This window comes from Schistocerca cancellata, chromosome 12, assembly GCF_023864275.1.
Source record: "Schistocerca cancellata isolate TAMUIC-IGC-003103 chromosome 12, iqSchCanc2.1, whole genome shotgun sequence".
Taxonomy (NCBI): domain Eukaryota; kingdom Metazoa; phylum Arthropoda; class Insecta; order Orthoptera; family Acrididae; genus Schistocerca; species Schistocerca cancellata.
The window spans coordinates 114,946,530-115,018,618 of record NC_064637.1 but is presented as its reverse complement, the minus strand read 5'-3'; positions in this window follow the sequence as shown (position 1 = coordinate 115,018,618).

Below are 72,089 nucleotides of genomic sequence, written 5' to 3'. Positions count from 1 at the left end.
AGTCATTGGTATACCTCACACAAATGCTTATTGCTTAGAGTATCCAAGCTCTGGAAAGCTATTAGGTACACGGAACATTGTAGACTTGAAATTGTACCAACCTAGGATCGATTAATACCACTCAATGGGTAATTTGTACAGTATGTAAATATAGAGTGTAAGATTTAAGGATGTGCCATGTTACGATGCTTTTGCCTGACCTAGAGGTCATTAAAGAAGTTGTAATTAATAAGTAATTGATGTTGATTAAATTATTTAGGAGTTACTGAATATTAATCAATTTGAAAATCCAAGCTGCCAGTTTTCAGCTGAGTCACAGTAGATTAAGGAAAGTAAATATGCTTTTGTAACTAGCTGTCAGATTTCATGAATGTGTGTTTCATTAGTCATTGCCGATGTACTTAGACGCTGTTTTAAGTTTCAGGCTAGTACATGCGTGTCATGATGGACAGTGTTGAGTTATCCGCTGTGATAGTGTTTATGGACTCCTTGAGATTACTCGGGAGTGAGTTTTTCCGAAAGAATTCAGTCAAACGGACCTTCTGGAAACGCCGTTACAAGGGGGAGTGAGATCAAGCGTGCCGCACCGGCGGGCGCAACAATAATGGAAAGACCGAGCCGCTGTCGGCTCTTGTGTCGCTGTCGACTCTTGTTCCGCTGTCGGCATTATTTGTACTCGCGAGTACGGAATGTGGAGTTGCTTTTCTTCCCGGACAGCTGAAGTGAAAGGATTCTGCTGTCAATATTTATGTTTTATTTTATCTGCTGCATATTATTTTCTTGTTTAGCGTTAATTGGACATGACGAGAATATTAATTATGAAAAGGTTACATAAAATTGTGTATTCTATGTAATTAATTATTAGTTTGCGTATTTTGATATACCTGTTTTTTATGACCATGTACTCTGATCAATTTTGCAAATAGTATTCCATTTTTTATAGTGTTACGAATTTTAATGATTTTGGAATAGCTAAACCATTTTCTATGTTTTCTATTAATTTTGATATGTTGTCAACCTGTTTTATTTTGTGCAAGATGACAGAGTGGAATAAGATTAGGAGTGTCTCCACTCATTAAAATTGTTGTCTAAAATTTGGTTTATGATTAATTAGACGAATGCTAAATTTTTTTGATGTTTTGAGCATATGCATATCCGCTGTTTCTTTTTTGGGACATTTTCTGAGTCTGTTTACGTTACACGAACATCCTCAGACAATGTGGGGCACGTGTAACGCCGGAAATGCATATCCTCCTATTTCCATCTATTGTACTATTTTTTTTCCTTGCTTTGTTACCTCAAGATATGACATTTCTGTCTCTTTGTATATTGTAATTGTTTTACTATTTGTATATTTATGCATTTATGTCGATGTATAATTGGTTTGTTTCGTAAATATTATTTGTATTTTTACGCTGGGTCTTGCCTAGGGAAAACTGCTATCGAACGGTTACGTCGATAGGTCGTGTGGAGAATCAAAGTGTGTAGGATCTTTGGTAGTGTTAACTCTGCCGCGTGGAGCGCGGGCTGAGAGAAGGAGTCTGGCGGGAGTAGCGAGTGGAGCAGGTGTGTTGTGTGACGCTCCCGCGAGTTGCCGCGCTTTCGGGGTTTGGCAGCATGTAATTGCGCTCGACTTGCGATGATAGTTTCTGACATGGTGTCGCGGACGGGAAACATTAACTAGCGCACATCAAGAGCCCGTTTCGTCTGGTGACAGTGTCGAGAAGAAGGCGCGCCAACATCCAGCTTCTGCAACAGCGACGGCCGACAATGAGCGACTGTCGCCACCTCCTCGATCGACGGCTTCAAACCTTCAATCAACCATCAAGGAAGACTGGAAGCAAGTAAAGTTTTAGAACTGTATGGCAGACCTCAGCTTTTCAAACTGTACCATTTTCGTAACTATAATAACAGCAACTTAGCATGAACCTTTGTTGCTCATTGTCCCAATTGCATTACCAAGCAGGGTCCCTTCCTTTTTCCGAAATGAACCCGAGTGTCGTTGAAATTTAAACGCCAGCACTAAAGTAATATAGCTAATTCTATTTCACTGCTTTAATTTCAAAGTTCAGTTAGCTGGCTACAATATTCAGATTACACAAGCACAAATTAAGAGTGCGAGTTTTGTTATCGTATTTTAGCTTACCTGTGACTGCAGCTCAGCTTGGTACGTACTAAATTTTACTATTGTTAATTGTTCAGAATCATTTAATTCAAGTTCAAAGTTAAATCTCTTATTTCCAAATTGCGTAGATTCAAGTAGTTTTTTGAAATGATTGTTGAGGTAGTCCAAGACTAACCGTATTTTACTGAATTTCGATGTGCTTCAGAAAGAAAGCTCACTATTAACTTCAGTCACTAAATTAACTTTCGATTTTCCGGTTTTATTAATTCTTTGCTAAATTAAGTCAGGGTGTAGCGAAATTTATTACTTCTGACAAACTTTCAGTTTTCACACTACACGTGTCAACCTTCAGTTGCCACGCTTCTAGTGCTAATTATATGTGTAATAACCTTTCTTTTTCAGTTACTATAGTAATTGTCCTTAGGACTGGCGACCGTGATTTCCCCCAAATCTCAAATACCTAATTACCGCTAGTTAATTGTTAACGTAATGGCTGCACATTTACTTTCTTTATTAACTTTACCCCTTTTCAAAATTAATTTCCACCAGTTTCATTAGCACATTTCCGTTCATCTAGATGTAACCCTTTCCTCCCTCTTTACCAACAGGTTAACTTCGGTGACGATTGCTTTTCCAAAACTCCCATTAGGTACACGCGGTTTCATTTTTCACTGTCATTAAGGTCGGAAAGTGAGGGGGAGGTTACAAACTGGTATACAGTCTGGACCGGAAGACTTCCTTTCGTAAATTGATTTAATTTGCTTCACTACTCCGAGGATATCTGCTTCTATATTACTCATGTTGGCAGCTTTTCTTGATTCGAATTCTGGAATGTTTACTTCGACTTCTTTGGTGAAGGAATAGCGGAAGTCTATGTTTAGTAACTCTGCTTTGGCGGCACTGTCCTCTATAGTATTTCCTTTGCTATCGCGCAGCTAGCATACTTCATATACGCCCAGAATCTCTTTGGATTTTCTGCTAGGTTTCGAGACAAAGTTTTGTGTTGGATTCTCAAAATAAATGAAATGAGATTCATATTAACAGAATCTTCCGTCGGTTCTTGGTAGAAATCAGATTCCATTAATTAATAATACCCATCATTATAATAGCATTTAGTCACTCTCAAAACTGGTAGATTCTGACCACTGAAACAGGAAAAATTTGTTTTAGGATTACAGGATCCTAAAAAAAAAAAAAACGCGTTTGGCAATTGTGTACTATATATCCCTAAGTTATCTGCGCCCTTCACTGCAGATAGTAAGTAAACAGTCCAGATTCCGCTTGCCTCCATGTCCTTTGGAGTTTCAGATGTCGTTTGACCATTGGTGGGATTTTTACTGGAAGTTACGGAATCCAGTGGATTTTGGCCCCGCTGCACTCGACTTTGTAGGTTGCGCATGCTGGCGTAACATGCTTAGTAACTTGCATTGTTCCCATTTGAAGCCTCCGTTGGTCATTGTCACTGTGGTTCGTAAGTTTATCGGAGATTACACTTGCAGCCTGAGGATGACGCTTTTTCGTTTCCAAACTGGTAGCAAGCATTGAATAAATGACGTACGAATTACAATACAGCTGTTGGTTTCAATTTTCATTATTCAAGTGCTTCATGTTCCGTGCCTTCCCACTATCCTCGATGGATTACCAGAGGACTAAATAAAAATAAAATTGCTATACACAAAGCTAGTTAATGCCAAAACAAATAATTTTATACATTTCCAATGAACAGTATTGAACAACCGCTGAACTATACAGGGTGATCGGACCAAATATCTCACGAAATAAGCGTCAAACTAAAAAACTACAAAGAACGAAACTTGTCTAGCTTGAAGGGGGAAACCAGATGGCGCTATGGTTGGCCCGCTAGATGGAGCTGCCATAGGTCAAACGGATATCAACTGCGTTTTTTTAAAAATAGGAACCCCCTTTTTTATTACATATTCGTGTAGTACGTAAAGAAATATGAATCTTTTAGTTGGACCACTTTTTTTGCATTGTGAAAGATGGCGCTGTAATAGTCACAAACATATGGCTCACAATTTTCGACGAACAGTTGGTAACAGCTAGGTTTTTTAAATTAAAATACAGAAAGTAGGTACGTTTGAACATTTTATTTCGGTTGTTCCAATGTGATACATGTACCTTTGTGAACTTATCATTTCTGTGAACGCATGCTGTTAGAGCGTGATTACCTGTAAATACCACATTAATGCAATAAATGCTCAAAATGATGTCCGTCAACGTCAATGCATTTTGCAATACGTGTAACGACATTCCTCTCAACAGCGAGTAGTTCGCCTTCCGTAATGTCCGTACATGCATTGACAATGCGCTGGCGCATGTTGTCAGGCGTTTTCGGTGGATCACGATGGCAAATACCCTTCCATTTTCCCCCCAGAAAGAAATCCGGGGACGTCAGATCCGGTGAACGTGCGGGCCATGGTATGGTGCTTCGACGACCAATCCACCTGTCATGAAATATGCTATTCAATATCGCTTCAACCGCACGCGAGCTATGTGCCGGACATCCATCATGTTGGAAGTACATCGCCATTCTGTCATGCATGGATACATCTTGTAGTAACATCGGTAGAACATTACGAAGGAAATCAGCATAAATTGCACCATTTGGATTGTCATCGATAAAATGGGGGCCAATTACCGTTCCTCCCATAATGCCGCACCATACATTAACCCGGTAAGGTCGCTGATGTTCCACTTGTCCCAGCCATCGTGGATTTTCCGTTGCCCAATAGTGCATGCTATGCCGATTTACGTTACCGCTGTTGGTGAATGACGCTTCGTCGCTAAATAGAACGCGTGCAAAAAATCTGTCATCATCCCGTAATTTCTCTTGTGTCCAGTGGCAGAACTGTACACGACGTTCAAAGTCGTCGTCATGCTATTCCTGGCGCATAGAAATATGGTACAGGTGCAGACGATGTTGATTTAGCATTCTCAACACCAACGTTTTCGAGATTCCCGATTCTCGCGCAATTTGTCTGATACTGATGTGCGGATTAGCCGCGACAGCAGCTAAAACACCTACTTGGGCATCATCATTTGTTGCAGGTCGTGGTTGATGTTTCACATGTGGCTGAACATTTTCCGTTTCCTTACATAACGTAACTATCCGGCGAACGGTCCGGACACTTGGATGATGTCGTCCAGGATACCGAGCAGCATACATAGCACACTCCCGTTGGGCGTTTTGATCACAATAGCCATACATCAACACAATATCGATCTTTTCCGCAATTGGTAAACGGTCGATTTTAACACGGGTAATGTATCACGAAGCAAATACCGTCCGCACTGGTGGAATGTTACGTGACACCATGTACTTATACGTTTGTGACTATTACAGCGGCATCTATCACAAAGTGAAAAACGTGGTCTAACTGAAACACTCATATTTCTTTATGTACTACACGAATATGTAATAAAAAATGGGGGTTCCTATTTTAGAAAACGCAGTTGATATCCGTTTGACCTATGGCAGCGCCATCTAGCGGGCCAACCACAGCGCCATCTGGTTTCCCCCTTCAAGCTAGACGAGTTTCGTTCTTTATAGTTTTTTCGTTTGATGCTTATTCCGTGAGATATTTGGCCCGGTCACTATCAATGGACCACCCTCTATATAAGACATTGGTACTTATTTAATGTGATGCAATAGAAGAAAAGGGCTGGGTAAAAGAAACAGGACCCTGGTCATACTTTTTACACGGCGCTCCTCATCAGGTTTTGGTAAAGTGAATTCTCAAAACAGATTCTCGTTGGTCATATATAAACTCCCATAACGACTCTGGTAATGCGGTTTGTAGTTAGCGGACTTCCCCCGATAAATGCTATGTCGATTTTGAACCGTGCCTGGTTTCAGGTTCTTACTTAATTTTAAAAATGTCGACCAATCTGGATGGAGAAGAAGAAATATAGGTCAAACTAAGAAGCTGCCCACCTCCTACACTCAACAGGAAGAAAACAGCGGCCGTGCTGACTGCATCGGAAACGGAACAGCTGATTTCCATGTGTCATTCTTGTAAAACAAAGTACCAACGCAAAAAATGCCTTTTGACCGGGGTAGCAAAATAGATTCAGGCCTTATCATGTAAATTGGTCTTCCGGTAGTTGTAATGCAGGAAAGCATAGCATCAAAAGTGATATTTCGCGTGCATAGCTAACGAAAGTGGAACCTAGCTACAGCGCTCTTTTTTTTTGCGTTGCGGTGGGAGGGGGTGGCGGGGGTCGTTATTCTAGCACTATGAGCCACACCCACGGCGACTTGTGACATACGTAGTTAGATCCACATTGTATTGTATTGGATTGGATTGGATTGTTTTGGGTAAAAGACCAAACAGCGAGGTCATCGGTCTCATCGGATTAGGGAAGGAAGTCGGCCGTGCCCTTTCAAAGGAACCATCCCTGCATTTGCATGGAGCAATTTAGGGAAATCACGGAAAACCTAAATCAGGATGGCCGGACGCGGGATTGAACCGTCGTCCTCCCGAATGCGAGTCCAGTGTGCTAACCACTGCGCCACCTCGCTCGGCACAATGTATTTATGGCTTACAAATCAGCGGCAACAGAGCAATTTTCAACTGTTATAAATGTCAGTTTCATCCCACGCCCCTTCCCCCAATCTTTACTTGACTGTAATTTAAGACTATTCTTAATCAGACGCGTCGTAGGTCTCTTACTTTAGTTTCACCTGTTCCGCACTACAGTAATATTTTTATGACGACACGTTTTGTGGAGTTTTCCAAAAGTAAAATACAAGAAATCGCAAATGCAGAAAAAGTCGGTTCAGAAAGGCAGAAAAATCGCAAAAAACGTGAAAGTGCAGCTAATATTTTTTTGTCTTTATCCTCTACTAGCAACGAGGGGAAAAGCAGGGGCTTCGGAACACGAAAGGAACATGAAAAGTGCCGTAAGTAAATGACACGCAAATTTATAAAGAATAACTGTTTTCAATCTATTAACAGCAAAACGTAGCAAAGTTATGAATATCGTATTTGTAGAATGACCACTGAAAGGCTAATCTTATCTGGTAAAAAAAAACTCTCTCACCCTGCAGTAAGCCTAAGGCAGGAAAAAAAACAACAGTAATACTACTACAAAAGCTTCTGTGCAATATTGTCAACCAAACAGTACATAAACAAGATTTTCATAAAACGAAAATAAGTAGGCACGTAGGAAGATCAGGGATTGGTACCATCATGCTACGCAGACAAATGTTATATAAGCGTGCTCTTCATAAAAGAAAAACACTGAAGCAAGTAGGATGGTTAAGGATTAGAACCACAACATAGAGGAATTTTATGACTAGCGTGCACAAAAGACTGCGTTTTATTGGCAGGGGAAAGATTGTCATGAATATGACAAGCACGCTATGGTGACAATCATTAAAACGAGCACAATATTTCTTGCAGCGAGATCTTTTTACGAAATTTCGATCACCATCTTCCTACTCTGAATGCGAAAATATTTAAAAAGGGAGAAGTGAGTGTCATAATAAAATAAGAGAAATCAGTACGCCCACATAAATATTTCTGCATGGTGTTACTTACTAACGAAAGGGCTAGATTACATCATTAAAAACAAAACCAGTTTGAAACCTAAGTTTGGTATCAGAAATTGTATGGCTCTTGTTGATAAAATTAAAATTAAACCACGATCGTTGCATGTCACTATCTTACTTACAGTAGTTCCTGCTGATGTATATATAAACATATGAACGGATCATTTACACAAGCCTGTAGAATTAAATTACGGAATTGATGCTATGCAAATTTGTGTAGAACAGAATTACTTCCAGTTTCACAATAAGTATTAGCTGTAATCAGTCTGATGGCCTAGCATGAGTTCAGCTTTTAGTCCTATACCATTCGAAACTTTCATGGATAATTTCGAACAAATTTTCTTATAGGAAGAGCCACTGAATTGTAAAATCAAGTGTACGTTCAGATAGGTCGATGATATGCTGCTGTTGTGGACCGGTATCACTAGACAGCTAGGTAAATTACTACAGCATTTTAACTGACATCGTAAGAAAATTCAGTTGGGGTGGAACTGGAAAGTTCTTCTGAGCTAAGTACATTAGTAAAAGAGCACACTTGTTCAGCATTTACAGAAAAAAAACATAGCCAGTGATAGGGCCATCCTTGCAAGCTCCCAGCACCACACAGCCACAGCAGATTTTCATTCGATGGTGATCGCCTCATATCTGGTCCATTATATGAGTCAGTCTTTCAAACAGCTGCAGACCATCAAACATATCTCTTCCCTGATTGATAATACAGAACGAAAAAAGAAAATGCATAAAATTACAACACTTCTGTACGCTAGCCAACAGCAATCATTCAATAGTTAAAAAACCTGGAGCAAAATTCCATATATCGGTTGCAGGTTCGAATCCTGCCTCGGGCATCGATGTGTGTGATGTCCTTAGGTTAGTTAAGTTTAAGTAGTTCTACGTTCTAGGGGACTGATGACCACAGCTGTCAAGTCCCATAGTAAAATATGGCGTTTCAGTCTTCGATCGCTATTCTTTATATAAAGAAAAGCGATCGAAGACTGAAACGCCATATTTTATTTAGTGAACGATCGCGGAATTCCCAGTGAGAGAACCATGTCTAGTTTTGATGAAGTCCCATAGTGCTCAGAGCCACTCCATATATCGGAAACATTTCAGGCAACGTTGAAATAAAGTCTTGCAACTACAGACCTGTATTTTACAGTACCAATAGTACGAGGTGTTCAAAAAGACTCTCCGCAGTGCCATATGATTGTTAGCCGCGCGTGCCGTATGCCAGTGAATATACCGAAATGAAACTCAGTACAGTACAAGTTATAAATTTATTGAATATTCATTTTTACTTACAAATTTTCACATTAAATGTTGAAAGTGTCCCCCCTGTTGTTGAATACACAATTCAATCATACGGCACGCGCGGATAATAATCATACGGCACTGCGGAGAGACTTTTTGAACACCCCGTACAACAAAATTTTTACGCGGTAGTGAAGACAAAATGAACCCTAAGCACAGAGTGATGTATATAAAATCACTTGCAAGCAGTGTGAAGAAGTGTATATTGGTCGGTCGGTCAGAGCTGTGGCAATTGCAGACTACGCAGTGGCGCAGCGGGCATAACTGACTCCCGGGCCACGACACTTTATTGCCCTCCCCCGCCACGGCACCGTCCCTTCACCATCTTTGGAGCCCACGGTGCACTTTACAAGCGCCACATCCTCCCCACCCAACCTATTCCGCTATTACGCAAACACATACAGTAGTATAAAATATACACTCCTGGAAATGGAAAAAAGAACACATTGACACCCACCATACTTGCTCCGGACACTGCGAGAGGGCTGTACAAGCAATGATCACACGCACGGCACAGCGGACACACCAGGAACCGCGGTGTTGGCCGTCGAATGGCGCTAGCTGCGCAGCATTTGTGCACCGCCGCCGTCAGTGTCAGCCAGTTTGCCGTGGCATACGGAGCTCCATCGCAGTCTTTAACACTGGTAGCATGCCGCGACAGCGTGGACGTGAACCGTATGTGCAGTTGACGGACTTTGAGCGAGGGCGTATAGTGGGCATGCGGGAGGCCGGGTGGACGTACCGCCGAATTGCTCAACACGTGGGGCGTGAGGTCTCCACAGTACATCGATGTTGTCGCCAGTGGTCGGCGGAAGGTGCACGTGCCCGTCGACCTGGGACCGGACCGCAGCGACGCACGGATGCACGCCAAGACCGTAGGATCCTACGCAGTGCCGTAGGGGACCGCACCGCCACTTCCCAGCAAATTAGAGACAGTGTTGCTCCTGGGGTATCGGCGAGGACCATTCGCAACCGTCTCCATGAAGCTGGGCTACGGTCCCGCACACCGTTAGGCCGTCTTCCGCTCACGCCCCAACATCGTGCAGCCCGCCTCCAATGGTGTCGCGACAGGCGTGAATGGAGGGACGAATGGAGACGTGTCGTCTTCAGCGATGAGAGTCGCTTCTGCCTTGGTGCCAATGATGGTCGTACGCGTGTTTGGCGCCGTGCAGGTGAGCGCCACAATCAGGACTGCATACGACCGAGGCGCACAGGGCCAACACCCGGCAGCATAGTGTGGGGAGCGATCTCCTACACTGGCCGTACACCACTGGTGATCGTCGAGGGGACACTGAATAGTGCACGGTACATCCAAACCGTCATCGAACCCATCGTTCTACCATTCCTAGACCGGCAAGGGAACTTGCTGTTCCAACAGGACAATGCACGTCCGCATGTATCCCGTGCCACCCAACGTGCTCTAGAAGGTGTAAGTCAACTACCCTGGCCAGCAAGATCTCCGGATCTGTCCCCCATTGAGCATGTTTGGGACTGGATGAAGCGTCGTCTCACGCGGTCTGCACGTCCAGCACGAACGCTGGTCCAACTGAGGCGCCAGGTGGAAATGGCATGGCAAGCCGTTCCACAGGACTACATCCAGCATCTCTACGATCGTCTCCATGGGAGAATAGCAGCCTGCATTGCTGCGAAAGGTGGATATACACTGTACTAGTGCCGACATTGTGCATGCTCTGTTGCCTGTGTCTATGTGCCTGTGGTTCTGTCAGTGTGATCATGTGATGTATCTGACCCCAGGAATGTGTCAATAAAGTTTCCCCTTCCTGGGACAATGAATTCACGGTGTTCTTATTTCAATTTCCAGGAGTGTAGATAAATAACGTAGATGGTGGTACATAGTGAAATTACACATGAACTGAACATACAAACAACATAAGAGAGAGAATTCAAGACGATACAAAAGAAACTGAATGGCCAAAATACAGATTTTTATTTTATTTTATTTTATTTTATTTTTTTTGGTCGTAAGTGCACTACTAATATGGACCGACGAACCAGACACAGACGGCGCATTTACGAGCAATGCAGTTTCTTGTCTACTCAGTTAGCAGGAGCAAGTAACACTACTTGTATTAATAATCTGCAACAAACCGTAGCTGTAACCACTTGATGCCATTACCAAAATTCGTGTTCCTAAAGTTCAAGATGCTGTCTTCTTAGATTGGTCTTATATTTCGCATGTAGTGCTCTAATATTGATCGCGACTGTAAACTTTCGTAAATTCGGTTTCGTACGGAATGTACTGTGCTCACTCTTCCGCCCTGCAATTCGTAGGTGCAGTCACCAGGTGAGACAAAAATAGTGTTACTAAAGAAGCATAGACACGCCAGCTCCCATTAGCAAGACGTCGTTTGCCTACAGGAGCTAAAAAATACCTTGACACTGCTGATGGTATTTCTAAACGGAAGATGTAAATAGTATTTCACGAGACGACAATTACTAATGATTTTGTATTTTACTTTCAGCCGCACTGTTCTAGGAGATCTTCAAACATTTTTACATAGGAAACAATAGAGAACGGAACATACGGTTTCTTACTGTTTCCCCTTCAGAATGTGTGTGTGTCAGAGACAAATAGAAAGACAGAGACGAACATTAGAGAAAAATACATGTATGGTTAGAATATTGGGCAGGTGTGTGGTTGCACTAAAATTTTCTTCTTGGGTTAGAGTGCAGCTCCGATGTACCAAATAAAAAATGTGCCGACACAAAAGTCGCCACTGTTTGGATTCATTCGAATTCCCACGTGCGCCTCTGACGCCAATTTTATTGACTGTGTTCATAAATGTGGATAGTTGTTTGTGTTAAGGAAGCTGATTTCTTTTAAAGTTATAGAGCTATGGATAATCAGGGATTTATAAATCTGTTAATTCAATTTGTTTCCTTTCACAAATAATTGTAGTTGCATTTTGTAATTGCTGAGGAAGTTGATGAAATGTATCCCTTTCACTGTTTTAAAATAATATAATTTTGAAATTGAACAAATGTTTGAATACTATTTTCTTTTAATGGGAAATAAAACTGTAATGTGTTTTGAAATTAAAAAAAAGTCACGCTCACCTCAACCTAGCCCATTCCGCTAATCTATTCCTTAACAAAGAAGTATCTAATAAAACACGTACTTCCAACAGAGAATGACGCGTTTCTGTAGCTACTTTTAGCTTACTCTGTCAAGCGGCGGTAATCCCATACCGCAGCACATTTCAACAGCCATTGCTATCGCTGACGACAGTGTTCGGCTTCCTCCGGTAAAGTTCGGAGTACCTCGATAACGTACGTCAACTTAGCAGCACGCTCATTTTTCGCTACGTTCATCGTCACGCCTGAAGTCTCTCTACCGTGACAATCTAGCAACGATTCGTCGGTTAGCGCGCCCCATTCGAATGAAGCTCGCAGACACAAACAACAAACTTCGGGCAGCTTCGGGCGTCATCGGTTCGTTCTTGGCTCAGCAGTAGCTTGCCTGGTAAGTTGAAATGCTACACAAACCGCAGTTCTAACGTAGCAGAAATTTTCCGCTAGGCACGCGCGAATAAATACTGATTATGAGTGCCGAAAACTGTTTGCTCACTGTGTTTTCTTTGCACTGAAACAAGCAGGCAAAGCTATAGTTGTACGTAATCTATACACGAGAAATTTCCTGTGATATTTCAACTTTCACCTCTTATATGAATAAGATTAGAAATAAGGAATTATAATTCAATGAAATTCCTGTAGATAATGCACAAATACGAACGGTCGCTATTTCTGCGACAATTATTCATCTGCAATATCCAACTCGATAGTTATGTTACCGGAAATTATCATCTAAATTCGAGAGTATTTCATGAATGCACATATATATATATTAATAATGCGAGACCAATGCTCATAAATTAATGTAACGTACGACATATTTTATCCGTTGAATATGAGCGAGGCACAAAGTTCCGGATAAGGAAAGTATGACATCAATACGGAAAAAAGTTCTGACTTCACGTGAAAGAAGATCTAGATATTTCTTTTATCGTGAAAGGTAATACATAGACAAAAAAAATGCCGCCGGCGAGAAACTGTGTTTTACGAGATCACACACAACACTGTTATGTACCGCTACGTTTAATTTCCTAGAAGGGTAGTACGTGTAGTAGAAATAGTGTACCGAATATGATATAATATCAATATGACAGACAAATAGCAACAGATAATTCATGAAACTCTTACGAACCTTTCATAAAGTGTCTGTAATTAAGGACGGAATAAAAACACAACCAAGGTACTTAAGTGTTAATAAGATGTTATGTAGTGAGTGTACATGTCGCAAATTCTAGCAAATGTACTTACACAGTGTAGTATTTTGCAAAGCCTTTTGCCTCTACATTAACTGTAAGCATTTTATTTTGCTAAAGGTTGAAACTGCAGATGTGCGATACTTTCACTACATTTCCTAAAACACGGAAGATCTTCAATACTGATACAGAGAAATCAATAAATTGAAGGGCGGAAGGCAGCAATATTAACGGAAAGCTACGGACGGAGAGCTAAACAATCTCTTGGTGAAATAGGCCTCTCGTGCAACCTAAACTACATAATCTTTATGTCGTAGGTCGCGCTCAATTCTAGAGCAAGGCCAATAAAGAACGAGGTATTTAGCTATCAGGAATTCATGAAAAATTCATTTACCGTATGAGTTATTTTAAAATATTGTTTAGCTCGTAGGTGGCCTACCTTTCTCTGGAAGCCATCTCCGTCGACGTAACAAGGCTGAGCCGTCGAAGATAGAAGCCAGGATCACGGAAGCGGGCACAACGCAAGATTCGAACCGCACCCTCCGAACAGCAGCTGTTAAATGAGACGCCGTGAGCCGCCCACATGACGTCACAGCTGCTGTCCGGCCAATACGTTTCTATATCGAGAGTCCGAGAAGCGCTGCAGAATATTAAAGGCAATGTCTTGAGCTGCTAATTCGGTTATCCACGCGCATCAGAAATATATTCACCTCGTAGCTATCACCACTGTCAGTACAGAGACAGAGATTAGCGTTCAAGACATTATCAACGTTAATAGGTTCAACAGGGGGGCTAAGAGAATATTTATGCTAAGGTTGTTAGCGTCTTACTTACAAAGGGAGGCCACTACGTTGGGATCACGGATTTCCTTTAAACGTTTTACACCTTTAGTAGGCAATTAAAACAGCATAATGTGTAAATAGTAAAGTGCACTACGCTGAAAAACCCGAGAAAATCGCAACAGTAGTTTTACGCTTATACACTCCTGCAAATGGAAAAAAGAACACATTGACACCGGCGTGTCAGACCCACCATACTTGCTCCGGACACTGCGAGAGGGCTGTACAAGCAATGATCACACGCACGGCACAGCGGACACACCAGGAACCGCGGTGTTGGCCGTCGAATGGCGCTAGCTGCGCAGCATTTGTGCACCGCCGCCGTCAGTGTCAGCCAGTTTGCCGTGGCATACGGAGCTCCATCGCAGTCTTTAACACTGGTAGCATGCCGCGACAGCGTGGACGTGAACCGTATGTGCAGTTGACGGACTTTGAGCGAGGGCGTATAGTGGGCATGCGGGAGGCCGGGTGGACGTACCGCCGAATTGCTCAACACGTGGGGCGTGAGGTCTCCACAGTACACCGATCTTGTCGCCAGTGGTCGGCGGGTGCACGTGCCCGTCGACCTGGGACCGGACCGCAGCGACGCACGGATGCACGCCAAGACCGTAGGATCCTACGCAGTGCCGTAGGGGACCGCACCGCCACTTCCCAGCAAATTAGGGACACTGTTGCTCCTGGGGTATCGGCGAGGACCATTCGCAACCGTCTCCATGAAGCTGGGCTACAGTCCCGCACACCGTTAGGCCATCTTCCGCTCACGCCCCAACATCGTGCAGCCCGCCTCCAGTGGCGTCGCGACAGGCGTGAATGGAGGGACGAATGGAGACGTGTCGTCTTCAGCGATGAGAGTCGCTTCTGCCTTGATGCCAGTGATGGTCGTATGCGTGTTTGGCGCCGTGCAGGTGAGCGCCACAATCAGGACTGCATACGACCGAGGGACACAGGGCCAACACCCGGCATCATGGTGTGGGGAGCGATCTCCTACACTGGCCGTACACCACTGGTGATCGTCGAGGGGACACTGAATAGTGCACGGTACATCCAAACCGTCATCGAACCCATCGTTCTACCATTCCTAGACCGGCAAGGGAACTTGCTGTTCCAACAGGACAATGCACGTCCGCATGTATCCCGTGCCACCCAACGTGCTCTAGAAGGTGTAAGTCAACAACCCTGGCCAGCAAGATCTCCGGATCTGTCCCCCATTGAGCATGTTTGGGACTGGATGAAGCGTCGTCTCACGCGGTCTGCACGTCCAGCACGAACGCTGGTCCAACTGAGGCGCCAGGTGGAAATGGCATGGCAAGCCGTTCCACAGGACTACATCCAGCATCTCTACGATCGTCTCCATGGGAGAATAGCAGCCTGCATTGCTGCGAAAGGTGGATATACACTGTACTAGTGCCGACATTGTGCATGCTCTGTTGCCTGTGTCTATGTGCCTGTGGTTCTGTCAGTGTGATCATGTGATGTATCTGACCCCAGGAATGTGTCAATAAAGTTTCCCCTTCCTGGGACAATGAATTCACGGTGTTCTTATTTCAATTTCCAGGAGTGTATTTTCACCTCGTAGCTATCACCACTGTCAGTACAGAGACACAGATTAGCGTTCAAGACATTATCAACGTTAATACGTTCAATAGGGAGGCTAAGAGAATATTTACTTACAAAGGGAGGCCACTACGTTGGGATCACTGATTTCCTTTAAAACTTTTACACCTTTAGTAGGCAATTAAAACAGCATAATGTGCAAATAGTAAAGAGCACTGCGCTGAAAATTCCGAGAAAATCGCAACAGTAGTTTTACGCTTATATTATGTGACTTACGTAACTGTGCCTATGTTCTGGTCGTTAGAGTTAATGGTGGTCAAGGGCTTAACTGGCGTGTTCGGTCAGAGGGTTCACAGCCCTCTGTAATAAAACAAGTGAGTCAACGGATCAACTACGATCTTGAACGGGTGTCATAGGACGTCCGTCATGAACAAATACAACGCGCAATAACAAACAAAAAGAGAATTTTCTTAAAAAAGTGGTTAGTGTTTGACGGGTAAAACTGGTCTTGCGATTCTCTCAGAATTTCCAGAGTAGTGGACCTTACTACTGCGACATTATGTTGTTTAAATGGCCTACTAAAGGTGTAGAAAGTTTAAAGTATATCCGTGATCCCAACGCAGTGGCCTCCCTTTGTTAGAAACGAATGTGATGGACGTAGAGGAATTATGGACAAAATTTGCACTGACTTAAAATCGCACTCTGAAGAATTGAGTACATCTACATCTACATTTACACTCCGCAAGCCACCCAACGGTGTGTGGCGGAGGGCAACTTACGTGCCACTGTCATTACCTCCCTTTCCTGTTCCAGTCGCGTATGGTTCGCGGGAAGAACGACTGCCGGAAAGCCTCCGTGCGCGCTCGAATCTCTCTGATTTTACATTCGTGATCTCTTCGGGAGGTATAAGTAGGGGGAAGCAATATATTCGATACCTCATCCAGAAACGCACCCTCTCGAAACCTGGACAGCAAGCTACACCGCGATGCAGAGTGCCTCTCTTGCAGAGTCTGCGAATTGAGCGTGCTAAACATCTCACTCTTACCAAATAACCCTGCGACGAAACACGCAGCTCTTCTTTGGATCTTCTCTATCTCCTCTGGCAACCCGACCTGGTACGCATCCCACACTGATGAGCAATACTCAAGTATAGGTCTAACGGGTATTTAGGAAGACACCTCCTTTGTTAATGGATTACATTTTCTAAGTACTCTCCCAATGAATCTCAACCTGGCACCCGCCTTACCAACAATTAATTTTATATGATCATTCCACTTCAAACCAAATCAAATGGTGAAATGGCTCTGAGCACTATGGGACTTAACATCGGAGGTCATCAGCCCCCAAGAACTTAGAACTACTTAAGCCTAACTAACCTACGGACATCACACACATCCATGCCGGAGGCAGGATTAGAACCTGCGACCGTAGCGGTCGCGCGGTTCCAGATATTTTGCAGAAGTAACTGCTACCAGTGTTTGTTCCGCTATCATATAATCATACAATAAAGGATCCTTCTTTCTATGTATTCGCAATACATTACATTTGTCTATGTTAAGGGTCAGCTGCCACTCCCTGCACCAAGTGCCTATCCGCTGCAGATCTCCCTGCATTTCGCTGCAATTTTCTAATGCTACAACTTCTCTGTGTACTACAGCATCATCCGCGAAAAGCCGCATGGAAATTCCGACACTATCTACTAGGTCGTTTATATATATTGTGAAAAGCAATGGTCCCATAACACTCCCCTGTGGCACGCCAGAGGTTACTTTAACGTCTGTAGACGTCTCTTCATTGAGAACAACATGCTGTGTTCTGTTTGCTAAAAACTCTTCAACCCAGCCACACAGCTGGTCTGATATTCCGTAGGCTCTTACTTTGTTTATCAGGCGACAGTGCGGAACGGTATCGAACGCCTTCCGGAAGTCAAGGAAAATGGCATCTACCTGGGAGCCTGTATCTAATATTTTCTGGATCTCGTGAACAAATAAAGCGAGTTGGGTCTCACACGATCGCTGTTTCCGGAATCCATGTTGATTCCTACTGAGTAGATTCCGGGGTTCCAGAAATGGCATGATATGCGAGCAAAAAACATGTTCTAAAATTCTACAACAGATCGATGTCAGAGATATAGGCCTATAGTTTAGCGCATCTGCTCGACGACCCTACTTGAAAACTGGGACTATCTGTGCTCTTTTGCAATCATTTGGAACCTTCCGTTCTTCTAGAGACTTGCGGTACACGGCTGTTCTTTCGCGTACTCTGTGTAGAATCGAATTGGTATCCCGTCAGGTCCAGTCGATTTTCTTCTGTTGAGTGATTTCAGTTGCTTCTCTATTCCTTGGACACTTATTTCCATGTCAGCCATTTCTTCGTTAGTGCGAGGATTTAGAAAAGGAACTGCAGTGCGGTCTTCCTCTGTGAAACAGCTTTGGAAAAAGGTGTTTAGTATTTCATCTTTACGCGTACCATCCTCTGTTTCAATGCCATCATCATCCCAGAGTGTCTGGAGATGCTGTTTCGAGCCACTTACTGATTTAACGTAAGACCAGAACTTCCTAGGATTTTCTGTTAAGGATGGAAAAGACTCACCATGGTTTAATAACGAAGTTCGGAAAACGCTGAGAAAGGAGAGGATGTTGCACTCTCGGTTCAAAAAAAGAATGCGTAAATTTTGACAGGCAATAGTTCGTAGAAACGCGTGCATCTATAAAAAGATCAATGCGCGAAACATCCAATGGCTTCTACCGTTATATCTTAGTGAAAGATCTTATCGAGAACCCAAAAAAATTCTGGTCCACTGCAAAATCACTAAGCGGGTCGTAGGCTTCTATCCAGTCACGGCAAATTTAAACACAGCGAAAGCCTCAGAGACAGACAAAAATTGAACGAAACCAATTTCAGCGAATTCGAAAGTCAAATTCCATCCTCTGACTTTACAGAAAGTCCTAAGTGGTTTTGCTCTTACGTCAAACTAGTAAAAGGATCGAAACTGTCTGTCCAGACTTTCACTACAATGTCTTCAGACGTAAAAGTAACTTCGGGCGTATCCCAAGAAAGTGTTGTAGGACCACTGTTTTTAGCAGTATGATACAATATCATTGCTGTTCACTGTGTATATAAATGATCAAGTGGTTGAGGTCAGAAGGTCCGCGAGGCTTTCTGCCGATGTCGCTGTTGTATACGGAGAAGTTGGAACAGCGGAAAATTGTAGCAAAATGCAGGAACATCTGCAGCGGACCGGCGTTTGCTGCAGGGATAGGCAGCTGACCTCAACATGAAAAAATTTAGCGTATTTTGAATAAATAAGCCGAAAGACATATTACTGTATGACTATGCGAATGCAGAACAATCACTGGAGCAGTTACTTCCGTGATATGTTTAGAAGGATGCGTACGGAACGATTTAAAGTGAAACGACGACATAGAACTAATCACAGGTAAGGAAGATGCCGGACCGAGATTCAGTGGGAGAATCCTCTGGAGTGTAATCCACAACAAAGGGGGGGGGGGGGGGCGGTCCGGGATTAGATTCCCGGCCGGGTTGGGGATTTCCTCTGCCAGAGGACTGAGTGTCTGTGTTGTCCTCATAATTTCATCATCATCATTCGTGACATTTGCTGGGTTGGACTGTGTAACAATTGGGACTTTGTACGGGCGCTGATGAATGCGCAGTTGAGCGCCCCACTAACCAAACATCATCATCAACCACCAACAAAGGAAGTAGCTTACAGGCCCTTTATCTGAGGAGTTCTTGAATACTCAAACTTTCTGGCAGATTAAAAACTGTGTGCTGGACCGAGACTCGAACTCGTGACCTTCGTCTTTCGCGGGCAAGTGTCATACCGACCGAGCCACCCAAGTACGACTCATAGTGCCTCTCCACAGTTCCATTTCTCTTTGAATATTGCCGGCCAGGGTGGTCGAGCGGTTCTAGGCGGTACAGACTGGAACCGAACGACCGCTACGGTCGCAGGTTCGAATCCTGCCTCGGGCATGGATGTGTGTGATGTCCTAGGCTTAAGTAGTTCTAAGTTCTAGGGGACTGATGACCTCAGATGTTATGTCCCATAGTGCTCATAGCCATTTGAACCATCCAACAATATTGGTCGTCAGTCTGGGTCCGTAAGTACACAGCTGTGATAGGGGAAGTAGAGAAGATCCACCAAAGCAGCACAGAGATGCTCATCCAACTCTAGTACCAGGAGCTGCAAGAGAGGCGTTTTCCGCGTGAGGAGTAAACCCATATATTGCTTCCTCCTGCTCACAGATTCCCGGCGGGGTCAGGGATTTTCTCTGCCTCGTGATGGCTGGGTGTTGTGTGATGTCCTTAGGTTAGTTAGGTTTCATTCAACGTCACATCGCTTTTGCAGCGTTACGCCCAGTTATTTAAACGACTTGACTGAGTCAACCAGAGTACTACACTACTGGCCATTAAAATTACTGTGGTGTCACCGCCAGACACCACACTTGCTAGGTGGTAGCCTTTAAATCGGCCGCGGTCCGTTAGTATACGTCGGACCCGCGTGTCGCCACTGTCAGTGATTGCAGACCGAGCGCCGCCACACGGCAGGTCTAGAGCGTCTTCCTAGCACTCGCCCCAGTTGTACAGCCGACTTTGCTAGCGATGGTTCACTGACAAATTACGCTCTCATTTGCCGAGACGATAGTTAGCATAGCCTTCAGCTACGTCATTTGCTACGACCTAGCAAGGCGCCATTACCAGTTTACTATTGATGCTGTAAAACATGTACCGTCAAGAGCGATGTTCACCACTTATGGATTAAAGTTAAGTATTCCAACAGCTAAGACCTTTTTTTTGCTAAAGTCTAACTTCCTTAAATGTTCCAGACCTCACCCCAGCCTGCGTGAGCTTAACGCGTGCCTTTCGGCTACCCATCATAGTGGCTTGACTGTCTTGCCAAGTCACAACAATTGCTACATCAAGAAGAAATGCAGATGATAAACGGGTTTCCATTGGACAAATATATTATACTAGAACTGACATGTGATTACATTTTCACGCAATTTGGCTGCATAGATCCTGAGAAATCAGTACCCAGAAGAACCACCTCTGGCCGTAATAACAGCCTTGATACGCCTGGGCATTGAGTCAAACAGAGCTTGGATGGCGTGTACAGGTACAGCTGCCCATGCAACTTCAACACGATACCATAGTTCATCAAGAGTAGTCACTGGCGTATTGTGACCAGCCAGTTGCTCGGCCACCATTGACCAGACGTTTTCAATTGGTGAGAGATCCGGAGAATGTGCTGGCCATGGCAGCAGTCGATCATTTTCTGTGTCCAGAAACGCCCGTACAGGACCTGAAACATGAGGTCGTGCATTATCCTGCTGAAATGTAGGGTTTCGCAGCGATCGAATGAAAGGTAGAGCCACGGGTCGTAACACATCTGAAATATAACGTCCACTGTTCAGAGTGCCGTCAATGCGAACAAGAGGTGACCGAGACGTGTAACAAATGGCACTCCTTACCATCACGCCGGGTGATACGGCAGTATGGAGATGACGCATAGACGCTTCCAATGTGAGTTCACCGCGATGTCGCCAAACACGAATGCGACCATCATGATGCTGTAAACAGAACCTGGATTCATCCGAAAAAATGACGTTTTGCCATTCGAGCACCCAGGATCGTCGATGAGTACACCATCACAGGCGATCCTGTCTGTGATGCAGCGTCAAGGGTAAACGCAGCCATGTTCTCCGAGCTGGTAGTCCGTGCCGCTGCAAACGTCGTCGAACTGTTCGTGCAGATGTTTGTTGCAAACGTCCCCATCTGTTGACTCAGGGATCGAGACGTGGCTGCACGATCCGTTACAGCCATGCGGATAAGATGCCTGTCATCTCGACTGCTAGTGATACGAGGCCGTTGGGATCCAGCACGGTGTTCCGTATTACCCTCCTGAACCCACCGATTCCATATTTGCTAACAGTAATTGGATCTCGACCAACGCGAGCAGCAATGTCGCGATACGATAAACCGCAATCGCGATAGGCTACAATGCGACCCTTATCAAAGTCGGAAACGTGATGGTACCCATTTCTCCTCCTTACACGAGGCATCACAACAACGTTTCACCAGGCAACGCCAGTCAACAGCTGTTTGTGTACGAGAAATCGGTTGGAAACTTTCCTCATGTCAGCACGTTGTAGGTGTCGCCAACCTTGTGTGAATGCTCTGAAAAGCTAATCATTTGCATCTCACAGCATCTTTTTCCTGTCGGTTAAATTTCGCGTCTGTAGCACGTCATCTTCGTGGTGTAGCAATTTTAATGGCCAGTAGTGTAGTAATACTGTATCCGAACATTACAACTTTGTTCTTCCTACTCATGCGCATTAAATTACATTTTTCCACTTTTAGGACTAGCTGTCATTCATCACAGCAACTGCAAATTTTGTCTAACTCGTCTTGTATCTTCCTACAGTCACTCAACTTCGACATCTTACCGTACACCGAGCCATCATCAGCAAACAACCGCACATTACTGCCCACGCTGTCATCCAAATCATTTATGTACATAGAGAACCATTGCGATCCTAGCACACTTCAGCGAGTGAGGTGGCGCAGTGGCTAGCACACTGGATTCGCATTCGGGAGGACGACGGTTCGATCCCGCGTCCGGCCATCCTGATTTAGGTTTTCCGTGATTTCCCTAAATCGCCGCAGCCAAAAGTCCGGGATGGTTCCTTTGAATGGGCATGGCCGTCTTCCTTCCCCCCGTCCTTCCCTAACCCGATTAGACCGATGACCTCGCTGTCTGGTCCCTTCCCCCAAAACAGTCCTACCACACTTCCCTGGGGCACTCCTGACGAAGCCCTTGTCTCAGATTAACACTCACCGTCCAGGACAACACATTGGGCGCATGCCATTGTAGCCGAGTCGATGAGATGCCGCCGCAGACGACGACCCGGCGTTCGTGCCCAGAGCGCCGCGTTGCGTGCGGCACGCAGCTCGCGGCCCGGACCGCCACGCACCCGCAGCGCCGCAGTGCTGCCAACCCTCTCCCCTCCCGGCCGCCGGCCCGCTGCCCCGCATAGCGTGCGTCGGGGCTCCCCCTGACCCACAAAAGGGGAGCGGCGGAAGGGGTGGGGCGGCCGTGCCGTTCGCAGGGGTCGCCGACCCCGGCGCCGCCGCGCCAGAAGTTGGCCGTAATCGTCTCGTGCCCTGCGGCAGTTCGGCCTCCTCCCTCACCCCCTCCCTGACCTGGGTCTTCGTTCCACACCGGGGCGCTACACCGACAGCCTCTTTCCTCGTTCTTAATCTTGATCTTCCGCAATACTGGCATTAAAGCCCGAGAAGGCTAGACTCCTTTCAGAAACTGCTGCAGTACACGTCCCGCTAAAGACACACACTTCACAACGTTATACAGGGTGTTACAAAAAGGTACGGCCAAACTTTCAGGAAACATTCCTCACACACAAAGAAAGAAAATATGTTATGTGAACACGTGTCCGGAAACGCTTACTTTCCATGTTAGAGCTCATTTTATTACTTCTCTTCAAATCGCACAAATCATGGAACAGAAACAAAAAAAATGGTTCAAATGGCTCTGAGCACTATGGGACTTAACTTCTAAGGTCATCAGTCCCCTAGAACTTAGAACTACTTAAACCTAACTAACCTAAGGACATCACACACGTCCATGCCCGAGACAGGATTCGAACCTGCGACCGTAGCGGTCACGCGGTTCCAGACTGAAGCGCCTAGAACCGCACGGCCACACCGGCCGGCGAATGGAAACACACAGCAACAGAACGTACCAGCGTGACTTCAAACACTTTGTTGCAGGATATGTTCAAAATGTCCTCCGTTAGCGAGGATACATGCATCCACCCTCCGTCGCATGGAATCCCTGATGCGCTGATGCAGCCCTGGAGAATGGCGTATTGTATCACAGCCGTCCACAATACGAGCACGAAGAGTCTCTACATTTGGTACCGGGGTTGCGTAGACGAGAGCTTTCAAATGCCCCCATAAATGAAAGTCAAGAGGGTTGAGGTCAGGAGAACGTGGAGGCCACGGAATTGGTCCGCCTCTACCAATCCATCGGTCACCGAATCTGTTGTTGAGAAGCGTACGCACACTTCGACTGAAATGTGCAGGAGCTCCATCGTGCATGAACCGCATGTTGTGTCGTACTTGTAAAGGCACATGTTCTAGCAGCACAGGTAGAGTATCCCGTACGGAATCATCATAACGTGCTCCATTGAGCGTTGGTGGAGGAACATGGGGCCCAATCAAGACATCACCAACAATGCCTGCCCAAACGTTCACAGAAAATCTGTGTTGATGACGTGATTGCACAATTGCGTGCCGATTCTCGTCAGCCCACACATGTTGATTGTGAAAATTTACAATTTGATCACGTTGGAATGAAGCCTCATCCGTAAAGAGAACATTTGCACTGAAATGAGGGTTGACACATTGTTGGATGAACCATTCGCAGAAGTGTACCCGTGGACGCCAATCAGCTGCTGATTGTGCCTGCACACGCTGTACATTGTACGGAAACAACTGGTTCTGCCGTAGCACTCTCCATACAGTGACGTGGTCAACGTAACCTTGTACAGCAGCAACTTCTCTGACGCTGACATTAGGGTTATCGTCAACTGCACGAAGAATTGCCTCGTCCATTGCAGGTGTCCTCGTCGTTCTAGGTCTTCCCCAGTCGCGAGTCATAGGCTGGAATGATCCGTGCTCCCTAAGACGCCGATCAATTGCTTCGAACGTCTTCCTGTCGGGACACTTTCGTTCTGGAAATCTGTCTCGATACAAACATACCGCGTCACGGCTATTGCCCCGTGCTAATCCATACATCAAATGGGCATCTGTCAACTCCGAATTTGTAAACATTGCACTGACTACAAAACTACGTTCATGATGAACACTAACCTGTTGATGATACGTACTGATGTGCTTGACGCTAGTACTGTAGAGCAATGAGTCGCATGTCAACACAAGCACCGAAGTCAACATTACCTTCCTTCAATTGGGCTAACTGGCGGTGAATCGTGGAAGTACAGTGCATACTGACTAAACTAAAATGAGCTCTAACATGAAAATTAAGCATTTCCGGACACATGTCCACATAACATCTATTCTTTATTTGTGTGTGAAGAATGTTTCCTGAAAGTTTGGCCGTACCTTTTTGTAACACGCTGTATATGCACAGTGTTTTACATATTACGCAATTTTTAAATTTATTGGTAGTTTTTTTTTTAAGTTCACAGCACTGTATTTATTTTAATATCGATTGTCATTCCGATTACTCGTAATAGACGACAGAGAGATAGAGAAACAATTAAAATCGCTCAAAAGTGGAAAGGCCGCTGGACCTGATGGGATACCATTTCGATTTTATACAGAGTACGCGAAGGAACTTGCCCCCCTTCTTGCAGCGGTGTACCGTAGGTCTCTAGAAGAGCTTAGCGTTCCAAAGGATTGGAAAAGGGCACAGGTCATCCCCGAAGGGATGTCGAACAGATGTGCAGAACTATAGACCTATATCTCTAACGTCGATCAGTTGTAGAATTTTGGAACACGTATTATGTTTGAGCATAATGACTTTTCTGGAGACTAGAAATCTACTCTGTAGGAATCAGCATGGGTTTCGAAAAAGACGGTCATGTGATACCCAGCTCGCGCTATTCGTCCACGAGACTCAGAGGGCCATAGACACGGGTTCACAGGTAGATGCCGTGTTTCTTGACTTCCGCAAGGCGTTCGATACAGTTCCCCACAGTCGTTTAATGAAGAAAGTAAGAGCATATGGACTAGCAGACCAATTGTGTGATTGGATTGAAGACTTCCTAGATAACAGAAGGCAGCATGTCACCCTCAGTGGAGAGAAGTCTTCCGAAGTACGAGTGATTTCAGGTGTGGCGCAGGAGAGTGTCGTAGGACCGTTGCTATTCACCATACACATAAATGACCTTGTGGATGACGTCGGAAGTTCACTGAGGCTTTTTGCGGATGATGCTGTGCTATATCGAGAGGTTGTAACAATGGAAAATTGTACTGAAATGCAGGAGGATCTGCAGCGAATTGACGCATGGTGCAGGAAATGGCAATTGCATCTCAATGTAGACAACTGTAATGTGCTGCGAATACATAGAAAGAAATATCCCTTATCATTTAGCTACAATATAGCAGGTCAGCAACTGGAAGCTGTTAATTCCATAAATTATCTGGGAGTACGCATTAGGAGTGATGTGAAATGGAATGATCATATAAAGTTGATCGTCGATAATGCAGATGCCAGACTGAGATTCATTGGAAGAATCCTAAGGAAATGCAATCCGAAAACAAAGGAAGTAGGTTATAGTACGCTTGTTCGCCCACTGCTTGAATACTGCTCAGCAGTGTGGTATCCGTACCAGATAGGGTTGATAGAAGAGATAGAGATGATCCAACGTAGAGCAGCGCGCTTCGTTACGGGATGATTTAGTAATCGCGAAAGCGTCACGGAGATGGCAAATAAACTCGAAGACTCTGCAGGAGAGACGCTCAGTAGCTCGGTACGGGCTTTTGTTGAAGTTTCGAGAACATACCTTCACTGAGGAGTCAAGCAGTATATTGCTCCCTCCTAAGTATATCTCGCGAAGAGACCATGAGGATAAAATCAGAGAGATTAGAGCCCACACAGAGGCATACCGACAATCCTTCTTTCCACGCACAATACGAGACTGGAATAGGAGGGAGAACCGATAGAGGTACTCAAGGTACCCTCCGCCACACACCGTCAGGTGGCTTGCGGAGTATGGATGTAAATGTAGATGTAGGTGTAGATCAGTCGTTGGTAATGAATTTTAGGTTCTCAGCTGCCATGGAGCCGTTCACAAAGGCGGATAATGTTATAGCCGTGAAAACCCATTAGAGAACCGGCGAGTGGCCTTCAGAGACAATTCGTAGACCGCCCGGGATCTTCGGACGTGACGCCAATCATGTCCCGGTGAACTTTGTTTATGCCCTTTGGCCCACTAATATCGAACTACAGTTCGCTGCTCTTCAGCCTCTGATGACAATAACATACACGCCGTGTTTGTTTTGTAGTTTAGACTTCTCTCGCTAGCAGTGCACACGAATACAAAATACCCTCTGCTCCAGACAATATCGTCGTGAAATTTCAACATTCCGGCTGCAATACTGGGGGAGACAAAATTTATTGTGCGTTACTTTCCGATTCTCCCTCGCACGAGTATACGCTCTTTGTCCTAGGCACTGGAAAGAGTATTCAAAGAAATCTCCAGCGGCCTTACACGGGCAGTAATTGATCAAATAGTACCAACCTAACGGTGCCACAAACCACTGTCCCGTCGTTAATAGAGGAAACGTCTGCCCATCTGTGCTAGATGTAACCCTTTACACATGTCTCAAATTTTTAACACTTTCTCATTAGGTCACTTTCTTGTCCGTTTATCTGTGCGGTACAAATTTTGCGGGTCATTTTAAGCTAATATCCGTACTGTTCGTACGGAAAAAAAAATTGCACTGGTGCAGCAGTGCGTCTGTGAGCCGCCACAAGTCGCATCAACGTCGTTCTCAACAATTGGGACTTTCGACAGCTTCTACATCTACACCTACATCGTTGTAATTCACACTTAAGTGACTGCCAGAGAGTTCATCGAACCATTTTTGTACTACCCTACCATTGCACTCTCGAATGGCGCGTGAGAAAAAGGAACACCTAAATCTTTCTGTTCCAGCTCCGAATTCGCTTATTTTATTATGAAAATCATTTCTCCCTATGTAGATGGGTGTCAACAAAATATTTCCGCATTCGGAAGAGAAAGTTGGAGATTTAAACTTCGTAAATAGATCTCGCCGCAAAGAAAACCGCCTTTGTTTCAGTGACTGCCACCCCAACTCGCGTATCGTATCAGTGACACTCTCACCGCTATTGCGCGATAACACGAAACGGGCTGCCCTTCTTTGCACTCTTTCAATGTCCTGCGTCAATCCTACCTGGTAATGATCCCATACCGCACAGCAATGTTCCATCACATGCGTAATGTAGGCTGTCTCTTTAGTGGGTTTGTCGCATCTTCTAAGTGTTCTGCCAACAAAGCGCATTCTTTGTTTCGCCTTCCCCACAATTTTATCTATGTGGTGTTTCCAATTTAAGTTGCTCATAATTGTAATACCTACGTATTTATTCGAATTGACAGCTCTTAGATTTGTGCGATTTATCGTATACCCAAAATTTACCGGATTTCTTTTAGCACCCATGCGGATGACCTCGCACTTTTCTTTGTTTAGTGCCAGTTGCCACTTTCCGCACTATACAGAAATTCTCTCTAGATCGTTCTGTAATTGGAATTGATCGTCTGATGATTTTACTAGACGGTAAGTTACAGCGTCATCTGCAAACAATCTAAGGGGGCTGCTCAGATTATCACCTAGGTCATTCATGTAAATCAGGAACAGCAGAGGGTCTATGACACTGTACATTGCGGAACGCAACATATCACTTCTTATCTACTCGGTGGTTTACCGTATATCACTACTGTTGTGAATTGGAAGGAGCCAATTCACGGAGTTTGGAGGAAGCCGAAAGGCACGCGTTTAAGCTCACGCAGGCTTGCGTGAGGTCTGGAAAATGACAAGGAATTATAGTAGCCAAAAATAGTACATAGCTTCTGGAATACTTAACTCTAATCTATAATTGGTGTACATCGATCTGATGGTACAGGCATCACAATATACATAGCAAAGGATAAATGGCGCCTTGCTAGGTCGTAGCAAATGACGTAGCTGAAGGCTATGCTAACTATCGTCTCGGCAAATGAGAGCGTATTTCGTCAGTGAACCATTGCTAGCAACGTCGGCTTTACAACTGGGGCGAGTGCTAGGAAGTCTCTCTAGACCTGCCGTGTGGCGGCGCTCGGTCTGCAATCACTGACAGTGGCGACACGCGGGTCCGACGTATACTAGCGGGCCGTGGCCGATTTAAAGGCAAGCAAGTGTGGTGTCTGGCGGTGACACCACAACTACGAACTGTGATCTCTCTAAGAGGAAATCACAAATCCAGTCACACAACTGAGACGATACTCCATATGTATGCAATTTGATTAATAGTCGCTTGTGATGAACGGTATCAAAAGCCTTCTGGAAATCTGAATTGCAAAGAAGTCTGAAAGAGGATCTTCATGTGCACCCATACAAGATTCAGCTGACGGAATATCTTAAACTCACAGATCATTTGAACCGGAGAAATTTCGCCGAGTGGATTCTCACAAACGAAGACGATGGGAACAATTCTGCAAAAAAGAATTATCTTCACTGACGACGCACATTTCCATATGTGCGGGTTCGTTAACTGACAAAATTGCCGTATTTGAAGTCAATATAATCAGATTGTGATTCAAGAGAGCCACATGCGTCCACTGCGAATAACAGTCTGGTGTGACTTATGGGCAGCTCGTCTAACCGGAACCCGTTTTTTCAAGTATTTCGACGGTAGTGCAGTAACAGTTAATGGTGAGCGTTGTCGTGAAGTGGTCAGAAACAACTTCTCGCCTGCTCCGGATGAAGTGTATACAGCCAATATGTTTTTTCAGCAAGATATGGCGACCTTCACATATTCCGCGAGGCAATAACCCTTCTTCATGAAAAATCCCCTCAGTCTGTGATTTCATTTCGTGGCGACTGGGAATGGTCTCCCAGGTGTTGCACCCTTACTCCATCAGACTTCTTTTTATGGGGTTTTGTGAAGTTCAAGGTCTGCTGATCTCACTTGCGAATCTGCCGCAATGCGTTACCCGGCCAGGAATTTCTTCACGGGGCCAACAGATGAAGTCCTACGGTGCAATGTCCGGATTGTTCGGTGGACGCTGGAGCACCTCCCACCCAAATCTGGCAATTTGGCAGAAGCAACAAGTTGCGCGTCTATTGTTATGAAGAAGTGTGATAAGGTCAGCATCAATTTTGTGGCGTTTGTCACCAAGGGCACGACGCAAATTAACCATGGTTTTAATACAGGCTGCAGCATTCACAGTGGTCCCGTGTTCAGCGGAGTACACCAGTAACACATCATGCATATCCCACGACACTGTCACAAGCACTTCCCTAGCAGACTGAGTCACTTTTCGTAGGAGGGAGTCAACATGTTCACACTCCATAGAGGGCTACTAGGTTTCAGGCGTGTGGTGGTACGCCGTCAATTCATCACCAGTGACGATTCCTTTCAGAAAGTCATACCCCTCATCGGCGTAACACGTTAAGTGATTCAAGCTTGTCACCATTCACTGGACACTGTGGTTGTCGGTCAGATACTGTTGTCAGGTTTTAGGCACCCAACGGGAAGTGACTCTAGATATTTCAGCGCACCATGAACATTGTCGTACCATACGAAATGCTAAACTGGTGCGCTAAGGTTCGCAGCTGTTTACGCCGGTCGCTCAAAATTCCTGCCTCAATGGGCCCGACATTCTGCGGGGTTGCAGCTATTATCGGCCGCCCCGAGCGTGGCCAATCACTATGGTTCGCCAGGCCCTCTTGGAAGAATGCACACCACCAGGAGACATTCCTACAGTACATACAGTCGTCCACATACACGCGACGCATGTCCCTGCGAACTTAACTGGTTTAAGCCCTTTAGCCCACAAATATCGAACTAAACCTCGGTGCTCTTCAGATGTTCGTGACAGTAACCGCACGCCATGTTGGCTTCGTAATTCAGGCCACTTTCGCTAGAGCTGTACACGAACAAAATACCCTCTGCAGCACAAACCCCAAACTACATTCTCGAGTAATTTAAACTGTCCAGCTGCGATATCAGAGGAGGAAAATAAATTATTATGCGTTATTTTCCGATACTCCCTCGAACACCATTTTTCCTAGGCGCTGAAAAGAGCCTTCGAAGAGGACTACAAGGGAATAACACGGGCAGAAATTGATGAAATGGTGCCAACGTCTGCCGAGGTGTACCAGATATAACCCTGTATAACTGTCTCATATTTTTAACATGTTCTTATTACGTCGCTTTCTGGTCCGTCTCTCTGTACGGTACAATTTTTTCTGGTGATTTTAAACTAACTCACCGATGAGCTAGAAACTTTCAAGATATTTCGAACTAGTTGACAGTGCTATATTAACTCACTTCCCTGACAGCTGTCTCGAAGAGGTGAGGCTTTGTATCACTGAAATTTCCTGTTCCAGTCGCGAATGTTTCGCAGGAAGACAGACTGATGGTAAGGCTCCGTGTGCGCTGAAGTCTGTTTAACTTTTAGCTTCACGGGCTTTCCGCGAGATATACGTAGGAGGTGGCGACATCTCGGTTGACTCATCTGAAGAGAAATGGAAAATATCAACCTGAAATTTACCACATGTCTCTGTTCAAATTCCGTCGAAGTGTTTCAAATCGTCTGAAACGTTTCACACACGCAAAACAATAAAGCTGAAAATAATTATTTAAAGACTCAGTTTTTACAGTTTCTAACTCACAATTCAACAAGAACCGATATTTTGATCAGACAGAATGGGCATATTATAAGCGAGACGGAACAGTTCAAATTCCTAGGCGTTCGGATAGATAGTAAGCTGTCGTGGAAAGCCCATGTCCAGGATCTTGTTCAGAAGCTAAATGCTGCTTTATTTACCATTAGAACAGTATCTGAAATAAGTGACATTTCAACACGAAAAATAGTCTACTTCGCATATTTTCATACGCTTATGTCATATGGTGTTATTTTTTGGGGTAATTCTACTGATTCAAAAAGGGTATTTTTGGCTCAAAAACGGGCTGTTCGAGCTATATGTGGTGTAAGTTCGAGAACCTCTTGTCGACCCCTCTTCAAAAATCTGGGAATTCTGACATTGCCCTCACAGTATATATTTTCTTTAATGTCGTTTGTTGTTAGCAATATTAGCCTATTCGCAAGAGCTAGCAGCTTTCACTCAGTGAAAACTAGGCAGAAATCAAATCTGCATGTAGAATGCACTTCCTTGACTCTTGTGCAGAGAGGAGTGCAGTATTCTGCTGCATCCATTTTTAATAAGCTACCACAAGAACTCAAAAATCTTAGCAGTAGCCCAAACTCTTTTAAGTCTAAACTGAAGAGTTTCCTCATGGATCACTCCTTCTATTCTGTCGAGGAGCTCCTGGAAGAGCTAAAAAATTAAGCATTGTTGATTGTCTTCATTTAAACTTACGACTTGTCACCTGAATATGTTTTTTTTATATTTCATTTTATCTGTTTCTAATATCGTGTTAGAATTTCATGTATTGACTCGTTCCACGGAACAATAAATAAATAAATAAATAAAAAATAAATAAATAAAAATCAGTTTTTAATATAACACGTCCTCAAGTCTGACTAAAAAGTATGAAAAAATTTCTCCCAGCCCCATACACACACGTAGCCTCCGACCGATTTTCCTCACAATTTGTCATTGTGAATTTTCAATATCTACATCCATACTCCGCAAGCCACCTGACGGTGTGTGGCGGAGGGTACCTTGAGTACCTCTATCGGTTCTCCCTTCTATTCCAGTCTCGTATTGTTCGTGGAAAGAAGGATTGTCGGTATGCCTCTGTGTGGGCTCTAATCTCTCTGATTTTATCCTCATGGTCTCTTCGCGAGTTATACGTAGGAGGGAGCAATATACTGCTTGACTCCTTGGTGAAGGTCTGTTCTCGAAACTTCAACAACAGCCCGTACCGAGCTACTGAGCGTCTCTCCTGCAGAGTCTTCCACTGGAGTTTATCTATCATCTCCGTAACGCTTTCGCGATTACTAAATGATCCTGTAACGAAGCGCGCTGCTCTCTGTTGGATCTTCTCTATTTCTTCTATCAACCCTATCTGGTAAGGATCCCACACTGATGATCAATATTCAAGCAGTGGGCAAACAAGTGTACTGTAACCTACTTCCTTTGTTTTCGGATTGCATTTCCTTAGGATTCTTCCAATGAATCTCAGTCTAGCATCTGCTTTACCGACGATCAAAATTATATGATCATTCCATTTTAAATCACTCATAGTGCCAATATAATTTATGGAATTAACTGCTTCCAGTTGCTGACCCCCGAAAATAGCTGTGAAAATAGCTGTGAAAATAGCTGTGAAAATACTGGTAAGTTTGAAAACGAAAAACGTGGGGCGAACGCGATAATAATGCTAATGAGATGAACTATTCACGCATTAATTATACGTACTTCATGCACCCCTTTTTTTAAATTTTAAATCTTACGAGTATTTTCGTAGCTATGAAACATTCCAGGGCTATCGGTAGAGGGTTAGGAATCTGTATGAGGTTAGGGTAAAATATTTTTTTAACTTAAGTAGGGTTCAAAAACGCTGTAAATTAAAAATAGATTTTTATGTAAATAGTTATTAAATTCTGACATGCGCTAAAGCGCGAGATTGTTGCTGAGATCCATTTGAAGATGCGTCAAGACCGAATGTACATTCGGGGGTTTTACAAATAAATAATTTTAACATTCAAAGACGACAATGATGCTTTTAAAAATACAACAGCAAATCCTTAAATTTAGTGTAATTGGTCTGTTTTTCGCACAGTGAACAAACTGAATATTTCAGCGTACTGTTTCTTTGATAAAAGGGAAGTAGAAAATCATGGCGCACGATTTCGTATCTGCTATGGGACTGCAGACCGTAACTGTTAGTACAGGGTGTTTCAAAAATGACCGGTATATTTGAAACGGCAATAAAAACTAAACGAGCAGCGATAGAAATACACCGTTTGTTGCAATATGCTTGGGACAACAGTACATTTTCAGGCAGACAAACTTTCGAAATTACAGTAGTTACAATTTTCAACAACAGATGGCGCTGCGGTCTGGGAAACTCTATAGTACGATATTTTCCACATATCCACCATGCGTTGCAATAATATGGCGTAGTCTCTGAATGAAATTACCCGAAACCTTTGACAACGTGTCTGGCGGAATGGCTTCACATGCAGATGAGATGTACTGCTTCAGCTGTTCAATTGTTTCTGGGTTCTGGCGGTACACCTGGTCTTTCAAGTGTCCCCACAGAAAGAAGTCACAGGGGTTCATGTCTGGCGAATAGGAAGGCCAATCCACGCCGCCTCCTGTATGTTTCGGATAGCCCAAAGCAATCACACGATCATCGAAATATTCATTCAGGAAATTAAAGACGTCGGCCGTGCGATGTGGCCGGGCACCATCTTGCATAAACCAAGAGGTGTTCGCAGTGTCATCTAAGGGAGTTTGTACCGCCACAAATACACGAAGAATGTCCAGATAGGGTGATGCAGTAATCGTTTCGGATCTGAAAAATGGGCCAATGATTCCTTTGGAAGAAATGGCGGCCCAGACCAGTACTTTTTGAGGATGCAGGGACGGTGGGACTGCAACATGGGGCTTTTCGGTTCCCCATATGCGGCAGTTCTGTTTATTGACGAAGCCGTCCAGGTAAAAATAAGCTTCGTCAGTAAACCAAATGCTGCCCACATACATATCGCCGTCATCAATCCTGTGCACTATATCGTTAGCCAATGTCTCTCGTGCAGCAATGGTAGCGGCGCTGAGGGGTTGCCGCGTTTGAATTTTGTATGGATAGAGGTGTAAACTCTGGCGCATGAGACGATACGTGGACGTTGGCGTCATTTGGACCGCAGCTGCAACACGGCGAACGGAAACCCGAGGCCGCTGTTGGATCACCTGCTGCACTAGCTGCGCGTTGCCCTCTGTGGTTGCCGTACGCGGTCGCCTTACCTTTCCAGCACGTTCATCCATCACGTCTCCAGTTCGTTGAAATTTCTCAAACAGATCCTTTATTGTATCGCTTTTCGGTCCTTTGGTTACATTAAACCTCCATTGAAAACTTCGTCTTGTTGCAACAACACTGTGTTCTAGGCGGTGGAATTCCAACACCAGAAAAATCCTCTGTTCTAAGGAATAAACCATGTTGTCTACAGCACACTTGCACGTTGTGAACAGCACACGCTTACAGCAGAAAGACGACGTACAGAATGGCGTACCCACAGACTGCGTTGTCTCCTATATCTTTCACATCACTTGCAGCGCCATCTGTTGTTGAAAATTGTAACTACTGTAATTTCGAAAGTTTGTCCGCCTGAAAATGTACTGTTGTCCCAAGCATATTGCAACAAACGGTGTATTTCTATCGCTGCTCGTTTAGTTTTTGTTGCCGTTTCAAATACACCGGTCGTTTTTGAAACACCCTGTATATTTAAGTATTAGACTGAAGGACGAGAAGGGAGGCGTACGCGTGGTGTTCCTCGCTGCATAACAAAGGGCAAAGACACTCGCGTATTCCTTGACAGAATATTAAAGTGAGATATTTAGGCGCGCTATAGTCAATAATCACAAAATATTTAGCTGCACTTGTCAACTCGGGGATTTATGAAACATAGGGATTATGTACTCAGAACCGTAGTTTATTTGTGTACTGCCTTTTTTTTGTTTAGGTATGTTCTAAATAAATGTTTACCTCCTGTGACCGCTGAATATCAAAGAGTTTACATACGGCGCGTGAGCCGCGCGTAGCGTCAGAGGGGTGTGTTACAAGTTCTCTCTCGGGCGCTGTAGCTGCAACATGCTTCATCAATCACGCAGCGCCACTAGCCAGAACCGAACTCTGCCGTGGAACAAGTTCCAACCGGAAAGGCGCCCAATGATAACGTCAAGTCCAACCAAGCGCTACTGGGACCGAAAGACTTCGGGATTTCCTGAGCATCAGGTGTTCACGGCTTGAACCCAGTCACGTTCTGAATTAATCCGTCAGTTCAATACATATGAAGTCCATAATGTCTGCACTGTAGGCTTAGAAAAAGAAAACTATGAACTTCCAGGCACAAAAAACCCTCATTTCTGTTCCTGGTCATTCCGATTTGTCTAAATTGCACCGTTCTATTTCCCTTTGTACAACATCCTAGCGAAATGGGGCAGTGGTCAGCACACTGGATTCGAAATCGAGAGAACGAGGTTCAAATCTCTGCCAGACCATCAAGATTTATATTTTCCATCATTTCCCCGAACCGGTGCATGCAAATGCCAACGGGGTCCCTTTGATAATACAAAGCCAATTTCCTTCCCCATCCTCGAAGAAAACCGAGCTTGCGCTCTAATAACCTCGATGTTGACGCGACGTTAAACAGGAGTCTTCCTGCCTTTCTTCTTGTACTATACTACGCCAGGAAATACTGCGATCTAACAATACGCATGTGATCGATATTTTTAGCACATTTATTGTAAGTGGGCTGTTCAGATTTTTATGTTGGTAACGCCACGTAGCACTCTGTATGAAAATCACTGACTTTGCTGTGTGCAGTCTGTGGCCGGTTTGCATTGTTGGAATATTTGCAATTGTAGTGCTGGGCAGTTGGATGTGAATAGCGCGTAGCCTTGGGCAGTTGGAGGTGAGCCGGTGGATGTGGAGAGAGGGAGATGCCAGAGTTTCGAGAGGTTGCTGTAAGCGGACGATCTGGACGTGTGTCCGCCGGAAAAAGGATATTTGTAAAGATGGATGTCATGAATTGGTGGATATATATATGATGACTTTTGAACATTATTAAGGTAAATGCATTGTTTGTTCTCCATCAAAATATTTCATTTGAAACTATGCCTATCAGTAGTTAGTGCCTTCAGTAGTTAGAATCTCTTATTTAGCTGGCAGTATTGGCGCTCGCTGTACTGCAGTAGTACGAGTAACGAAGACTTTTGTGAGGTAAGTGATTCATGAAAGGTATAGGTTATGGTTAGCCAGGGCCTTTATTTTGTAGGGATTATTGAAAGTTAGATTGCGTTGCGCCAAAAAAATATTGTGTGTCAGTTTAGTGATGATCAGAATAAGTAAAGAGAGAAATGTCTGTGCACATTTAGTTTTGCTCAGCTGTTTGAAAATCAAATAACGTAAGAGGTCATTTATAATTTTTTTAAGGGGTCGTTAAACTATATGTGCATCACACTAAAGCCACCTAACGGTGTGTGGCGCAGAGCACTTTTGGCACCACTAAGTCAAGCCCCCTACCCTGTTCATTCGCGAACGGCGCGTGGGAAGAATGATTTGCGGAAACCCTCTGTATTGTCTCCGATTTCTCGAATTTTCTCGTAATGGTTATTACGCGAAATGTATATCGGAGGAAGTAATATGTTGACCCACTCTTTCTGGAAACTGCTCTCTTGGAATTTCAAAAGCAAACGTGTCCGTGATGTACAACGCTTCTCTTGTAACGTGTTCCAGTGGTGTTTGTTGAACATCTCCGTAACGCTCTCGTGCCGACTAAACGATCCCGTGACGAAACGCGCCGCTCTTCTTTGGATCTTGTCTATCTTATCTATCAGTCCTATCTTGTAGGGATCCCAGACGGATGAACAATACTCAAGAACCGGTCGAACGAGCACCTTATAAGCCACCTCCTCCGTGAATGAGTTACATTTCCTTAAGATCCTTTCTATGAATCCCAGTCTGGCGTCTTATTATCCCACTATTTGTTTTTATGGTCATTCCACTTAAGGTAGCTCTGGATAGTTACGCCTAGATATTTTACGGTAGATACTGTTTCCAGCGGTTTACCATCATTAGTGTAGTTGTACAGTAGTGGATTTCTTTTCCTTTGTTTGCGCAATGTGTTACAATTATTTACATTCAGCATCAGCTCCCAGGGGGCCTGCGCCGTATCTCACTTTTCTCGAACGCATTCAGCAAATTGTTACTGTGTTCTGGCGTTGCTACTTTGGTACAGGCAACCGCATCATCTTCGGACAGTCTTAAAGAGCATCAGACGCTATTACATCATTTTTATACACCGTAAACAGTAACGGTTCTACCACACTTACTTGGGGTACTCTGAAACTTACCTTCACATCTGTTGATTTTGTTTCCGTAAGATGATGATGATGATGTTTGGTTTGTGGGGCGCTCAACTGCGTGGTTATCAGCGCCCGTACAAGTACCCAATCTTTTGCACAGTCCAATTTCGCCACTTTCCTGGATGATGATGAAGTGATGAGGACAACACAAACACCCAGTCCTCTCGAGGCAGGTGAAAATCCCTGACCCCGCCGGGAATCGAACCCGGGACCCCGTGCTCGGGAAGCGAGAACGCTACCGCGAGACCACGAGCGGCGGACAGTTTCCGTAAGAGCGACGTGTTGAGTCTCGAATCCAATCGAAAGTCTGGTGGTGGTTGTTGGGATGTTTAAGGGGGACTAAACAGCGAAGGTCATCAGTCCCCCAGAAAGTCTGGACTGGTACTAGATACGCTCCTATTTTTTTCACTGAACGGCAGTGCGGTCGGTGCCAAACGCCTTCCTGAAGTCTAGGAACACGGCATCAACCTGAGTGCCGCTGTCTACAGCGCTTTGGGTTTCATGGAGGAACAGAGCGAGCTGAATTTTGCAAGATCGATGTTTGCGGAATCTGTGACGATTTTTTATAGAGGAGATTTTCGTCTCAAAAAAACATAATTATTTAGCATACAACAAGTTCCATAATTCTACAACAGATCGATGTCAACGACATAAGTCTATAATTGTGTGCATCTGTCCTGCAGCCCTTCTTGAAAACGAGAATGACCTGCGCTTTTTTCCAGTCGCTAGGAATATTTCGTTGGCCCAGCAAACTACCTTTAAGTGCTGCTAGAAGGAGAGCAGGTTCTTTCGCATAACCTTGGCAGATATCTCATCTCGTTCTGACGCCTTTCCACTACTAAGCGACTGTAGTTGCTTTTGTATTCAGCGATCGGTTATCTCATTATCTGCCATTTTTACGTTCGTACGAAGATTGAAAGGAGGGACTGTGTTACGATATTCCGCCGTGAAACAATTTCAGAACACCAAATTCAGTATTTCGACCTTGTTGGTACTCGTAGTATTCTAACGAGAGCAAACCGTTCAGTTGGTGCACCTGGCGGAAAAATTGCAAAAAAAATTTGGAACACACAGAACGACTGCAGTTATCTGTGACTTTTACTGTCAAGGAATATGATTTACTTGGTTTTATTTCCATTTGTTGGGATCGAAAGAGTTGCTGGGCAGTTTATACAGCCAGAATTTATTTATTTATCTATATGTATTTTGAAAATATATTTAAAAACAGTCTTGGAAAAAGTCTTCGGTAAAGTTCACAGAGAAAAATTGTTTAGCATTATGAGGAAAGAGTACACACAACATTCACGTTAAGGTATAAATGGAGAGCTGCCAGACATTCACAAATAATAGACCAGACAAGGGTGCAGCATTTCGCACACGCTTTTTGACTTTAGATTTTCTATTGGTGGTCTGTGCTTCGTTCTAGGACAACGTAAGACTAAAATATTATATATTTTTTAAAGAAATGGTGTGAGTCACCAAACTTTTAAGAAGTGCACCATTCACATTAGATAGTAACTGAAATATATGCAACACTCAGAAAACTCAGTATTATACCGCTAAACATTAAGAAAGCAACGGCAGTGAAATGCAAAAGTATAAGTTGTTGCCGAACGAAGATCCTGTGATACAGTGAAAAAAATATTGCACCGTATTGTTTTTTAATAAACGACTACTTGCCCGACAGAAACGAGCAACAGACATGTGGTAGTTTTGCGCTCTCGTCGCCGGACATCCATTGTATTGCAGAATGGCACCAACCTTAGTCTGGATTTATTTTCACAAAGTGACGTAGCAGTGAAGTACAAGGTTCTATAGGCTGAAGAGCGGCGTAATAAGCTGCTGCCAGCCCGCCCCCTTTAGGGGGAATCGAAACTCAATAAAGGAAAAAAAAAGGTTCTATTTACTTTAAAAAATTCTAGATTTGTCTGACATTTCTATGAAATAATAAAACAGGAAGGAAATAATGATAACAGTAATAAATTAAAAACTTAACAAAAATCCATTCACAGTACACAAAAGAAATAGAAACTGGCTGCGCTGATTCCTATGCCCACATAATACGAATATTCTTGTATCCATATATAAGACGTCGTGGTCTCCTGACCTTCATTGCTTACATTTTCCGCCCTCACAATCATATTCCGCACATCAAGACGCTTCATTCGAACCCAAACTCGATAACATAAAGTCAATGTTGTATGAATTCATGTAAACGATATGCAAATAACTTATAAATCGCAAGTGCGCGCCATGGTTGAAATACTCGAGGCTGGCGTACACACATACATTCCAGACACGACGGTCACAGGAGGTTTTAGTTCGAGAGAGGCAACCGCACGCCAGGAGGCCGGTCCCAACCCATCTACGTCGGCCGGTGGACGCCCGTGGAGCAGACAGCGTTTGCCCAAGTGAAAGGACGACCCCGTGTTCGGCTTAAAAGCAAATTCCGCTACATTGTGTGGGAGCGGCCAGCCTACGCATTCTTTACAATATAGCACGCAGTTTCAGTGATTTTCACAAGAAGACAGCAAACGCCAAACGCTGATACTACAGATTTCCGGATTGTTCGCCTTAAACGAAACATCATTCTCCCGTTTTAGAAAGCAACGCTGATTGGCAGACAATATTTCTGACGCCTTGAGCTGAAGGGGTAATGGAAGATACCAAAAGATATACCCCTTCATGTCTGGCATGGAGAGGAGCCGTTCCATTGTCGCTCTTGGAGTGAGAACACGTAACGAGAGCATGCGCGCTTGTTCGTGTACTCAAAGAGCGAGGAACAAGTCTCTCCTCAGTACTTCACTGGGAGAGCACCTCTGTCGAGAGCGAATCAAAGTGCGACTCTATATTGAGTCCTTGCGACTAAGCATTGTTCACTGTGTTGGCCGCGACACTTATTATGAGGTGAGAACGGACAGAGTTATAGTTAAACGCTTGCGAGCGAATTTTTGAGTGGCATCACAGTGGACTGGTTATCTGACATGTGTACCATGCCAATAGTTAGACTAGGACCGAATAGGAGTCCTTGACTTCGTTAAGGCATAGGGAGAGTTTGATTGCAGAAAGTCAATCCAGACAGAACGAGAGTTATTTATCAGCAGCGAGTGGCGCAGGCAGCAGTCATCGCAGCTTTCGGTATTATGTGCTACAACTCTTGTGAGCCCCATATTTCCTCCACAACAGTAAACGTCACTGCATTTCACACGCGACAGCCTCGACCGTACCTAGCACATTCTAATGGATAATTATTCAAGTTGAGTAGGCGCGACTCTCAGACATTCTGCCAAGTCAATAACAATCTTAAACTTCGTATACAAATTTCATTAGCGAATCCTATCCTTAAGAGGTAACTTCACATTCCGAAAAGAACCAGGAAATAACGTGTTCAGTTCATAACTAAAAGTGCCATTGTGATTTCTCAGAATTTTTGCAAAATAAATAATAATTTTCGTTGGTTTCATGTTTTTCTTACACTAACTAGCACTACTCCAGTACCCAAGTATCCAACTAGTTACATAAGAAAATTTGTGAATTTTTGTATCATTTCCTTACAGCGGACGACTCCAGAAGATATTTACTACTGGAGGTTTTTCAGGCATTTCTCTTTAGAACGTTAGGAGCGTGTGTCTGACTTCTGTAGTAGTGTGGGGGTGGAAATTGCATCTTGCAGGAGCCACAGGGTAAAGGGTACATCTCAGATCAATCCATCCCATGCTCACAGAAAATGGCGACCCTACCAGGATAGGTAAAATAGGTAACCTTCCAGGATAGGTAAAATAGGTAAACCACCAGGATAGGAAAGTTTCAGGATAGTTAGGTGCAGCAGTAGCACTTTCTTTCATGTATTAAATAGCTATTTTCAAAGAATGGGATCAGAATAGATACAGGTAGTGAAGAAAGCAGAATTGTAGGAAAAGGGCATGTGTTATTGTGTTGGAAAATTTTGCAATTTTTTACGATTTTTGTGTAGCTGTTAGGGCATAGGATTTTCAGGTGATAGGCACAGTCGCAGAGTGACGCAGAGACGCAGTGTAACGCAACATCATAAGAAATAACATTTTTCTCCCTTTGCAAGCGCACAGGTGGAGATTGGAGACTGTAGCAGAGCAGACAGAACATTAGCCGAGAAGTCACGACGTTGTTGTTGTTGTTGTTGTTGTTGGTTCAACCAACTGGTAAGTGGTGGTACAGTTTTGTAGATAGGGTTGTGGTGTGTTGAAAGAATTGTCATGTTAACGAGAGCACAAGCCAAAAGGTTACGTGAGAGACAGCAAGTAGACAAGATGGGGGAGAATCTACCAGATAGACAGAAAGTAAACGAGTTTATTGAGAATAGGACAGAAGGTGAACCTGAGAATAGGACAGACGGTGAATCAGAGAATAGGACAGTCAGGGAGATGCAGAATCAGCAGACTCAGTTAGACTGGGATGAAATTGTGACAGATCAGACAGATGGGAATCGAAGGGACGAGAACATCGAATTTCCAGAATATGAAATTCCAGGTAGGGCACATTCTGAGCCAGAAATAGACGGCCCACGTAGGAAATGGCAAAGATTAGAAGCGAAACGAGGACAGGAATGCGTTTGTTTGCCGCATATTCAGGGACAGAATATGCGCCAATACAGTCAATGAACCGGCATTTAGCCAACGTTCAAAGAGAAGTAGACAGTGAGGAAGAGGGGGAACATTTAGAATACGTCGAACCTATCGTACACATTCTAAATATGCCCCAACAGCAGACACAGAATTTTGCGGAGTTACGAGCGCCACGAAAAGGTTCCGTAACAGACACAACTGTACCTGCAAACACAAGACATACACAACAGAGAGCGCAGAATGCGGAGTTGTTTGCGCCACGTAATGGTTCAGTGACAAACGCAAATAGTCCTCAACACAGACAGCAGGGGTTATTGCAGTTATCAAACTTAGAATCGCCACAGCATAGCCCAGTAAACGACGTAACTGACCGAGTGGACAACAACGAGAATACATAGTTCAGCAGAAGGTAGTGTTATAGGACAGGACGCGATCATGGAGATGTGACAAAAAATGAACGTTAGTATGACGAAACAGAATCAGGATATTAATACACAGATGACAAAACAGTATCAGGAATTGAATCAGGAATTGAAACAGGATAATCAGGCTATTAAGACACAGATCCAACAGGTTAAAATCCAGATGGAAGAAGGGATCGCCAGAATTGATAGTCAGATGACTCAGATAAACAAAGACGCGAAAGAATCTAGAGAAAGAATTCAGGTACTAACACAAGGTCAGCAGCAATTACGCACTGACGTGGACAAGGTCCAATTGGACATAGTAAACGTTGACAAAAAGGTGGAACGTTTTACGAAAAAAGCCACTCGAACAGCAATACAAATTTCGGAAGAACAAGCAATTCAAAGTAAAGTCGCACAGGTTGCACTGAAAAAATATGATCAGCGGATCAATAAAATAGAACTTAAAAAAATCAGTTTCAAAAGCTTCGAACAGAGTTGATACAAACTATCGAAGATAAGATCGAGACCGATTACACCTGTAGGGAAACAACTGAAGCGTCAAGCATTAATTCAGTGCACGAACACGCGCCGTCTAAGAAAGTTCAAGTAGAACCAAGGCTAGACGTAACACTCGCGCAGAAATCGAAACAGAAAACCCTGATTAAAGCAATACATGACAGGCCACAGGACCAGGCACAGTATCTAGAAAAACGCAACACACACATTCAGCCGATACCAATCGAAAGACAGGCAACTGAACCAGTAAATCCAATGACACCAACATAATAGCAGCACATGTACTATACCGCGAACGAGGAGAGTAGAAACACACGAACAACGCCTTTGTTCACCAATGATACGATATGACACGGATATGAGTCAGGAAATTGAGAATAGGCAGACAGGCAGTAGATTACCAGAGAATAAACACGAACACACAAGCAATGGCAGATTATTTGAGTCCATGAATCAGCCACAAACCGGATTTATGAGTAGACATGATACAGACCAGTTCCTTACAGTTAGAAAATTTCAACATTTCAAGGAAGAAGGCGATAGTTGGCATACACGCACATTCATCGATCAGTTTCAAGTAGGCTTACCAAACCACTGGAGTGTAGCTCACAAACTTGACTTCATTTGTGCACACATATCAGGGACAGCAGCAGAGGTGATGCAAAAGATCGCGGCTACCTGTACATCTTACCTACAGTTCAGAGCAGCATTTCTCGAAAGATATTGGTCTAAGGAGGCGCAAAACAAAATTAAATACGAGTTGCTTCAGATGACACCATATGAAAACTCAGGAGAAAAAAACGTGGTAAAATTCTTTGATACAATGGACAAAAAGAATCAATGCCTAGACAAACCATGCAGTAACGGAGAGAGGATACGTCTAATAAGAATGAAATTACCGGTAAAGTATCAACAGGCGACAGTAGGAAAAAATGAAAATACCGAAGAATTCAAAGAGGTTTTAAGGGAACTTGAATTTATGTTTACTGAAGACGAGGTGAAAGAAAAAAGAAAGGAAAGGGAACAGCAAAAGGAGAGGACTACGAAGGAATATTCCAATAATAATAATCGTAATCCTAACACCAATAATTTCAGGCAACTAAACAGACAAGAACAGTGGCACAATGGAGACAATTGGCATAGAAACGATAACCAGAATAATTGGTACCGAAATAGGAACGGTTATGGACACTCATACAGTGTCGGATATCAATCCATCCCACGTTCACACCTAGAAAACGGACAAATTAACACGAAAAACAGAGTTCTTCAATCACAGTTTTCACTCTTCAGCACAGACTACTGGTAATTCCAAAACAGTGGTATGATCCCCATATTCGACATGATTTTCGAGCAGAGTATTCTTGTATTTGCCTATTTAATTTGATATTTTGATTCTATGTACCTTGAAACTGGAAGAGTCGAAATTTTTCTCAATTTTCGCTAGACTTCCATGTTTATTAAAGGAACTAATAGGAATAAAAAACCGAAAATCGATTAGTTCAGAAACCGGTTATTGTGAGCGATTTTAACAGTCAGGTTAAACTCACATGGAAAAAAAAATATTACCGAAAACCGGCTGTTTCAGTGATAACCGTCATTCCTACTGTACTACACCAGACAGATTTGGAAATAGCGACAGTAGGAAGGAATAAAACATATTTTACGAACGAAACGAAACTGAAAACGGCAGAGGAAAATGAAGTAAAAATCTCGCCAGAAGCAACTGCGACAGACTACGAAGTCTGAAACTAGAATCCGTTCGGCTGAAGAACCTGGGAAGATCGAAGAAGAGACAGACACCATAACAGACAAAGAGTTAAAACCTGAAGAGCCGCCGGCCGCGGTGGTCTCGCGGTTCTAGGCGCTCAGTCCGGAACCGTGCGACTGCTACGGTCGCAGGTTCGAATCCTGCCTCGGGCATGGATGTGTGTAATGTCCTTAGGTTAGTTAGGTTTAAGTAGTTCTAAGTTCTAGGGGACTGATGACCACAGATGTTGAGTCCCATAGCGCTCAGAGCCATTTGAACTATTTTGAACCTGAAGAGCCGGAGGAGAAGACAACAAACGTGGCTCAGTGGCTAATTGGGAAAGCGTCAGAGTACAGATCCAAACGTTCCCGTTTTGTCTCCTTCATACTGGTCGTCATGATCACAATTTCTTTAATGAACGCAACATTGTTCTGAGAACCTGTAGTTTTATTACGACAGGCACTCAGTAAGTAATGCAACACATTTTTTTCTGAAAACAGGCGGGTTTTATTCGGGTTTCCAATACACCGTATTATTCCCCTCTCTTTTTTGCTATAAAACCCTATTTTTCAACGTAACCTCTGTTCAATGCGTCGGCCTTACGGCGCGTTACTGGAAGAGTCCGTATGCCTGCATGATACCACTCTATTGATCGACGACGGAATAAACGTCTTGCACAATTGTAAGTAACCTGTTCATATGTTTGTATGGTGGCAGCGCTATAGACTGTATTAATGTCACTAACTGCGCTCTGCGACCTTGGTAAGATGGTTCAAATGGCTCTGAGCACTATGCGACTTAACATCTGAGGTCATCAGTCCTCTTAGACTTAGAACTACTTGAAACTAACTAACCTAAGGATATCACACACATCCATGCCCGAGGCAGGATTCCAACCTGCGACCGTTGCAGCAGCGCGGTTCGGGTCTGAAGCGCCTAGAACCGCTCGGCCATATCGGTCGGCCCTCGGTAAGAGATTCTATGGTTGGACGGGCTTGCAGTTCGCGGTTAGCAGCTAGCGAGCGGACAGAGAAGGGTTTGAACATGATTTTCGTAGTGGACACTCAGTGTTACTAGGACATGCATTGTAAAATGAGGAAGGATGAAGTTGGAAATGTTCAGGTAGTGGAATTATTGACAACTATATAATTTTAGGAACTGGATGTCGCATGAATAAGGTCAAATCTTCTAAATACATTGTTTGCTCTTCAACAAAATCTTTCTTTCGCTAACCATATGCCTCCTAGTAGTTAGTCTATAGTAGAATCTTTTTATTTATCTGGCTGTAGTTGCTGCAAGCTGTGATTGCTGCAGTTCGTGTCACAAAGATTTTCTGTGAGGTAAGCGATTTATAAAAAGTATAGGTTATTTTTAGGATTTCTTGCAAATCAGGGCCATTCTTTTGTGTTAATTATTTGGAGCCATCTTGCCACTGTATAGCAGTCAGACTGCGTTGGGCTTGTGTATTGTGGGTAATAAATGTATAGGTTAAGTTTGAGTTGCCTTTGTCAGGGAAAATTCCGTAGGTCAGTATTGAAATGACAAAAATAAGTAAAGAGGCAATAGGTTCAGTTGCGCTCAGCAGTTTCGGTACAAACTAAGAAGTTTCACCCACTCAGTTATTTCAGTAGACACACACACACACTAAGAAGTTTCACCATCAATAACCTCCCCATTATCCACCCACTGCTTCCCACGGAGTGCTTACCGGGACGTGACACTCGTCACCTGACAATTGTCCACTCATATCGACAAATATTTTACGTTTTACTCTTAAATTCTACATCGCAGACCCTGATGTTTATAAAGACCTTTTGCATTATTATATTAGGCATATGTCTTTACTATGCTCCTTTGCAGTATACACGCGATATAACTCTATCAATCTTTGTAAATGCAAGCGCTCTAGCGCCATCTATTGCTCATGTTGCCTACTTCGGTTGGCCAATAAGAGCCCTTGCGTAATTCAGTTCGTTTCGATGTCTCTTATTAGACTGGTGGCGTGCAGCGTTCTCGTATTGTCCTTCAATTTGAACGTATTTTATAAAGGGAAGTACGTTATACGCCAAGCAGGATCATTCTTATGTAAGCCATGATATGGTATTCCGCTCTCATTTTATGACTGCCGATCACTTTGCTTCATTACAAAACTACTAAGAACTGTATGGCTTGTATGTTTAGAGCTACGGACCAGCTGACAGTTTTTAGAACCGCTGCATATGCTGCTCTCACGATAATACCCGCTTTACTATAGTAAGTAATGAGCTTTTGATCCAACTTCTACTCAGGCAACTGAACAATGTCCTATATGACCGTCAACCTGCGAAATTATCGTACGTTATTCATATTTTTAGCGCTGCGCTGCACTTCGATATTTTTATCATTTGACTGTCAAGTATGATCTTTTACTCTGTTATTTACATTTGTTATCGCTACCCAGTACTTTCATGATTTTATCGATTACCTCTCACAGAAGATCTATCTTTTACATATTTCTCTTATTATTTTTATGGTTTTAAAATTAGTCGGACCTAGGCGCAAGGTTCTTGGATTTTGTTAGTGAATTAATGCCAGTTGTAGAGGATCTGCTTCCTATAAACGGTATGTTACCAGTTCAGGACGTAATAGAGATCTTGGCAGTGTAATCTTAACTTTATGCCATTATTATCTTTATACTTTAAAATCCATTTGGAGGTACAGTATGCTTTTTGAGATTTCTGGTCTACAGTTCTTTCGACGGGCCTACAATCAGGTTTGCTCTCGGTGACGTTTTCAGCTACTTCCTTGTGTTGTTTTGGTACTTACGAATGCATGTTGTTGCATGACTACAGCTAACGATGCTTTCTGAACTTATTCACCACCTTTTCATATTTCGAACAGCATGTTACCTGATAAGCAATAACATAGTTTGCACTACATTGTTAATGGGTTTGTCAAATGTTCACTTTTACGTTTAGAATTGGCTGCCTGTTATTTTTGCTCAGGTCTTGCACAGCGTTTTTGTATTCTACTTTATTGTACATACTCGTAATTTTCTTAGGCTACGTTCCGTACATGTGTTATAGATCTGAAGATGGTTGCAGACAGCAACCAAAAGTAGTTGTCGAACTTTAATTGTGATAGGAAAATTGCGATTTAGGCATTAAAAGTTTTTCACTTTAAAAGTTTTTTTTTATTTAATAAAGAACGCATGAATCTCGTCAGTGTTACCGGATACACAGGCCACGCCAGAATGACCGATTCAGTATGGGACATGGGGCAGAAGCACTACAGAAGGTATAAAAATCAGTCTTACCACATCCACGCCTCCTCCATATATCAGCAATCTTGCTTACCTGTAAAAGGAAGGGAAAAAATATTTAGTGCTTATATTGCAGAGAGGAAAAACAAATACTCGCCTTTTATAACTGAAAATTATTTTCTTCTCTTAAACTAAAACGGCTTAGTAGCAAAAAAAGATTGTGATTATTATACGAAATATTTGCTTAAATATCCAGTTTGGAGGTAGAAAGTTCGTCCCGCCTATTACTGGTAACTTCCGTGGCACCGCCAGAATACACGCGTTATTCGCGATCTGTGGCACACGAGAGACAAATTACACCAAGTAGATTTACTCTAGAACTCCAGCCCATTTCTCGACTTCGCCAGCTTCTAGCAGCAACACAATTTTTGATTTTAATCGAGGCGTTTCAGTAAATCAGGTTCAGGAGACTAGTGCTGGATATCTCATTGGCAATTTGCATCTCGTGTAACTGATACTTCTCTGGATAATGCTACGTCTGCTAGTGCTTCTCAAAAACTGAGTTGGAACAGACGCTGGAAAACGTCGTCATCATGGGCAAAATCACTGTTCCGTAGAACAGAATAGTAGACGCCGGCCAAGACCATCCAAAAAGCATTACTGGAAGACTCCTCGACCATCTCCACGATCGACAAAACTCTGTTCCCACGCACGCTGAACCTCGATCGGCTCTATACACAGTATACACAATAGCCAAAGTTAGAGTCTCCGGGCGCGGCCAGAAATAATATGTTTAAGTTTAGTCCCTTACTTACATTATCTATATTACTAAACAACTATTCCGAGGCACGTACCCAAAGCCATTTGGAGGTTGCCTATCTAATTAGGCTTCCAGAGACAACAAAAATTTTATCATCGATAGTTCATACCATTATTGATCGAATTTAAATATTTAAAATGCAGGCATAATTTACTTATTAAGAGATACAATCTTACGTTAGAGGTATGAGACATCGACACGAGTATTACAATTACGTCATCTTCGTGGTGCAGCAATTTTAATGGACAGTAGTGTATATATTAACCCCGTTACCCAGTATAGCCTCCCCACCCTTCCAAATACTTCCACCCCACCCTTTTTGTAAACAACATATGCCTATCAACTATTTCAACGTTTCTCCTCATCTCTCTCTCTCTCTCTCTCTCTCTCTCTCTCTCTCTCACACACACACACACACACACACACACACACACACACACATGCGCACACACACACACACACACACACACACACACACACACACACACACCAGCCTTCAAACAACGAAGTATTTAACATTATATAGCTACCGTAACGCCTGAGTTGACAACACAAACCTTGTGATATCATACATAAAGTACGTGTATAACGATTTAAACATAGTGAACACACACCCACACAACGGGAAATAAAACTTCAACAGCAGAAATCGTGTCGTGGTAAAAACACATGATATAGCGATTTTCAGCCTGGAAGAAATCAGAAGCAGATAACGTTTTTTGTTGTCTATAGATGACGAGCTGTATAATGCATGCTGCATATAAAACGATCAGCAAAAAATAATAGATCTATGCGAGATAAAAAGCCGAATTTGCAGTATAAGTGAGGCACCCCTAATTTCCAACGTAGTACAAACACACATTTCATGGCTCATTTGTGTAATGTCTGTGCGAATGCAAAAAATCGTCTGATTATCTCTGGTTTGTGTACAAAAATGGCTCTAAATCGAATTTCATATCAACCTCCCAAGATCAGATCGTATCATAACAATAGCCAATAATCATGTCCATTATAATTATCCGGGCTGTTATGCCGTGGTCGGTTGATGAATTCTGTGTCGATTCCCAACGTTTCGTCTCCGACTGCGGGAGACATCTTCAAGAGGGTGCGTAGCTCAATGGAAGGTCCAACACACCCACTGGCTCGTTACTTCCATTGAGCTACGGACCCCCTTGAAGATGTCTCCCGCAGTCGGAGACGAAACGTTGGGAATCGACACAGAATTCATCAACCGACCACCGCATAACAGCCCGGATAATTATAATGGACATGATATTTCCGGCCGTGAAAGACTACAATAGCCAATAACTAACTGAAAATACCACATAAAAGAAAAACCTGCTTAAGCATGTATGAGTACAGCAAATGTAAACGAACTGTGTCTCGCATAAGGTGTAATTTCTCTCAATTTTTTAAACTCCTGTTTCTTGTCATAAACCTGTGGCCAGAAACACTAAAAAAAGACAGGTATGGATTTTTCGCTTTAGACGGAAGGCAAGAGTGCAAGTTAATTTTACTATATTGCCAACACACGGCATTTAAATCTAGTCGCTGTGTAAGCATAAAAATGCCTTAGAATGCACGAATACAAGTTTTTGTCCCTCACTGAGATTAAACATTTCGGCTACCAGTCACTCTTGAAACGCGCATTTATTGCGGTAGGCGCAGCGTGTTTCGAGAACTTGGTCTCATTTCACGCGCTTCATGTTTTACACTTTTAATTAGAGCAGCCAAGTTTGCACCCTTCACGGACAAAGTTCTGCAGTCTATGCGTCCCTCTTTTTTTCACTGTCAAGCGATAAAAATAGCCAAGTGCAATATATATTTAGAAGTAAGCGAGTCTCCGGAAATGAACGTGCTAACATCCAGAGCCATCTGCCACTGGAGTAACTGCCTCATGTATAGACTACTATCGTTATAGAAATGAGGGGGCAAGACAACAAAATGAAGGAATACACGCTTGGGTTACGATTTTAAATAGAGCAGCGACGTACTTTTGTTGCTGGTTGACTTTTATGTCGCAAGAGTAATGAAGAAAGTAAAAGAGAATTGCAGACCTGGAATGAAAAGTACAAGAGGCTCACGTGTAAGTCGAACATTTTCTTCAGGTAGTTCTCAAGAGCGCAAATATGTTTCACAAAATTCATAACACATAGCTGTATTGTCTTCTTTTACTGTACTACCGGTATATGTCACAAACCATCACCTGGTACGAAACTCGAACAAAAACACCTTACGTATTACGTAAATGGAAACGTAAGAAAGCAGCTATTGACACATTCGTTGACAATAATACGCCAATCAGGTTCAAACTGAAGCCTCCGTCCGCAGACTTTATCACGGAAGATAGGAAAAGGTACAGGAATATAATGGACAGGTCACTCAATACGTAATTTGAGTGAAGAGTAAAGACACAAAAATGAACACGGTGAAGAGCTGTAGGGAAACAGTTACTCGCTGAACATCATAAACAGAGTAAGTACAGAGAAGAAGTGGAATACTTGCTACCCTGGAACCAAGATCGGGTAACAGGATCCAAGAAGGAGAGACTTCAAAAACTGGTTGGAACAAATTAAAAAAAAAAAAATTCTTCTACACATGCGCCCAGCCGGTATCAAATATTGACCAGCTGGGGCTTGAAATGTAATTGCCATAGTTGGAACGTATTGTAGCGCCGTATGCAATGGTTTACTGAAACAACCAATACATATGTATTTTTCGTTCTAATGTTTATCTTCTCCGGATTTTGGCATTATTTACGGTTTGCTGTTGATAGTTACCACTTTTAAATGGTGAATAGTGGATTTTCTTTATTTTGTAATTAGAAAAATATTGATGACAGATAATAATACGAAAGTACGAGTTACTTCTTTGTTGGCGTTATACAAATAGACATTATTTGTACAAATTTTGGTTAGAAAGTCAAAACATATACTCCAGAATGGGATTTTCACTCTGCAGCGGAGTGCGCACTAATATGAAACTTCCTGGCAGATTAAAATTGTGTGCCATACCGAAACTCGAACTCGGGACATATGCATTCCGCGGGCAAGAGCTCTACCATCTGAACTATCCAAGTTTGGAAGGTAGGAGACGAGGTACTGGCATAATTGAATCTGTGAGGAGGGATCGCGAATCGTGCTTGGGTAGCTCAGTTGGTAGAGCACTTGCCCGCGAAAGGCAAAGGTCCCCAGTTCGAGTCTCCGTCCGGCACACAGTTTTAATCTGCCACGAAGTTTCAAAACATACATTGTTTATGAGATTGGTTCCAATATAATTTTATGGATTTATGATGGCGAGTGTTTAAGCGTGATATTATTGAAATACTCTTAATTCACGTCATTGCAGAAAATAAAAATCAATGTACGAACCTTGAGTTTTAAACAACACTTCTGCAGTTCTATAAAATAAAAACTGATATTTTTAAGGTGAAACGAGAACCAAAATGCTTGCAGTGTATGAAACAATGTAAAATTATTTTAATATGGTAAAATTAATTGTAGACGTATTGTGCAAAAGTTTCATACTTTTGTGTGTATGCGGCGGAGGGTTCGTGATATTTTTTAATCATTATTTTGACTGATATACGATCCAGCCAGTCGCCAACATATTTGCGACTTACGCAGCAAACTGAAGTATTTAGTTTCACGTTATTCAAGAGGAACCTGTTAACTATAGCAGCTTTTCTGCAAAATTGTCCGATCCATCACTAGTGTGTTGTCTATGTAATTATTTCGCCAAGTTTATAACTTTGGAAACATTGTTAATTATGGGTGTATTTCCATGGAGCAGGAATGTTAAAAGCTCAAACTTATATGGAAGTAAAATGTGGAGTTGCGGACATTGGTGGTTTTCATCGTGCATTTTGAGGCCGGTTACTGGTTAGGCTTTTTAGGTAGTTAACCATGGTTAACGGCGTTCCAGCCAACGACGGACACAGCCTGAGTCTTGAAACTGTTGTGGCTCATTAAAAGCTCTTGAGATTGCGGTATGTGTTTTCAGTGGGTTCGAGGACTACAGTGTGGCATTTACTTCAGCCCATGTTTTATAACATTTTATCACACAGTGTGTGAAGGCTGACGCTGCTGCAAGTAAGCGAGCCGGCAGGAACCGTAGAATAACCCACCTCTCCTACGAAGAAAATGTTGGAAGCCACTCCCTCAGGCGGTGAAATGGCGATGATCCTCTGGGACTCTGAAGGAGTTATTCTCTCTGATGTCCTCCCTCTTAGTGCAACATTCAACTCTGAAGTGTATTGTGCTACCCTAAAGAAACTGAAGAAACGACTTCGGCGAGTTCGGTTTCAGAAAAAAGCAAACGAATTTCTCCTTCTCCATGACTACGAAAGCCTAAAACAAGTCTGCGCATCCGAAAGTGGCTCATGAAATTTCTTTGGACTGCTGTTCCTCGTCCCCCTAACAGTTCGGATCTCGCACCTTCCGACTTACAAATGAAGAAACTCTGCATGGGGAGGTGTACTTGGATGATGGGGAGGTTACTGCTGCAGCAAGACGTTGGCTCCGACGTCGACCAATGTAGTGGTACCATCCGGGCGTCCACCCCCCGGTAGCGGAGTGGTCAGCGCGACAGAATGCCAATCCTAAGGGCCCGGGTTCGATTCCCGGCTGGGTCGGAGATTTTCTGTGCTCAGGGACTAGGTGTTGTGTTGTCCTACTCAGCATCATTTTCATCTCCATCGACGCGCAAGTCACCGAAGTGGCATCAAATTGAAAGACTTGCACCAGGCGAACGGGTCTACCCGACGCGGGGCGCTTGTCACACGACCATCCGGCCATACAGGTCTTCCCAGCAAAAAGGGGGGAAGGCCGTCGCATTGAACGGAGATACTGTTGAAAAATAGCCAAAGGAATAGAAAATAATATGGTGCACTGAATCGTGAATAACACAAGCGTTGCTTCAGAAAAAAAGGGTTGCATCACTTGTCGAACGGTACTCGCATTATTATGTCGCTCGATAAGTGATAGATTCCGCGACCTTTCATGCTAATCTTAATACTAAATTGGGTATTAGAAAATATCCATTATACACTCCTGGAAATGGAAAAAAGAACACATTGACACCGGTGTGTCAGACCCACCATACTTGCTCCGGACACTGCGAGAGGGCTGTACAAGCAATGATCACACGCACGGCACAGCGGACACACCAGGAACCGCGGTGTTGGCCGTCGAATGGCGCTAGCTGCGCAGCATTTGTGCACCGCCGCCGTCAGTGTCAGCCAGTTTGCCGTGGCATACGGAGCTCCATCGCAGTCTTTAACACTGGTAGCATGCCGCGACAGCGTGGACGTGAACCGTATGTGCAGTTGACGGACTTTGAGCGAGGGCGTATAGTGGGCATGCGGGAGGCCGGGTGGACGTACCGCCGAATTGCTCAACACGTGGGGCGTGAGGTCTCCACAGTACATCGATGTTGTCGCCAGTGGTCGGCGGAAGGTGCACGTGCCCGTCGACCTGGGACCGGACCGCAGCGACGCACGGATGCACGCCAAGACCGTAGGATCCTACACAGTGCCGTAGGGGACCGCACCGCCACTTCCCAGCAAATTAGGGACACTGTTGCTCCTGGAGTATCGGCGAGGACCATTCGCAACCGTCTCCATGAAGCTGGGCTACGGTCCCGCACACCGTTAGGCCGTCTTACGCTCACGCCCCAACATCGTGCAGCCCGCCTCCAGTGGTGTCGCGACAGGCGTGAATGGAGGGACGAATGGAGACGTGTCGTCTTCAGCGATGAGAGTCGCTTCTGCCTTGGTGCCAATGATGGTCGTATGCGTGTTTGGCGCCGTGCAGGTGAGCGCCACAATCAGGACTGCATACGACCGAGGCACACAGGGCCAACACCCGGCATCATGGTGTGGGGAGCGATCTCCTACACTGGCCGTACACCACTGGTGATCGTCGAGGGGACACTGAATAGTGCACGGTACATCCAAACCGTCATCGAACCCATCGTTCTACCATTCCTAGACCGGCAAGGGAACTTGCTGTTCCAACAGGACAATGCACGTCCGCATGTATCCCGTGCCACCCAACGTGCTCTAGAAGGTGTAAGTCAACTACCCTGGCCAGCAAGATCTCCGGATCTGTCCCCCATTGAGCATGTTTGGGACTGGATGAAGCGTCGTCTCACGCGGTCTGCACGTCCAGCACGAACGCTGGTCCAACTGAGGCGCCAGGTGGAAATGGCATGGCAAGCCGTTCCACAGGACTACATCCAGCATCTCTACGATCGTCTCCATGGGAGAATAGCAGCCTGCATTGCTGCGAAAGGTGGATATACACTGTACTAGTGCCGACATTGTGCATGCTCTGTTGCCTGTGTCTATGTGCCTGTGGTTCTGTCAGTGTGATCATGTGATGTATCTGACCCCAGGAATGTGTCAATAAAGTTTCCCCTTCCTGGGACAATGAATTCACAGTGTTCTTATTTCAATTTCCAGGAGTGTATTTTCTAACGAAATTCTATGCATAGCCTTCCACATTCAGCAATTCGCGAAGAACAACTTGCACTGTTAACATGCACGACGCAGTGTAGTATCATTGCCACAGATACTACTACAACGCCGCGCCAACGCAAGGTTGGCAGCCCATCGTGTGCCGAGCACAGCGCACTCTGGCGGGCTGTGCAGCTCGAGGTAACTGGAGTGTGCCTTGTGCACTTCTTAGCTAGATTTCAACCTAGGCAGAGGCACTTTCGTAATCGGCCCTCAGCCAGTTCTGTAATGTTTGCATCGATTCTCTGAGGGAGGCCCATCAGGCTTAGTCCCTGAGAATGTGTTGTATTAGTTATAGCCGTAGCCGCAGTCCTTCAAACTATTGAAAATAAGTAATTTCATTGTCCTATGTGTTTCTTGAATAATGATCCTTCTTTCTAACAGCGTGCCGTACCGCATATTATTGCAGCCTGGACTCTTTCAGTTCCTATCAACTCGGTGTCCTACTTATTTGCATTTAGTAACGAGCTGAAAACACCCACGCTTTTTGTGCCTCTAAACAGTGGGACACAATACGTAGTAATGTGGCACATTCCATCCTAATTAGCCATTTAGTTAGGAAGGGGTAAGAAACGGCACACCAACCGGCGAAACAGGGTACGAATGGAACCAATTTTCAAAGACATTATGACTTTATTTCATTCTGTAGTATTCTTTTGATACTGCCGATTAAAACAGCTACGTCTACATGACCATTGTGCTTTGTGAAGCTCTACCCCCAGACGTGTTTGCAGACTAAATTATGTGAATTCAGGCCCGCCTGCTATGTAAACAACTATTTGTAATGTGACCAAGTACGGGTATGTTTCACATGTGCCATCATCAGTGTGTGACATTTATTCATGTCCTATTTTCTTGAATGTACATCTCCATACGATTTTCTTTACATTATTGAACGCCGGCCGTGGTGGCCAAGCAGTTAAAGGCACTACAGTCTGGATCCGCGCGACCGCTACGGTCGCAGGTTCGAATCCTGCCTCGGGCATGGATGTGTGTGATGTCCTTAGGTTAGTTAGGTTTAAGTAGTTCTAAGTTCTAGGGGACTGATGACTCAGAAGTTAAGTCCCATAGTGCTCAGAGCCATTTGAACCATTTTTTTTTTTTTTTTGCGATGGATGCAGGAGGAATGGTTACGAGGCGGACTCAGGTCAACAGAATGGGAACAAGAATGTCACGGGTCGTTCCAGAAAGACTACGCCAACAGAAGATCTGCTGATGCTGTCAAACAGACGGGTAACAACAGCTGAAAACCGGCTTGCTGACTGATTAAATCTATTATACTTTCAACACGTGAACGTAGAAATCTAGACAGGAAGTCGTATGAAATTCCACAAGCGTTGAACAAAACGCTGCTCTTAATTCACACCGCGAATTTCTCGCTGGCGTGAAGGTAGCTCTCCGGAGAAAACGAGGGCGTGTCACGATATGTGCAACAGCGTCCCCTAGTCGCTTGTCGAGACGCGCTCCCCATGACCGAAGCCTGCCAGTGAATCCCATGGACCGCCACTGAGCGACGTCCAGCTGTGAAACTCTACGGATCGCCACTGGCCAAAGTCCTCAACGGACCACTGAACACCGCGCCGGCCGTGTGGCCGAGCGGTTCCAGGCGCTTCAGTCCGGAACCGCGCGACTGCTACGGTCGTAGGTTCGAATCCTGCCTCGGGCATGGATGAGTGTGATGTCCTTAGGTTAGTTAGGTTTAAGTAGTTGTAGGGGACTGATGACCTCAGACGATAAGTCCCATAGTGCTCAGAGCCATTTCAACGACTGAACTCCGCGTGCGAACGTCAAAATTTGGCTTTTTTTTTCTACGCTCTGTGCTCTTTTTTTTCCCGCCGAACAGCGTCGGTTGTCAATAGCAAAGTTACAAATCAGTGCAGGCCAATAGCGAGGTTTCCCTCCAGCACAGAGTGTGCCTGCCAAAGCAGCATGCCAACTTCAAGCGCCAAAACCCTCCCGCACTACTAAGAAACCTCTCCGTCAGCTTTGTGCTCGTGATGTCACACACTAATAAACCAGTCCCACGTCTTCGTAAGCGTGAAGTTAGCTTCACATCAGAGGACTTCTGGAATTAGGAAATACTATTCACGGCTCTACTCCATCACTTTGTTCCTGTTTTCGAAAGCGGCCGACCGCTGTCTACAGAACTGGTGTGCAAAACATGAGTAAACAGCTCGGCAGCAGCTTGTGGCAGTTCTCCATGCCCTGACGCCAGCCCCCCCCCCCCCCCCTGCCCATTACTGTAAGCTGGACAATGCTTAGCGGCTCCCTGGGGTGCCGCTGCCGCCCCTGTTCCATGGGTGTGCGGACATTTGCCACGCCGGACATTTACCACGATTTTACCTGCTCCGAAGGGTTGGGTCCCTTGTCTCCCCCTCCTCCTCCTCGCCCGCCGCCCGACCAGCAGTAAAGGTACTTACTGAGCCTTTCCGCTGGTTTACTTAACATAGGACCAGAATCTCTATGGATTTTCCGCCACATTTCTAGAGAGAGTTTCGTTGTGGAAACTATTAAACGGATCTCTCATTGAAATCCGCACCAAATTTCGAGCCTAAGTAAAACTTCGCCAACCTTGGAGATTTTGCATTCGTCTAAATTATACGTGCCTTTTTCGGTGCTCCTGCTGCAGCTTTCTGTCACCTTTTTTGTACCATGGGGGATTAGTTCCGTCTGTTATTAATTTATTTCGTATGAATCCCTCGAGTGCTGTTGATACTATTTCTTTGAACTTAAGTCGCATATAGTCTTCACTTACACAGTTTGGAAGGATTTGAGACTGTCTCTTAGAAAGACATCAATGGAATTTTTAGTTGCTTTTATAAATAAATATATTTCGCGTTTAGTTTTAGTGAATTTGTTTGTTACGGAATTGAGCCTTGCTACGACTGGGTGTTCACTAATCCCTGTATCCGTCGTGATGGTCAGGATTATTTGTGGCTAAGAGGTCAAGTGTGTTTTAGTAACCACTTACAATTTGTATGGCCTCGTGAACTAATTGTTCAAAATAATTTTTAAAAAAGCGTTTAGAATAATTACGGAATTTGTTTTCTATCTACAATAGGGTCAGAAAATGTATTTTTGTCAACATACGGAAGGTAGACTGAAGTCACTGCCAACTATAATTGTCTGAGTAGGGTACCTATTTGCGATGAGACTTAAGTTTTCTTTGAAATGTTGAGCAACTGTTTCATCTGAGACCGCGGTTCGGTAAAAGAAGCGAGTTATTAATTTATTCCGGTTGTCGAATATAACCTCTGCACATACTAAGTCACAGAAAATATCTGCTTCAATGTCGCTTGTGAGTTGGAAAACATATTACATTATTTTTCCTTAAGTTGTGCTTCTTGTTTCTGTTGTAGTGCAGATCATTACAATTACGGCTTTTCCCTCCAAAACCTAGGATGCTTTCTCTGTGACCCTGTAAATACCAGAGCCAAACGATGTAGAACAACAACATACGTTACAGGCATAGCATTCTGTATTACTTCATTTCCTTATCTCTAACATTTTAAAATTGTACGTCGACTTTAGATGACATGTCAATCATAGATGTTCTTATCTCTGTTTATGAACGAACTTTCAGTCATGTTTTGAACATTGTCCCGCTACACTCTAATGTTTCGCCCCAAGGGATATCGGATTTTAGAGAGTAAATTAATATGGAGTATGTCGTTCTTATTTTTAAACATTCAGATACCCATTTCTTCTTTCCATATTGTCTTTTGGGCATGGTTCACTTGGCTCTGAGCACTATGGGACGTAACATCTGAGGTCATCAGTCCCCTAGAAGTTAGAACTACTTAAACCTAACTAACCTAAGGACATCACAGACATCCATGCCCGAGGCAGGATTCGAACCTGCGACCGTAGCGGTCGCGCGGTTCCAGACTGTAGTGTCTAGAACCGCTCGGCCACTTCGGCCGACTTTTGGGCATGCAGTTGTAGTAAATAAAGTAGGCACAAATGCAGTGATGAAAAAGAAATGATTAGCGTACATTCGCATTCTGTTTACATCGTTCCTTTCTTGTTTCTCTCATGGCGATGGACTGTTTCTATCGCAATCAGTAAGCGTGAAAGGAAGCTACCATACAGACAGAGGGATCTATATTTATACTTGGAAGAACTAATTACATACTGACATAATCGTCGGAATTTCTTTCGTTTCCCAAGAGTTATAAATATTTCGATTTCGGAAAAGAAGCTCTGTATTTCACAAGATGTCGAGGAAGAAGGTCCCTTACGTACTGGTTGTATCGAGTAAGATGTGGAGACGGCGGTTTGAAAACGGACAGAAGTAGTACGAGAAAGGGTGTCCCTTACCTGAGGGATCGCTACTCAGGCTACCTGGCGAAGGGATAAGTGTGGCAAATGTCCGGCGTGGCAAATGTCCGGCATTCGCTCCAGGAAGCCCTTGTACCTCGGGTCGCCGCACAAAGTGCCCTTCTCCGTAACATTTTCTGTTCACTTACCTCAGTTTCAACGCGTTGTGTATTCCCACACACACCAATGAATAACTCACTGAGTCCTTCAACACGTTAGAGGAAGTAAATGAACACATTCTAAGTTGATTTCTGAACGAATCATAAGTTTATTTTTGAATGCGTGCTTAGTGTACGTGACGTCTCTGCCAGGGGAATCACGTCGCATCTATAAATAAAAAACTTTCCCGCAGATAAAAGGGGAAGAGCTGTACCAGTTGAGTCGATTAAACTCGGACGGGTAAATGCCAATCGTTGTTTCCTTAATGAAGTTGATTGGGTGTGCGAATGATCAGTGTTCTTATAATTATTAGCGAAATCCATATATTCCGACTACCAGAGTGGAAATTTATTTATTTATTTTATTTATTTATTTATTTATTTAACCAGGCAAGATTAGGGCCACAGGCCCTCTCTTACATCTAACCAGGCATTCTACTTATTTTACATTCATACGTTTTAGTAGGCATGTTAAACTACATCTAGTACAAAAAGTGAAATAAACAATTAGAAATACATACATATAGAGTTTATATTCGTAGATCATAAGTACTGTTATAATTAGACATTATTGAAGAGACAAATTTTAGATAGGAGTGCTGGCAGCAGGGAGTGTGAGGGAGACTCATGGTGAAGGGAGGAGAAGAATAGAGAGACATGATGAAACATAATTAAGGAAATATAAAGGAAAAGAAGATTGCATGGCTAATAGAGATAGATGAAGAGGAAGGCATCTCAGGAGCAAGATAGGAGACGCTATCTTTGCTATTTGACGGATGAGAGGATTGGCCTGGTACATTAATTTTGTGGAGAACTTTATGAAGATGATAGTAGGAAATACTTCAACTTCTTCTTAAAAGCAGAAGGAGATTGAATTTTGCGCAAGGTAAGGGGCAGTTTGTTCCAGAGCGGACAGCGGCAACTGAGAAGGAGTTTGCAAAAGTTTTTGTTTTGTGAGTGGGCACAGTTAGGATACCAAATAAGAGTGACCTCGTGTTTCGATTATGATGGCATGACAGGTTTTTAATCTCTGAAGCAAGGTACTGGGGTGCTTGCGCGACGAGGAGTCGGTGAAGTAGACATGGAGTGTGGTAGTCACGCAATTTGTCCGGCCGCAGCCACCCTAGCTCGGAGTATGAAGCACTAACATGGTCATATCGGGGAATGTTGCAGCTGTAACGCACACAGGCATTCATGGTTAGCTCTAGCCGTCTTTTGTTTTCACTACTCGTGCCTTGTTGAATCACATCACAATAGTGGAGGTTCGGTAGAACGAGTGCTTGCACGAGCTGGCGTTTCAAGTCCTGTGGAAATATGTTCCGAAATTTTTGAGAGCATAGAGACAAGCAGACGTCTTTCGGCACACTGCGACTGTATTCTCCGCCCAGTTGAGATGCTCATCCAAAGTTACACCCAAGTTCTTCACTGTTTTCTGATATGGTATTGGAGTACCGTCGAGCAGAATAGGAGGTAGCCGTTCGCGGAAATCTGAACGACTAACAGGAATAACTGGTAAGGAAGATTACATATTATCTTGTCGGTGTATCCAAGAAAATGAAATTCTGACAGAACATTTTCGCCAGATCGCTGCACTACTAAGGGCCAGTTGCACAGTCCTCGGTTAGCAGGCGGCGAAGTTTTGTTCTCGGAAAAGCACGGACGACGCTTTATACGAACTCGTAATAACGACTAGCCGGAGAATAAACGTGGGATTATAACACTCCCTGTCTGCTACTGCTATACCATAACCTTAAAGTAGGAGTCAGTTTGCAAAACAGAACTATTTTGCTATAGCAATTATGGTATAAAGCAACAGATCTGTGTTACCCTCTGAGAGGAATTTTGTTATGTTGACCGTGTTGTTCCTAACGGAGGTGGCTTATCGGCAATGAAAGTCAAAATTACGTTAATATTTGAACAGTAACAAACGAAATTTTGTTTATCTGCACTATTTAATTGATAAAGAAAACGGTCGCCAGCCTAATTAGGCAAGAGAAAGATTAACGTTATCGTTTATGAAAGTAGGTATAAGTAACTATAATGGACAAACACAACCTAGACATAGCCACACGCGAGTGCAATGAACTCTGACACACATACGTTTTAAGATTGAAGCTAACAACTGGAGCAGCACAAACTATTTGCTAAATTATAACACGTACAGAAAAACACTATCACTTTCAGGGTTTACACAAACGGAGTGGTCTTTATACTGTTACACAAGAGAGATAAACACTTAGTGATCATGGACATATAATTTCCTACTATGTAGTTTTCTAATTTTACTATCGTGAAACATAAAATTAACATTAATGTAAGATACTGACCCACTTTCTGATATTAACAACAGGCAGTAGTGTGATTATTTACTAAGCAAAACTCTATAAGCCACTGTCTTGAGAAATTTTAATTTAAAGTTGGCAATAACACTTTAATAAGCAGTTTTACTAGGAAAATTATTTCAGCAAGCATCATTAACTTTAACTTTCTCTTTACTATGTTCAAAGGGCATCAATTAGAAAACTGGGTTTCAATGTACTTTCAGTAAGGACACTCGGTAATCACTTTACTTCAAACGGAGAGGACCCTGAGAGGTGTTATGATGAGGAGTAAAATCAAGGTAGGTACATAAATTCAGATATGAATTACCTTATATTTCAGCACATTAGCACGTCCATTAAGCTGATCCTTCACTGTACATCATTATAGTATTACGTTGCAATGATTGCGCAATGTGGTGGCAACTGCATGTTGGTAGGTGGAATTGTAGGCAGAATTGCTGGACTCTGTCGTTTCTTGGTGGCGATGATAGATACAAACTCCAGAATAATTCCAGCTATTTATCCATCCATCCGAGGCCTTGGAAAGAAGCAGGAAAAGCCTCTCTCGGAATCAGCACGATATGCATCTTTTACATGGCTGTACACGGGCTCGTAGCTCGTCCCCGACTGCTGACTCGTCCCCGACTGACTATCAGTTCCACCTTTTCCACCTAGGCCAACCACAATTTGCGCGCGCTACACAGTTCCGTTCCCGAGGGGAACCACTACACCATTTACATACAAAATAACTAAGAGCCCTAAGTGAGGATCAGCAATTTACATAACAGCAATCAAATACATTAAATAAAACAAAACATTTACACATATTGACATCTATACAAAAAATTATTCACACAAAATTACAATCATATACAGTAAGTTTTGTTCCCTCCAAATGGGACAAATAATATAAATTGCAGATACACTACTTTGCATAGAATCAAATCACGACATCAAAGGTTTGACAAAGAAAAGAGTACACAATTTTATGTTATCGATTCAAACACATTTACAGGAGATCAACAATGTGACATTAAATAAAGCAAAAGCAAAATAAATTCATACAGCATAAGAGCTGTGGTGTTACAGGATAACTAAACTGGTGATTATGGCAGGGATAGCGAAGTTAATTGGGAAATAAGTTTTGGCAATGACAGGCATAGTCACAGAATTAGTGATGACAAGACTGTTTGCTAGAACGAGGAGGAAGAAGAACCGGGGACATCACACAAATTATATGGAAGAATGTGAAGATTCCAAATATATATATATAAAAATTTCGTACTACTATTTTTCGAGGTCATGCTTGAGAAACTGGATCGTGCGAATGAAATGCGAAACTGTTTCCTAACATAAAACTTTTTGCTTGTAGTAGGCGGACTAGGCATTCGATATTGGTATTTCATGAAGCATATTTTGTCATGTTACATACGTAAATGAGGTACATAGAAAATAAATGAGGTAGGTCACCGTACTACCAGTCACTGTGATCTAAGATCTTTAGTAAACATTTTCTTATTGCAGTTCCCGTCTTTATCATTCTCTAAATTACTAAACTAACACCAAAATTAATGCAAAGGCGTCAAACAGGATATCTCAGCAGGATAATGCGAGACCTCACAGTGCAGTTCACACCAAAATAGCCTTGAGGAATGTACGGATCCTTGGATGACCTGTCTTCTTCAATAATTTGTCATCGAAAGAGCACACATAGGATACAATGGGAAGGCCTGTATTTCATACCAGCTTCAAACCAGAAATCTTCATGAAGTGACTCAGCATGAGTTTGAAGCATCCCAAGAAATTCTTCAAGCCAACATTCAGAGGCTGTTCACTTTCATGCCAGAAAGTTTACAAAGGTGTTTTTGTACCTGTTGGGGCCACACTTCATACTGAGGTTGATGATAGACGTCAGTTGAAAAAAAAAAAAAAAAAAAAAAAAAAAAAAAAAAAAAAAAAAAAAAAAAAAAAAAAAAAGTTCAAATGGCTCTGAGCACTATGCGACTTAGGTTTAATTAGTTCTAAGTTCTAGGGGACTGATGACCTCAGAAGTTAACCTAAGGACATCACACACATCCATGCCCGAGGCAGGATTCGAACCTGCGACCGTAGCGGTCGCTCGGCTCCAGACTATAGCGCCAGAACCGCACGGCCACTCCAGCCCGCGTCAGTTGCAACTGGAATGAAAGTTTAAGCGTTTAATAATGTGATGAATATGACAGGTCGGGCAACACATTACTTCTTCCCACATACATCTCGAGAAATGATAACGACGAAAAAGTCAGACACATTCGGGCTCATGCGGAGTCCTTGTGACATTGTTTTACCAGCAGTACGAATATAAACGTTTGGATGTGAGAGTTGTCCTCTCCACTATACATTTATTTATTTATTTATCGTATGGCAATACAGACACATAGGAAAGAAACAGACAAATCACAATATAACAAACGTTAATAATTGCAAACAAACATCACTAACATAACAAAATTTAAGGATTACAAGCAAACATCGACTCTAGAGCTGCGAGCAGGAAGTCGTCGGGGCTCTTCTGGAACACTCTTCAACAATGTGGCTGATGGTCTGATTTTCTCCGCAGTCACACTGAGGGGATGGTATTTTACCCCAATTATACAGGGAGTAAGCACATCTGCCATGACGAGTTCGAATCCTATTTAGAGTGGACCAAGTTTTGCGTGGTAGGTCAAAACCAGGTGGCTTTTGCGTGATGCAAGGCATGTTATGATTTTTCCATGCATTCCAGTTTTCAGATCATGTGTTTGTGATACTGAAACCTTCTTGTGCGCAGGTCCTTGCTGTTTTTGTTGGCGGGTTCCTAGATCGAAGACTATTAGTGTTTGCAGCCTCAAAGTCTTGGTGGATTGGCAGGCTTCGGTTTCCCATGATGTTTTTGTATTCACGTACAAGAGCGTCAGTACGTCGCAGGTGTGGCGGTGGGATGTGGCTTAATACTGGGAGCCATTGTGTTGGAGTGGGTTTAATTACTCCGGAAATCATCCTTAGTGTTATGCAACTGGACATCCACCTGTTTTACTTGTGAGCTGTTTAGCCAAATCGGAGCACAGTACTCGGCAGCCGAGAATACAATTGCTAAAGCAGAGGTGCGGAGAGTGGAGGTCGTTGCTCCCCAGGTAATACCACAGAGCTTTTAATAATGTTGTTTCTTGTCTTTAATTTTTCGGCAGTCGTTGTTAGGTGCTCTTTAAAAGATAGTGTTCTATCCAGCGTCATGCCAAGTACTTTGGAGTTTTGTTGTGCCTGAGAATGGTGTTTTCAAATCGAATGTTGAGTTCATTTCCAATGAGTTTGTTGTTGAGATGGAAGCAACTAACCTCTGTTTTGGAAGCATTTGGTTGAATTCTCCACTTACGCAAATATTCACCCATTATCTTCAGGTCTTTCGTTAGGATGTCCTCAGATGCTTCAATTGTGCTACATCTTGTAGCTAGGGCGCAATCGTCAGCATACCCGAACTTTCTTGATTGCGTTTCCAGCAGGTCTGCAATATAGAGGCTAAACAGCAGTGGTGCGAGCACTGATCCATGCGGTAAGCCATTCTTTAGTTTTTTGATGGATCTGTAGTCCAGTGCCCATACTTATTTGGAACACCCTATCATTGAGCATGCTGCATGCCATAGATTTGCTGGGATTTACTCGGAGAATTTTGTGCATGATGCCTTCTCTCCACACATTGTCGTAAGCTGCTGAGAGGTCAATAAAGGTCACTTATGTTTTCAGTTTTCTCTGGAATCCCGCCTCAATGTAAGTAGTGAGTGACAACACCTGGTCAGTAAAACTTCTTCCGGGCCGAAAGCCTGCCTGTCCAAGCTAATTCTGTTATATATGATCCTCTCTAGTAATTTGTAAATTACAGACAGCAGGGCAATTATTCTGTAGCCTTTTGGGCTGTCAGCTGGCGTCCCAGACTTTAAAATATCTATTACCTAAGAGCGGTTGAGTTCTTGTGGGATATTGCCAGTTTGCATGATGACTATACACACTAATAACGTTGATTGCAGATTATATTACTCTGGTAATAAACAGCATTAAGGACAAAGTAATTTTATTGAAAAGTAATGTGAGGTGATTCATCAACATAGGAATATACAATAACAAACTCAGACCAAATGGAACACACATGTTACAATTAAGTACGCCTAAACAGTCGCACTAATACACAGTGTGCCCTTCCTGGAAGGAGTGCCGGCATCAATTCTTTTATGCAAATGATCAAAACGGTGCCAAATGGCCTCCTGCAATAGACTATCCCAAGCATCTTGCACATTTTTTGCTATGGTTCGCGCAGGCGCTGAAAAACGAGTAGGTTTCCAATTCATCATGTCTCATACGTGTTTAGCAGGTGAGAGATCTGATGACCACGCTGGCGAAGGCAGTTGCCGTACACAACGAAGAGCACGTTGTGATGCAGCAGCTGTAAGCAGACGTGCATTGTCCTGCTGAAAAAACTCATCACGAGTTATAAATAATGGACTCCCACACCATGAGGCCTGCGGTGGTATCTGCGTGTCGTGACTGAATGCACTCTGGAATAGGATGCTTACCATGTCTAAGCCGTATACGTGAACATCCATCACACGCATACAGACAGAATGTTCTCTCATGACTGAAGGTAACAGAGCGCCATTCCATTCACCAGTCGACTGCTTCGCGATACAGGAGTAGCCGTCCACCGCAGTGTCACGGTGTCACGGTGTCAATGCTAGCCTGGCCAGATGCACACGTGAATTTACTGTTGCTGCAAGTAGACGGTTCCCAGTATTCTCTGATGACACAGCAGGTGGAACACGTGTCCGGGTTTCGTCCCTGCATGATGTTCGGTCGGCCATGACTGCTCTCGCAGTCGGTAGATTATGACCTGCGTCTGTGCCACACGGACGTACAGAAGCTGGTCTGCGTGTGTAGTACTGTACGCAGCAACACATTGTGCTCAACGTGTGCAGATACGTCTATTCAGCTTGATGGAGTCCCACAGTGCGACCCCGTTTAAATGGCTGGAGTCGTTCAAAAGGAGTACGTGCTCATCTGCGGGCCACTGTAGCACCCTACTAGATAGGTGATTGCAATCTGACGTGTTTCCGAGGCCTCCTGCAACGCCGGCAACCCGCAACGTAACACTATTGTGCGGGTCATCGCTCGAGCTCCGCAGGCTGTTATGCAGAAAGCAGTCTACTTCAGAGGGCGCGCGTAACAGCAGTAGAGGCCGCCACATCTCCGGACCTTCCGCTGCATCCGCCACGCCATTTTACATGGCCATTCCGATCTGACATCGCTGGAACAATAGCTGTCGGGGAGTCATCCGTCGTGCCCGTATAAGAGCCCCACGAGCAGCAGGCAGTTCCGCTATCAGAAGTAGAAGGCCGCTACCGCCCGGACTCGACGTCGCCCTCGCCACGCGTGGCCACCGTACGTCGTGACCCGCTGCTGCGGCTGAGGACTCTGATGCTGGAACTCCTTGTAGTGTTCATGAGATGGGACTAATTTTTTGCCTTCTGTTGATGTCTAAGAAGATAGCCATTTTCATAAGAAAGTCTCACGCATATATTTACTTGAATTACAATGCAATGAATACCCCTGACTACATACAGGCGTTGATATACAACGGCGAGAGTTGAAAATGTGTGCCCCGACCGGGAGTCGAACCCGGGATCTCCTGCTTACATGGCAGACGCTCAATCCATCTGAGCCACTGAGAACACAGAGGATAGTGAGACTGCAGATACTTATCCCTGCACGCCTCCCGTGAGACCCGCATTCCCAACTTATTGTCCCGCACTATATTCATAGTGCCCCTGCCCATTATACTAATTACTCGCGGGGCTTTTTGCCAATTCCCGTGAGAGTTCGGGCTCTGTTTGTGTATCCCAACAGAAGAAGATGGTCAAATGGCCGGAGAGGCTTAACTATATATATATATATATATAAAGATGGTATGTGTTTATAACACTACCGTCTGCTACTGCTGTACCATAGCCTTAAAGTTGGAGGCAGGCTGTGAAATAAAACTATCTTGTTAAAGCAATTGTGGTATGACGCAACGTAGCAATGTTACCCTCTGAGAGGAATTTTGTTATATTGACCGCGTTGTACCTAACGGAGGTGGCTTATCGGAAGTGAAAGTCAGAATTACGTAAATATTTAAACAGTAACAAATAATGTTTTACCTAGCTACACTGTTTAAAGAATAAGGAAAACGGTCACCAGCCTAATTAGGCAAGAGAAAGATTAACGATCTTGTTTAAGAAAGTAGGTATGAGTAACTTTAACGGACAAACACAACCTATATTTTGCCATATGCGAGTGCAATGAACTCTGACACCTGCATATGTTCACGGTTTAGATTGGAAGCTGACAGAGGAGGACAGACTATTTGCATAAATATAACGACGAAACACACTATTACTTTCAGGGCTTATTCAAACCGAATAAGTTTTATAACATTACTATTAATATTCACTGCAGAATCATAAACTGGACGTAGGTTAAGTATTATTTTTCAAACACTTTCCTAGTTGATATAAAATTATAAATGTAGTTCACTGCTAAATTATGAGCTGGTCACAGGTTAAGTCTCTCTCAGTTAAATACTTTACTATTTAAAATGAAAGTTAATTGGAATTCACTAACAGGTTACTTCTCACTGTCTTTTGAATAAAGAAATTATTGTTTTCATAAATAGTGGTCTTCCCGTTACTTCTTACCTAGCATTAGCACAATAGACAAACTGTGGATCCTGTTATACTATTAGTATGCACTTCCAACACACAAGAGAGACAAACACTTAGGAAACATGAATATATAACTTTCTACTATTGCAGTTTTCCATTTTTATTACAGTGAAACACAATGTTGACAAATTTGCAAGAAACTGACTCGCCTTTTAAAATTTACTACAGGCCGCACTATTATCATTAACTACGCAAAACTGTATAAGCCTCAGTTTTAAGAACTATTAATCTTTAAAAGAAACAGAAATTGTCTTTATTACCACAGTCTTCTACTTTCAAGTAAATGATTAAATAGGTGACTTTGAAAGTTCACAAAACTACATTTACTACCTCCCACAATTTCACTAAATCCACAGTAAATCTGAATATTCCCTTCTTACCAAAGTTCAAAAAACATTATTTAATGAACTATTTGGCTTTGAGGCTTTCGTTTTTTCCACAAACTAGGACACTCGGTAATCATAGTTCAAATGGAGAGGAACCTGAGAGGTGTTGTAATAGTGAAAAATCAAGGTAGGTACATAAATACAGTTATAAGTTACCTTATATTTGTGCACACTAACACATCAAATAAGCTGATCCTTCACTGTACGTTATTATAGTATTCCGTTACAGTGATTGTGCAATGTGGTGGCAACTGCATTTTGGTAGGTGGATTTGCAGGCAGAATTGCTAGACTCTGTCACTTCTTGGTGGCGATGATAGATACCAATTTCAGAATAGTTCCAGCTATTTATCCATCCATCCGAGGCATTGGTAAGCGGCAGGAAAAGCCTCTCTCGGAACCAGCACAATATACAACTTTTATATGGGCAGTGCACAGTTTGGTTGCTCGTCCTTGACTGACTTTGTTCCACCTTATCTACCTAGGCCAACCACAATTTGCGCGCGCTGCTAAGTTCCGTTCTCGAGGGGAACCACACTACCTTTTCCATACAGAATAACTAAGACTCCTAAGTGAAGGTCAGCAATTTACATAACAACAAACATTTTAAATAAAACAGAACCTTTGCACATATTAACATTTCTATAAAAAATTATTTAAACAAAATTACAATTATATACAGTAAGTTTTGTTCCCTCCAAATGAGGCAAAGAATTCAAATGATAGATATACTACATTGCATAGAATAAAAGCATGACACCAAAGTTTTTACACAGAAAAGAATAAACACTCTGATGGTATGGATTCAAACCAACAACATTTACAGAAACTCAACGATGTAACATTAAATAAAAAAAAAGCAAAATAAATCAGTAGAGCATTAGAGTTATGGTGTTAAATGTTGTTTTGGACATGTCCGAAAGAACAGATACCATCTTCATATTTACTTGAATTGTTTTTCAAGAACTTAACCTTGTCAAAGAAGTCATTCCTTTATTTAAGATGGGCTTTTCTCATTAATTTTGAACCGCTAACGGATCGCAGAAGTTATATTTGTTAACAAAAACTGATTGTTTCAATGAATTGACTTTTGAGTGTAATCAACGGACTTAGTGTGAACGTGCCGCGAGCCTGGACACTTCACACACTCTGAACTCAGCACACCTACTGCCTGCAGAACCACAGCAGAGGATGCACAGGCAGGACTCCCGAACGATTGCCGACAATCGGGACAAACGAATTACTAGACTATAATCCCTCAGTACACTGGTGCCAGGTGCAGATTTTGAAGAATTTTTAGAATTGAGATATAGGTCTGGTATGCACTCACTCTGCGGCAAAGCGTATCCATAGCGACGGTACCATTTCATTTCATTTGTCACGCAATTTTTTGGCGTGTTCTCTTCGACTGACGTCAGCGGCGTGGCCCGAGCGTGTCCGCCACGGGCAGGTCAGGCCGGGTCACGCTTCAGCGTTCCGCGGCACGCAAGAGGGCGGTCGCAATATTGCGGCCCAAATCTGCGCCGCACACGGCCGAAAATCGAAGCGGCGCGGAGACGCCAACTCTGCCTGCCTGCACCAACGTGCTCCGCCACAGAGGCGGCCGGCGGCACGGAGTTACCGGGAAAGTTGGGCTGCGTAGGGGCAAGGCCGGCCGCGTGACACGCGCCGATGATTCATTACGGCCGCCGGAACGTTACCCACAGATTTACTTCTCCAAGATCTCGACGATAAAGCTAGGCTCTCCTCTCTCTTCCCCACTCACTCCTCCTGCTATCCATTACCCGGGAAAGACGCTTTGTACAAACATTTGAGAGATGGCATGAGCCCCCTCTCATATTTCTATCTTACTCTGAGTAATTCGATTTTCCTCTCTCTATTTGCATGCGGTGAAGAGTTGCTATTCCTTCACACGCGGACTTCCCATGCAGCGTCTCTCATCACCCGGGTGGTCCGGTGACAGGCGGGTTATGCTGATCTTGAAAGGGTTAAGCCGATAGGTGTGAGGGAGTCGAGTGGATGCTTTCCAGACGCCGACATTGTCATAAGAGCGGGGGCGACACGCCCACAGGGGCCTAACGGAGCGGCTGGGTTAGAGATTCCGTTACTTCACAGAAACTTAGTGAAAACACTTTTTGGCGGGCTACCAGGGAGGCGTGGTAATGACTTGTGTTCCCAGGCAGCCTTGGCGGGCAAATTCCCGCGTTTTCTGCAAAATCATAACTGTGTTACGGTATATTAATAATTTTTATTTATGGACCGTCTGACAGCAACTGAATAAAACACAATTTTAGTGCCATACGCGTTTCGCCTTTATTTTCTGCAAGGCATCATCAGTGGCCTGGAATATGTACATGTGTTAGCTATTTTATTTACATTTTTGTCATTGTGCCTATAGGTTATAAACAGTTCTGGTGGTTGGTATTTCCTATTAAGTAGTAATATTTAGAACTGTACTTACAGGTTTCGTGGACAATTTCCTACATATTACGCTCCTGTTGCATTTTTGGTGTTGTTCTTCTTCTTATGAACGCCAATTTGCGGTTTTTTCGCCATTCCACAACACTATGCACAGACCGCTTGTTTTAAAGCAATGTTTTGGTTTCTGTTCACGACTGTCAAATGTTTTCGCCAAAGATCGAATGTTATTGCCAACTTTTGAGTGTAACTATCGAAGTATCTGTGGTCTGTAAGTGTATACATTTGTGTGTGTGTTTGTGTGTGTGTCTGTGTGTGTGTGTGTGAGT